The sequence below is a fragment of the Solea senegalensis genome, unplaced genomic scaffold, assembly GCF_019176455.1.
Source record: "Solea senegalensis isolate Sse05_10M unplaced genomic scaffold, IFAPA_SoseM_1 scf7180000012744, whole genome shotgun sequence".
NCBI classification, from domain to species: domain Eukaryota; kingdom Metazoa; phylum Chordata; class Actinopteri; order Pleuronectiformes; family Soleidae; genus Solea; species Solea senegalensis.
In genome coordinates, this window is record NW_025320685.1 from 335,075 (window position 1) to 399,384 (window position 64,310).

General features: G+C 41.0%; 4 protein-coding genes and 1 long non-coding RNA gene across 5 annotated transcripts; 2 read left to right on the plus strand and 3 right to left on the minus strand.

Moving 5' to 3' along the window:
- The first annotated feature begins 8,014 nt into the window (after window positions 1-8,014).
- LOC122759982 lies at window positions 8,015-19,742 on the plus strand. The gene is made up of 3 exons (XR_006358317.1): window positions 8,015-8,278; window positions 16,948-17,110; window positions 18,950-19,742. It is a non-coding gene; the product is annotated as an uncharacterized LOC122759982 (long non-coding RNA).
- A 15,672-nt stretch (window positions 19,743-35,414) lies between these two features.
- ift22 (intraflagellar transport 22 homolog (Chlamydomonas)) lies at window positions 35,415-38,173 on the minus strand. The gene is made up of 5 exons (XM_044015025.1): window positions 37,895-38,173; window positions 37,040-37,122; window positions 36,727-36,813; window positions 36,403-36,605; window positions 35,415-36,311 (listed from the first exon to the last, which is right to left on the minus strand). The coding sequence occupies exons 1-5, from the start codon at window positions 37,931-37,933 to the stop codon at window positions 36,163-36,165; spliced, it is 561 nt and encodes a 186-aa protein (XP_043870960.1). The 5' UTR covers window positions 37,934-38,173; the 3' UTR covers window positions 35,415-36,162.
- A 178-nt stretch (window positions 38,174-38,351) lies between these two features.
- Window positions 38,352-46,140, plus strand: LOC122759994 (outer dense fiber protein 2-like). The gene is made up of 17 exons (XM_044015039.1): window positions 38,352-38,405; window positions 39,199-39,334; window positions 39,518-39,641; window positions 39,735-39,866; window positions 39,995-40,069; window positions 40,490-40,561; window positions 40,651-40,767; window positions 40,856-41,041; window positions 41,158-41,267; window positions 41,823-41,958; window positions 42,181-42,291; window positions 43,242-43,346; window positions 44,151-44,309; window positions 44,703-44,803; window positions 44,902-45,064; window positions 45,324-45,449; window positions 45,555-46,140. The coding sequence occupies exons 2-17, from the start codon at window positions 39,210-39,212 to the stop codon at window positions 45,726-45,728; spliced, it is 2,016 nt and encodes a 671-aa protein (XP_043870974.1). The 5' UTR covers window positions 38,352-38,405; window positions 39,199-39,209; the 3' UTR covers window positions 45,729-46,140.
- Window positions 46,141-48,387: 2,247 nt separating this feature from the next.
- LOC122759986 (CCN family member 1-like) lies at window positions 48,388-50,035 on the minus strand. The gene is made up of 5 exons (XM_044015030.1): window positions 49,919-50,035; window positions 49,603-49,816; window positions 49,158-49,508; window positions 48,861-49,051; window positions 48,388-48,738 (listed from the first exon to the last, which is right to left on the minus strand). The coding sequence occupies exons 1-5, from the start codon at window positions 49,955-49,957 to the stop codon at window positions 48,445-48,447; spliced, it is 1,089 nt and encodes a 362-aa protein (XP_043870965.1). The 5' UTR covers window positions 49,958-50,035; the 3' UTR covers window positions 48,388-48,444.
- A 3,326-nt stretch (window positions 50,036-53,361) lies between these two features.
- Window positions 53,362-56,798, minus strand: LOC122759985 (mucolipin-3-like). The gene is made up of 6 exons (XM_044015029.1): window positions 56,607-56,798; window positions 55,910-56,083; window positions 55,733-55,834; window positions 55,427-55,549; window positions 54,893-55,099; window positions 53,362-53,717 (listed from the first exon to the last, which is right to left on the minus strand). The coding sequence occupies exons 1-6, from the start codon at window positions 56,796-56,798 to the stop codon at window positions 53,577-53,579; spliced, it is 939 nt and encodes a 312-aa protein (XP_043870964.1). The 3' UTR covers window positions 53,362-53,576.
- Window positions 56,799-64,310: the final 7,512 nt, after the last annotated feature.

Sequence of the window (64,310 nt, forward strand, 5' to 3'; positions counted from 1 at the left end):
CAGTGAGAAGTTTGCTGGTTTCACTCTGGAGTTGTACACACAGTCGAGGACTAATGGAGCAAACCTGCCCCTGTTTAAGTGTTTCCATATTGCCAGATTGCCTTTAAGTTGTACATTTTACATTTTGACCTTTCTGCCTAGCCAACTCATGTGCTATTAAATACTAGGAAAGCTTAATGTTCCCTGGCAGCAGAACACAGACAAAATAACATAGGCCCATTCTTTTTGTGCACATGGGCTGCCAGAATATTAGTGTGCTTGTGAATTTCAATGTGCAGGTCTGGTGTTTGTGATTTACTGACTTTTCTATGCTCCCAGCTGTGTTGTTTATGGAGTCCTTTGAGGATTTCTCATATGTACATACTGTGTAAGAATCCATAACAGTTGCAGGAATATTGTCATAAACCATGTAGACAAATGCAAGTTTTCCCAATAAGTCTGAGTGATGCAGAGATGAACATCAAGGGTGGCAATTAAGAGAAAACAGAAACAACAACAACAACAAAAACTCTTAGTAATGCAACTGATATATCTCTCAAACATTTATTGTATGAATGAAACTTAAGAGACCCACATGATTAAGAAAAGATGGACTTATATTCATTCCCCTTATGGGGGATTTACAAAGGTATAAAGGGACAGGAAGGTTGAAGTTGCTCGCCAGCAACTCTGGTCTTCACCTTCTCTGTTTAGACGGAACTTCAAAGACGAGGATGTCAGTAAACGAGCGGCGCAGAATCCTGACTGGAAACAGAGCCAGAGGGAGCCACACGGCTCCCGCAGCAGCATGTTATGTGGCTATAACAGTGTTTCTCTCTGCATTTTCTCACAGTTCATACTGAAGCTCCTTAGACACAGCATTGTTCCAGCTGCAGCTGCAACTGGCTGGAAATACAAACCCAAAGTTATCAAATAAGTCAAATATAACTGATTGCCACTGGGTAAACGTGCAGTGAAAAGTATTACTGTGTTGACAAAGTCAGATTCTCAGTCTGCCAAAGTGAAGGTTGGGTTTTTGTTTTTTTTTTTAGACGTGCATGGGTTAACACCTGCCCTGTTCCCTCGTCAGTGTAACACTACACCACTTTATGACCCGATGCTGACATGCGTTGCTATATTCCTTGTTAATCTTAATTAAAAGGCATGATATGACATGAGCACAAGTGAAACTGGGGCAGTGCTTGACAGACAATATGTAACTCTATCCGTCAGAAAACAAAGCTGCAAACCTGTTCCTGGTTTTCATTCAGGTGTACATTTATCTGGAGATTGTTCGTACTATACTAACGCACATGTGGAACAGTTCAAGGGCATGTAGTTATGAAAAAGATCTGAATAACTCTGTTTAAATGACACTTTGCAGAAAATACATTCATTATTTGTATTTGAACTTGCAGATCACCCCATCATTTGGGTCTGTGTTCCGAACCTAAAGAGAGCAGATTCAGTGTTACAAAATAAAACCCTGATTCATACTGTATTTACTTTGCTATGCTTCTTTTTCATCATCACTTTTTTGATTTTGAAACCACTTAATCATTTACTACAGGGTTAGGAATCAATCACACGGGGACACAAACCTTTATTATGCTGATAATGAAAAGGAAGCCCAGCCTTGATCTAACATTTTCAGGTTATAGTGCGGTGTGTGTTGTAACGTCTTTCCTGTGAAGTTCTTACTCGCACACTCCCTGAAGTCATTTACCACAGAAATGAAGTGGACGATTGACACTGGCTTGTAAATTAATTACGCTTCAACGAGATAAGACGCAGTGTCGAGTGGCACCTGCTTTCGCTGAGATGTGCTTTTAAGCACGATTCAAGGAAGTACAAAGTGAACATGTACTGTAGTATTCACTTCTCACTTTCACCTTGACACTGACTGCTATTTTACTTGTGAATGGAATCACGGGCATGTGTGCGTGAACAGAACACAGACTGCAGAAAGTGTGGAGAGCCTTTCAAGTAACACAGTGTAGGATTTCCTCTCCAGTTCCAAGTGTCGTAAAATACACGTCGCTATAACATGTGACTTCAACCATGTCTTCAGACCAGGTACAGCAGCCTATGTTATAGCAGGTTACACAAATGTGATTACATTGTTTTGATGTTAGGAACGAACCCTGATTATTTTAAACTTAAAGTTGTGCTTTGGTATGATTGACCAAAGGGTTTGACTCCAACATTTGACTTTTACATGCTCATTTTTTTTTAGCATTTCTAGCCCTAAGCTGACTACCACTTGTGTGTGTAGTTGAGAAATACTGATCCACTAAAAATGTACAGGACAGATTGTGCCAATGAGGTGCCTGTTGTGAGTCGTTATCCAGACAGATAACCACATAAATTGCAATAGCGGTAGATTGGAAAGGGGAGAAAAAAAGCCACTAAAGCAGTGGTCTCAAAGTTGCGGCCGGGGGGGCCACATGTGGCCCTCCACTCGATTTCATGTGGCCCTCCAAACAATATCAAGTTGTAACGAGTCATTTCTATATGTTTTTATTATTAAATTAATAGATTAATTTTGCATCATAAATATGTTTTGTTTGACTGTTCCATATTAAAACAAGCACTTATATTTTTAAAATTATCCAATCCAATCCAACTTTATTTGTAAAGCACTTTAAAAACAAACACAGTGGACCAAAGTGCTGTATAGAAAAATGGATAAAAGACAGAAGAGCTCACACGAGGACATATAAAAAAAGGAATTAATACGGCATATTGATGTATAATTTTGTAATAATCTCATATCGTCCACCGCAACTGTTGCTTTTCCCAAAAAAGTTGGCTTTTTTTTTTAACTTGACTGGCCCATGACTGACCAGACGAGACAGTCATTGGTACACAGGTCATTTGAGTTTGAGACCCCTGCACTAAAGGCTTCCTTAATGAAATAAAGCAGTAAAATTAAGATTAACTAAACCACCGCTGCCACACGGCTGACTCAAAACCAAAATTGTCCAAGAGACCCAGAAAACACGAAACGAAAAGCAAAGGCTGCCCGGGAGACCTTTGATGACCCAGAAGGCTGAAGTCACAACAAACTCTGCAGCACCACAAGTTCTACACTGGGAAACAGGCAATTGACATCAAACACACACAAAGATCTGAGTTGGTGTTGATACACCAACAAATGAAGAAGCCACAGGGCGAACTTCTCACTGCCTCTGAAGGTGAGACAATGAGTGAGCGCAGAGCAGCGGAGACTCAGGGTATATGAACACTCCTCACACCTGCGCTTCATCAACGTCAATCAGTGCCACACACACACCTGATTCTCCCACCACTCACACAGAGCCGGAGCTGAAAGATAGAAGTGTGTTTGACCTTGAAACGGACTGTTGGGTTGGTCGTAGAAGTGCCACAAATCTGCAATTGCCTTTTGAATGTATTAACTCAAAAACTATTTAAAAAAAAAAAAAAGCAAAAGAAACAAAAAAAAAAGAAAAGAACTATCTGGTGTAGAAGAGGTAAAATGTGACCAATGTTGGGCATCCCTGTTGGAGGGAGATCAGAATTGTGTTTTCCTTATCATGATGAATCGCAGCGCTCAACAGATAATTCTAAGTTATTACACTTTTTTGATCCATAGTCACAATGTAAAGTGACACTTACCAATGTATCTTCATCTGGCATCAAGTGCATACTTTATGAACTTGACCGTTGAATCTAAAGTAGAGCAAAAAAAAATTAAAAAATGCCTTCAGAAATTAAACTGCAACAGCATTTGCACTGTGCAGGAGTTCCAGTTTCGGACAGTGCGTGAGTGTCGGGCAGATGACACAGAGAAGCAGAGGAATCATTTCTCACGGTCTCGGCGGCAGCGTCATTTATTTATTTGTCTAATTTTATCTCGCTTCCTGACTTGGAGATTGCTCTGCAGTCTTCTTCCACGCTGTATTTAGTTGCAAACACGACACAGTGATCATCAGCTGTCTCTCTCTCTCTCTCTCTCTCTCTGAGAGCAGCTCAGACGCTACATAGGGTTAATGCTATTTTGGAAATAAAGAATAACATAAGGTCGACCCTTCATGAGCTGTGATTGTAGTGCTGACATTCTTACTCCTGACAGTATATGCCTGCCTCCAGGCAATCAGGATACAAATACTTTTACATATAAACGCGTGCTATAATTATCTCAAACATGTCGTGGACTGTGCGCGCTGTATCACCCTCACGCACAAAATACACACACTACCTTCATTCATTTGTCTTTTTGAACAAGAGTCACAATAAAACTCACCTGAGAACCAAAGGCTTAATGTATGCGTGATAAAACTCAAAGACAAGGAAGGAATAAATTACAACTGTGGTCATGATGCTGCATACTGGAGAACGTTACAGTGGAAAACATGAAAGTGGTTTTAAACCCTGGGGATTCAAATAACATAACCTGATTATCCTCAAAAGTACAAGAGTACAATGCCGGTGTTTCATTTTGACCTTTACGTAACTCTCGACTCAAGAAAAAAAAAGAAATACACGTACAAACAAAGACATTGCATTAAAAGAAGTGTTTTGGTTCGGGAGAACATAAGAGGAATGCACACCGAGATGAGAAATAAGAACAGGAACAAGAAACTAATTTTTCGCAGGCACACTAAGATAATGCTTCTGTAATAAGCTCCCAAAGTACGATCCCAGATGCTGTTTTATTTAATATTGCATGAGAAACGACGGCATTAGATGTGTATTCCGCCAGAGTGACAGTCGGCCATCAGTCGTATTTTGTGTTTTGGGGCATAAAGCAGTAGAAGGAAAGACATGAGAAAAGGGCACGAGAAGCAGCGACGGGATCTCTTTTCTTCCTTTGAGGGGAGTGACATTTGGAACAAAGAGGCCAGTTATGTGAGCAGCTCTTTCTGGGACAGGCACACTGACAGAGGCCAAATACTCCCGGGCCGCCAAATCAACCGCCCACGTTGGGTGGGGTCACTCCAGGATGACTCATTCATACACACACACACACACACACACGGGACAAAAGGAACACACACACCCACACACACAAAGTATGTACTGTTCACACTAAACTTTCTTTAAAAAAAAAAAGAATAAATCTCTCCCGTAAGTGCCACTGTGAAAAACTAAGAGGAAGTGTTTATTTCGAGACGTCAAAGGAAATGAATTTCTTGTTCTCGGGCTGACACATTTGTCGCAGCGCTCGCTTGCGTCTGCAGCGCAGGTGAAAGTGTTCCTGGTAGGATTGCCTGTCTGGCCGTCTTCCCCTTGTCACTGACGGTGTGTGCGTAGGCGTCCTTTGTTTTCACTTGCCATCCACGGCAACATGCCAGACAAAACTGCCTGAGACTTTGTTTTGTGTTGTGAGATAACAGCCGTCATTAAGGCACGATACATTATGCAAGTCACACGAACGAATGCTGTTCACTTGGGTTCATGTGGCTTTGCACTGCTCGAGGACGACTGAACCACCAGTGGCAGCTTTTGCACCTTTCCCTGCAACGTTTGTGTGTCTGTATGAGTCACTATATACGTTGCTGACACGCGCTAAGCTGCTAATGCTAATTTGACAAGTCCGACGGAGCTGACTGTTCCCTAGCAACATAATATTTGGTCATAAATAGAAACCAGTGGACAATCTTTGCCCGGCTTGGCGAACGTCCAAACACTACCTGGTTTCGACCGCCATTTTTATGAATGATTACTGCTGAATTGTGACAAATTCGACCTTTGTCATTACTGCTTTGTTAAAGTAAGAGGGGAATAAATATTAAGCAGGTGAGGAAAGGAGTTGTTTGCTTTCACGCTGTAGCTACAAAGCCATCAGTCTTGGGTCTACTTTGGTCTGGAAATACAATTTTTCTGTCAACGTGCAGACAGGTTATATAAATAAAGAAAAGAAAAAGAAAAAAGAAAAAGAAATTCACACTGAGCTTTATTATGATATTCAGCGCAGCTTATTTTTTAAGTTGGAGGATGTCAGCTGTCACTGATGTCACTGATAATAAAACACGAGCCTTATAAGGTATTTCTGTATTGGACACTGATGCAAAGATGCACAAGAGTCCGGGAGAAACAATAATAACTCTTCCCTTGAGTCCTCATCAAGGAAATGAAAATAAATGAATGAAAACAACATACATGTAAACTTGAGTAGAGCTCATTTGTCCGGCTACAGTGTGTCTCTATGCATTTTGAAATTGTTGAGTTTTCACCAGCAACAAGTCATATATTCCAATTCCCTGTAGCACAGCAGCTAAAATAACACCTCACAAGCCAAATGAGTTCTCGTCTGTAAGAGTTTCCCCAAACCTTCTGACGGGAGAAGCGCTCAGGGGTGGGTTTGTGATATCTGACTATCAAAGGAAAAGTCTGGATTCCCATCATCATCAACTGTGTATTCAAACTATAATATAATTTATGTTTTTATTGAACAGTATTACTCCACGGACCTTTGTTGCTGCACCAATACTATAAAAAACACATGCATGGCTCTGACTCTAGAAGACTCAACTGAAAAAAGTTGCCCACAAATGTACTGTAACTTGTTTTTATTTTTTTCAGTTTATTTTTCAAGTTCCCTCTTAAGGGGAATTATTATTGCTAGTATTCAAAACTGTAGTTTACTACATCTTTGACTTGTCTTTGACTCTGGCAAGCTGAAAAATAGTGGAAAGTTAAGTCAAGTCTCTTTGTTTTTCATGGGTGGAAAGTGCATTTCTACCATCATCGGACATATTACTGATATGGCAGACATAATAGGTGATATAAAAACAATTTAAAAATGAATAAAAAAAGTGAGATCTAAGCGTGCCAGAGTCACTAAACAAGACCTAAAATAGATGAGAAACGTCTGTCTGACTATTAATCACATAACTGTCCAACAGGTTGCTTCATATGCTTCAAATTTGGTAGGTGACTTATTATGAGCAAACGTGTCTGTGGTGCCAACTTTGACATTATTTGGATGACAAATGCAAGAAATATCCATATATACATGAATGTGACAGATATATCACTAAACGAGCTGCTTCGGCCAGCAGAAACATAAAAATACACAGAAAAACAGGCACCTATTGCACTTGTATACTGCTAAATACTTGTAAACAAAGTGATACTTTTTTAGTTTAGGAGACCGGAGCAAAATATACAGTATTGTCAACATTACGCTCAAATAGTACATGTTTAAGGTTGGAAGAATCATTGGTCCAAGTGTGTTCTGACGACGTTAAGTTGTTAAACTGATTGATTATAAAACATAACGTCAAGCTGATACTGCCAGACTCCAGCCAGGCTACACTTTGCACTCGTAGCGTTGTAAAACCCCCCTCGGATAAAAGCTGCCACCAAAGGACTTTATGTTATGTTATAATAAAGTGAGATCAAATAAACAGCAGGGGCTGAGGGATTGCTTGCAGATGTAGGCATACTGTATGATTACTGCATCATAGCATGGATTGTATACCCACTCAGACAGGAAAGAGATGGCAGCTGTTAGCCATTAGCATGGAGGCGCGGGGAGCCCCAAACTACAGCCGTGCCCACTCAAACACACGCGAACGTATGCACATGTTTGCAAATGTACATGCCATGCCTGCCGGACGTGCAGACGCTGCAGAGGAGCGTGTGGAGGCACGAAACGCGCACACAAACGCACTCCCAAACTAATCCCCCTTTATCTGGGTAATCTGGTGTTTAACGTCGGGGCCCACCGTACGCCTACTGCTATCTGAAAAAGTACAGAGCCTCTGCCGAGTAACGTAAACATCCTGAAGTGACCGCTGCTCTGTGTCGTAATTTTCTGTTCATAACAGAGACCACTGCCTGGTTATTTCAGGGCTCTGGGTGACCCTGCAACCAGAAGTTTCCTCACTCCCCCTCTGTTGTTATTTAAGGAAAACTTCTGTGTTTTCTCTCTCTCTCTCTCTCTCTCTCTCTCTCTCCCTGTGTGTGCGTGTGTGTGTCTCCCTCTCTCTCTCTGGGTGTGGTTTTTCAAGAGGCAAACTTGGGTGAATGATGTGGACTCTCTTTAGTCATAGCTTTGAATCAATCCACACCCTTCAGCTAAAAGAGGAGTTTTGGAGGAGGTGGAGCAAAGCAACGCTTGGAGCACAGTTTGAGCTTGGACTTGAGCTCTGAGGCTTTTGGAGGCAACACGTACGTCCGCTGTGACCTGTGTTGTCTTTGTGCTGCACTCTGTGACTTTTGGATCTCTTCAGTGAAAAGCATATAGAGGCATCAGGGCTTTTTTTTTTTTTTTAAGTTTTTTTATTCTTTCTTTCTTTGTTTCTTTACTGCCTGCACTCAAACACATGTGAGTATAAGAACTGTTCCTGCTTCTCATAAGTTTAAGAGGTGAGTGAAGTTTGCAGGTGGTGGCTGTTGTTAAAAAAGAAAGAACAGAGGTCAGGGAGTTTGTGCACTTATGGCTCTTGTTATGGTTCTTGTGGAGTGTTGTCTTTGTATGTGGTTTATGGATAGTTGAAGAATTTCAAAAGTGGACTCAGTTCAAATCCAGTAACGTGAGTCATTTGTGAATGCCTATGTTTCCATTTGGGGGGTTTGTTTACAACCTCAGGCCAGTGATTAATGTGATTATTTAGGCCGATAGCTCTCATTTAGACAGGAAACACTCTCTTGTCACGCGGTGAGCGGTGATTTTGCAACATGGTCAGACAAAGACAAAATACGTTTACAGCACGTTACGTTTTTCACATTTCTGTCATCAGTCAAATCTGTATTTTATACACTGAGAGGAACTTTCATGACGTGAAAGCCGACGTTTGTGTCGGCAAACACACCTGCTTCATGCGTGTCCGACTCTCGCTGCTTTAATGCTGTTAATCTTCTCTTGTTGTAGATGTTTTAGACAAACAGTCCTTACATTCACATTCATAATGCATTTTAGTGTTCGCGTCTTTCTTTTTTGTTTCGCCCAAAATTTCCACTGTGTTCGCCACTCATCGTTTCTTTGGCTTTACTCGGCTCTCCTCGCCATAGTTCCACAAAGCGCTTCATTTGGACTGGAAGGATATCATTGATTTAAAGTGCTCAAATCCAGATGAACATGCAAACAGAGGGCCTACAAACACACAATGAAACTCAGACCATGTGCTTTCTCTGCTCTCACTCTCTCGCTCTCTCTTCCTTCCTCTGTCTATACGTTATAAAGTTGGCACAGATGTAGGAAGTAGCCAGTCTTTTCCACCTGACATCACTTTGCAATTACACACACACACACACACACACACACACGCCGACTATTTGCCTGCCCATTTAACGTCTGAAATCTGTCTGGGTTTCCTCAGCGAGCAGTAAAAATCCAGACTGATACTGTCCAGAAAAGTGGAGTCTGACTGCAAAAACACACCTGCCCTCAGCCGATGTGTCAGAGTGAGTGTGTGTGGAAACAGTCCACAGTTGGTTTGACTTCTTTCACACACTGAACAAAGGGCTTGTATAAGAGCAGCAGCAGCAGCAGCAGCAGCAGCAGCAGCAGCATGTCACTGTGAAGAATTGCTGGAAACACGTTATATTATGATTTCTTATTTTTCCTTATCATTTTTTTAAGCCAGAGGGGATTTTTTGTTCTTTACAAAAGGTAATTAAATGTGAAATAAATTAAACATCCAATACACTAATTTAAACTCTTTGTGGCCACTGTAATTCTTGTTGTTTTAGCAGCGAATTGATGCTTATATTTTGTGTGAAATGTGTGCAGGATGCTTTCGTATAAAACTGCTTCACATAGTCCATAAATGTAAAAAAAAACATCAGTGGAGGTTACAGAAGTGTTGATTTTGATGGAACCTGGAATGTAGCGAGAGACAAAAATTTACATCGGTGAACTTGAAAGACAACAAAAATGACATTCACACGACTGCTTAAACACACCTGAAAATTTGCACAAAATCTATCTAAAACGGACATTATCACTAAAATAATTTTATAAAAAGTAAGACCAGAAAAAAAATGGTTTTGAAAGAACATTTGTGCCAGCGAGGTGCTCTGAGGACAAGTCAGGGGAAGGAAGAAACGGAGAACAACGGGGTAGCACAGACGCAGACGGGGAGAAGCATCAGAGAGACAAAAAAAAAGAGAGGAAGAAAGTCAAACATCCAAGTTAAGCAATGTAAAAAAGTGAGGAAAACAAAGATGAAAGGCCAAATGTAGGCGGCAGCAGAGTGTTGGACGAGTGTGAGAGGATTTGTTCTCCTTCTCCTCCTTGTTTACAGGAAGTACTCTTAAAGGTCCACAGATGGCTGCATTCACAGAAAGGCTTTTTATTGCATTTTTCCAAGGCCCATAAACTCCCTATACCTTCATTTATGTGTGGGAAAGTGTGATTGCTGCTGCTGCTGCTGCTGCTGCTGTTTCGAGCAAGGTTGGTCTCATCTTGGGTTTTTGTGGATTAGGCGGATTGTTACAGGTTGACGTGTGTGTGTGTGTGCGCGCATGTGTGTGTGTAAGTGTGTGTTTTATGTCTAATACGTCTACACATAAAACATGATTTAAGTGACAAACAGAATCATGAATGTAACCAATTAATTCATTTTTACAATCGCGGGACTAGTAACAGTAAATGAAATAGTCAGCACTTTCACCTAAAGTTAAATTTGACGTGAAATTCTGAATTACACGTCCATATCAGGTCGTCCATATCAGCATCAACTGCTGATCGCACCTGGCTGCCTTCGTAGGGGACCAAATAATAGTTACAGCACAATATAGATAGTAGCAGCTGTAAATGAAAAAAAAAATGAATAAAAACATTTAAAAAGCAATTTCCTGCACCTTCAAAGTCAAAGTGCAGTTGGTGCTTATCTTCAAAAACAGGCCTCGACACGAGCGCAACACTACATCAATTAATTGTGTCTTCAATGTGAAATTAAAAATAATTATTTAGACGTTGAAAAATACAAAGAAAATACTAATATAATAAAGCGGGGATTTTTTCTTTAAATTTCCATCTGCTGATCTTTTGAGTTTTATAGTGAAAGGCTCTGTTTCAGCACCCAAAGCATTCATTTGCTCTTTCAAGTCCTGGCTTGATGCAGGAGTTGGAGTCCACACAAGGGCCTTTAAAAAACTGCAAAGCCATACATTACGCCAGTACCATGTCGAGAGGTAAATACAGTTAACGACTCCCCGAGGGCTGTTTTGTCTCCACCTTTGCCAGGACGTGGTCTGCAAAAGATTTAGTGGGCAAAGAATTACTCCAACAGAAGTGATTTGGCTGCAGTGGTCAAACCTCAGCCAAATTATTTGTGTTGATTTATGTCACAGTCAAATGTAAACTGTCCCATGGTTTGTAATTAAGGTTATTTTTAGACTTTTCTATTTAGCTTTACACATATGTTGACAATTGAGGCCTTATCTGTAAACAGATATACGGAGCAGTTTATGCTTGGACATGTGGAGGCTGCACAATCTCCCAGTGAGTGCATGTGGAGCTTTTTAACATTTATCTAAACATGAAATCACCGTGTTGCTGCTGGACAATAACACTATAAATACTAGTCCCTGAACGTTAAATTTAACGGACTAATGATGAGCTTGGGGACGAAAACACACACTTTCTCTGACAAAAGATCAAATAATGTTTTTTTTTTTGTTGTTGTTTTTAACAGTTAACAGTTGCTATAAATTTAATGATTTGCCAGTGCTTTCAGAGAGAAATATAAATGACTTGCTGTAAAAAGTGTCTTAAATAGTACCGGTACTTTAACATTAAAGAAAGACGACTATAATGTAAGACAGTGAAAACAGAGATGGCTGCAAACAGTGGATCAACACGTCACATGAAACATAAATTCATAAATCATTTTACAGTTCAAAGTAACTGATTAACAGTTAAAATGAATCGTTAATATAAGGTTAGATGGGGGTATTTAGCTCAAAATGTTGGAAAATTGAACAAACACTTATCAATGTTACAACATAGCTTAACAGTTTAAACCGAGTAAGTTAAAAGTGTAAAAGTGCTTAACTCATTAAACAATAGTTAGAAATTGTAAAATTAATGAAAAAAAAATTACATGAAAGAATCTAAGGTCATGTATGATATAATGTTTTAGTTTTGCACTGTCTAACAGTCAAGTAAAGCATGAATGAGATTAAACTGTTGATTATGTGTCAGCCTCACTCTTCATACGCCTGTCTCTATAGATCTCATGAATCTGATGAATCAGTCACAGAAGCACTCCATGCTCTCAATCATCTTCTTTTCTCTTTTTCTTTTTCTTTTCCTCTGTCAGAGAAAACCATAGTTTGTCTTTTTTGAATGTTGATTGATCATGTGTGACACCCCTGACTCTTGGCTGTTTGACAGACTTCATTCTCCGGCCTAGTTCTGCAGTGAGGAAGCCAGGAGACACCGTGAACTCCTTTTCACTTGTAATTCAGATTTTTTTTAATCTGTGGCGGCACAACAACATTACACCAGCCTTTAAAAATCCCTGCACAAGAGCTGAGTCACCGCAAACTCACTAACCTCTCGGTACAAACCGGTGTTACACTGACACCATCTCCGTACAAAATCTGGATCTGGTGTTTTATAGTTATCTCGTCCTCAAGTATTACTAAAAAGTCTCTGTATTCAGGTTCAGTCTCAATTGGAAATTCGTTTTTTAGGTGGCAGCACAAAAACAATCAAAACCATCACAGTATATGAGGATATAGGACCAAGCAAAACCATATTTATAAGAACTTTAAAACTGAAATAACAAAAGACAGTGGGGAAAGGAAATGTGTCTTTAGTCTTGAGTCCGGGGAGCCTTTATCTTTGTCCAGAAGGAAAAGGAATGAATTAAATCAAATGATCACAACTGGATAGGATGAACCGTGACTGCTGCAAAAATGTCCGTATTAGATTTGTGTGGGTGAGAGCTGCATTTCTTTTGTTTATGTTTTCCTAATAAAGGACCAGCTGAGCATCAATTCATGCTAACTGAAGGCTACACACAGGTTCCCCAGGGTGAAATGAGGGACGCTCAACTGCAACATGCAACTTCACTTCAGTGTTGCTCAATTTGTCTTTTGGTTTGTTTATTTATTTATTTATTTATTGACATGCGTGTACACGTCTGATATGTGCGAAGCCGCCGACGCTTCGTCACACCTCAGCATCGCGAGACATTCCTGATTGTGGTTTGGTGGCTTTGACAGAGAACCACGTGAGCTCACCTGCCACAGTTGTGCAGGTGGAGCAGACAATGGAGCAGAGACAGACGTGAGAGACGGGGATTAAGAGCATAATTCTGTCTTTAAAACAGTATTGGGGTGATGTATTTCCTCCCTTGTTTCTATTTGTTGCCCGCTGATTTTTCACAGGCTTTGGAAAGGCAGCGGCGAGTTATAAAATGTTAAATCCCTAAGGATCTACGAGTCAGGCTTGTTAAAGTTGACTCTGTCTGCTCACACGTCATACTTGTCCCTCTTCCTGTGTTTGCTTCCCAGTGGGCGCGAAGCCAAATGTAACGGCGGCTCAGAAAACCTTCGCCTCCTCTGATAGGTGCACGATAATCCAGGGCCTTCTTTGTGGCGCCTCCGCTCGTGGTTCTGAATGGGAGCAGGATGTTGACAAGAACTATTGAATCCTTATCCAAACTTTTAAAAAAGGATTAGCAAAGTGGCAGAACTGTTCCAAGCGTCCAAGCAGTTCGAGTTTTTCAGGCAGGTGACTGAATGCCATGGGTCAAACTAGGACAAACCATCCACGTGCAGGACCCAGACTGAACACGCCCCATCACGTGTGCCCTTGGCCCTGTGCCAAAATGAGTGTCTAGCCCAAATACTGAGGCAGCTGAGGCTGTTAAAAAAAAATCACAGGGAAATCACAAGAGAAGGGCTGTGGCTGGTAACAGTCCACACAGAGTGAAATTGTTAACAGGGGAAGGAGCGGACATTGTTTGGGCTTTCGTGAGGGGGCTGCCCACGACACGAGACCAATCTATGTGTCGAGTGACGGGTCCATGCGTTCCCATACTGGGGTGACAGCTGCTGATTTGGAATAGATGCACTTTAAGGGCCCTGACATTGCTGTAACTCTGTTTTTCCATCTGACATTAACAATGGAGGGCGAGAGCTGTTTTTCTGCAAACTTTTGTCATTTGTCAAGTGTCTGTAGAACGTACCAGTACCATTGTAGAGATTTAGATGTTTTCTACTGAGAGATCACAGCACAGACCTTACTTTACACTGAGAAGAGTGAAATGTATAGAGTGTACAGACAAAACACAAACATGGCGGGGTTATTTTGCAGGTCATGCTCCTTTCACGTCCAGTGTTAGTAAGCAATTAAATCCCGGGAGCTGCTGAGATGACCTATCTTAACGAACCCATTAAAATAAAAATAAATAGTCCGAACAAAAACAATGGATTATCAGCACCACATTCTCTCGTGTGTTTGCAGGATCAGAGTTTATTTCAAACTTGACAGCGATCACTGTGACCTTCTCCTTTGGCGTGCGTGAGCATCAAGAGATGCGTCAAAAACACTTCCAAAAAGTTGATATATTTCCATCTCAGTAAGTCACGGACCACCCAGAAAAACAGGCGTGTCAGAATAGATGTGCACAGCCTCCGCGGTGCTCTCACTTGTGCGTGCGTCTGATGTGCGACTCTAGAGAAAATCATTTATCTGTGTGTGCAAAAGACGCTGCACGTGAACTGAGAAGGATTTCTTACTCTTCATGTAGATTTTTTTTTTTAAAAACGTCATTAATCTATCAATCGATTCATTAATATAACACAGCTGTACACTTGGAAAAAAATGGGATTTGTTTTTAACAATACAATATGATGCAACAAGTAATGATAATAAGGACTGAAGCTCAAAGCGCTTCACAGTAAAAGGAAATGAACATTTAAAAAGCAAACACAACAATAAAACACAACACAGGGTGGAATGAAATGGCAAAATTCTAGAGTCAAGAGGTTGAATCCCTGTTTTAACTTAAAAATAAACTAAAAATGCAACTAAAACATGACGCAGGGTGGAATAAAGAGGAGCTAGTTCAAGGCTTAAAGGAGTAAAAAGATAGGTTTAAAAAAAATATCCAGTGAGCTGGTTTCCCTGATATCTAAGGGTAGTGCTTTCCAAAGTTTAGGGGCGTAAGTATAAGTTGGGGAACCTCCAATAAACCAGCCGCGGGCGATCTTTGCGGTACGAATGTAGCCTAAAATAATGTCCGAAAGGAATCGCTGGATTATTGCGTTGTTGTGTGACATTGTGATGGTGATGATTTGCTTCTTCAGTCTTATTTGTTGTGTAAAGAATGAAGAATGGGGCGGGGCGGAGGTTGGGGTGGGGGCTAGGGGAACTGTGTGGAGGGCATTAGTCATGTACATACTTCCTGCTGTTATTGAGTAGCTCAGGCCGTCTGGACGTGGACCAGGCCAATTGTTGCTCATTTAGCTGTCAGACAGCCACAGTGAATTTGAGACCAGTGGAAATGTAAAACTTCATCCTAACGCTGTCATGTGAGCGTGATTTTGGAGACATGTGATCAACCCTTTGGCTTTAAAATCAGGGGTAATTTGGCTTGTTCTTTTCAGTTTTTTTCTTTTCTTTTTCATCCAAGCTTCAAAATTGCTGTGCGTCACTTTAGGTGTGTTCCCCTCTACTTACAAAAAAAAAAAAATTATTAAACAAGAAAAATCCTGCAGATGGAACTGGCAGCTCCAGAGTGCATGATGGTCACTCATGCCGCCATTAATCCAGTGCAGTGGGACTGTATCAGTGCACATCACTATCCCAAAATACCACTCTAGCTTGGCAGTTAGCAGATGGAGAGAGTGCAAGCGAGGTGGATGCATGGATGGAGAGAGGGAGGCAGCGTGGAGTAATTGTGTTAGTGTGACTGGCTGTCAATTCTGAGCACAGAAACCAGACCAGCCCGAGGCTATTATTGTCAGGCAGCTGTGAAAGTTTGAGACAGACAACAGAACTGCTGCACCACAGAAACTAAATGACTCAGACATTGATAAGATGTCCAACAGTGGTCATCACTGAATTTAAGGCAATGAAACCTGCCTAAAGAGATTGTTCTGTCATGTGCGGGGACGGTAAAAGAAGAAAAACCTGCAGAACAATGAGCGGACAATTCCACAGTGACATGCAGGGTGTGGTTAGAATTATCTGTGGGCTTGTTACTTTCGCTGCAATGGTTAATTGATTATTAATTGATGACTAACTTAACCAGCAATTATTTTGACGATCAGTTTGAGGGCTTTCTCAGTCAAATAAAATCCGGTTTTGAGGTTCCAGCCTCCTCAATCTTTTCTCCTCGACGACAGTAAGCGGATTATCTTTGGTTCACATGCACGTGGTTCACGTTTTTATGTTTGGGAAACACAGATGAATGTTTTTAAATACCATTTTAGGAAACGAGAAACACGAACACAGCAACTTAGAGGCTTGATTGTGTATATTTTGGGTGTGGTGCGTTCCAGTTCAGACGGAAGTCTAAAGTTGCATGACTCGCCATCGCCACATTACACATTAATAATAAAAATGACTTGGGGGCACTATCACAGTATCAGCTGCACAAGACACACAATAAGGCTAATAAGGCGACGGAGACCACCTGTTTGCCATCATTTAGCAGTTTGAAGACGTGTGTGTGCACGCGCGGGACATACATAGAGATAAATCAGTTCTGAAAAAGTAAATCTGAATGAATCCACATCACAAATACTAAAATCTCTGTCCGGCATAGGCAGAAACGGAGGATATCACAGCATCGTTGCTGAAAGGAAGCCTGCCGTTTGCTCTGGTTTCCCGACCTTTCTCGTTACGTAAATATGTGTACGGACGAGCCCCCTGCAGCCTTCTGTCTCCATGGTTGGCGCCTTAGGCATAATGAGGTTTCATTAAGCAGTGAAGAGCACATTGAGAGCACACTGCAAGTTGAGTGTCATCTTTGGTAATGGATGCCTCTTTGCCTGCTTTACATTGCAGTCTCTTTCTTTCTTCACCAGCTCATTCAAGCACTTCATCACAGGAAGCCTGTGGTAACAAATCCAGGAACAACACATGTAGCTTTATTCTGCGCTGAATGGGAAACGTAGCTGCAGGCTACAACTGGTGACCACGGACTTTATTAAGACAAATGAAAGGACTTTAAACAATGGAGCTTTTGAGGTAATTACACAAAAGAAAACATTTTAGGAAATTGCAGCATGCTGCTCATTACTCTTTCATAGAGGGGCAGGATGGCTCGTAATTTCTGTTGCACCAATTCGTGTTTCTTTGTCTTCTGTTTGTTGTGAATTTCCCTGAGACATTGGGTCAGGAGTTAAACACATCAGGGCCGACTTTTTTTTTAACAGGCCATCATTGAGAGAAGCTGGCAATACTGAGGGTAGGTTTCAAAAGATAGCTGTGTAAACCACTTCCTTTTATATGACAAAGGTGTGAAAAATTATGGAAACTGTCCACAATTTGTTTGTTTGAACTGATAAATCTGAGACAAATTAATATTCACAAGTCACACACACAGATGCCCATCAGTAAATCTGCCTTCTGCCTACAACCAACGTTTGTCCAGGTGCGCCCATGAAAGGAAACTCATATGTGGTGTGCATGTGTTACCATTTAAGTGTGTAAATGTGTGTAGAAGTGTGTTTGCGTGTTTGTGTGTGTGTGTGTGTTCCCCATAATTACATAGTGACGAGGGAGTAAATGCTCTCCGTCTTGCTGATGTGAGCTCAGATAAACACCTGCAGTCTTTGCTTTCTCTGTGTCCTCGTCTGTGACCTTCGCTCTCCGCAACATGCTTTTTTTTCCTCTTTTTTTTTAATGTACTTGTTCAGTTATTTTGGTTTCAGTTCACCCACTGCTCCCCCCTCCTCCTGCTGCTCCTCCTCCTCCACTTCCTCCCGCTCTGTGTCTCCATCCATCTTCCCTAACAGGATACCGAGTGGTTGGTTTAGCTGGAGGGATTCCTGGCGGAGTGATTTTGTCGTGATGTAATATAAATCACATTGCCAGGGATTTCCAACCAGCTTTAACCCAAAAACCCCGTCTCCCACACCTGAGGGCCGCTTTGCAACACCTCCCAGTGTCAAAGTCAGTCCTGAAAATCTTCCCAAATAAATACATTTTAATCTCTTAACGCCCTTAAGCAACATTTGAACATTTTAGAAAATATTTTAATCAGCCCTTTTTGTTTTTTGCAAGGAAGAGTAATAGTCTGTCTTACGTCTGCATGGTAACAAGCTTCCAGCAGAAATGGTTCTGCTTAGCTTTGCATAGAGAGTGAAAACATGGCTCAGAGGGAAACACCCCATAAGATGCCATTGAAAAAAAAATATTTATAAATAAATAAATAAATACATGCCTATACTAACTCAACTGAAAACCTCAGGACCCACTGCCCTGCATGTTTTTCTCTGCTCCAGCACATCTGATTCAAATAGTCTCTCATATGAATCAGGTGTGCTGGAGCATTAGGTTGCACGTTTATTCTTTGTTTAATACACACAAAAACCAAATTGCAAAAAGTACAACTTGTGTTAGAATCAGTAACGGCAAAACTAGTAGGATTTCTAGTTCACTCATTGTGAGTATGAAGGCAGCAACAAAGCTATATCCACTTAAATAGCATTCATGTCTATTCCTGCTCAGCGTCTGCATTAAATACACACACACACACACACACACAGATGAGGATCACCGCTGCCGTCCACATGTCTTCAGTGTGTCATGTGTTTGTCTGGGGTTTTGTGGAGGTGCAGGACTTAGCTCGCTCCGTGAACAGTTCAGTGAAAGCCTGTGTTCACAGTGGCTAAGTTCCGCTCCCTGCGAGCCATCTTCACCTTTTTGGACGGCCGTATCGTGTCAACACCGTTCAAATACACTGAAAGAGAGAAGCTGTTGTTTGGTTCCTGTGGTTCATGCTCAGAATAAGTCAAACAACGACCGTGAAACGAGACAACACACATTTGTCTCTGACTGTGTCTTATCTTTTCTTGATAACAGACGGAGAAGAGCAGTATTATTCTTCAGCGTTCTCAGACGTGGACGAAGATCCTGGGGGAGAAAAAAAAGCGCGACGGGTAAAAGAAAAGGAGGGCAGAATGCAGGGAGGACTTACTCATACAGGAAGGAAGTACAGGAAGTGTCCCATTGGGAAAACAAGTAGCAATGTAATTGTGAACCCTGAGCTCATTTACTGTCTGGGTGGTCATGAAAGGGAAGCACTGATTGTGTGTGTGTGTGTGTGTGTGTTGCCAACAAATGTTTTTTCATAAATGTTTTATGATGGCACACCATGCTGTGAGCATTGTTTTTAAACGTTTCTTTGTTAAACACTGGCAAAAATGTATCTCATAGCGTCTCACAAAATATGAATTATTCTGTGTGTCCCAGCTGCATAACAGTAGACAAATAAAGACATGATTTACCATCTCTTTAATACACAGCTAAAGGGGCGGCTACAGGACATATACAGAATATAACGTCTTGTCTTATTTTTCAGTTACTGTAGTCTTGTAAGTGGCTGAATCAACCCTCAAAAACTCAATTTTAAATTAACTTAAAAGGTGATGGACCGAGTAAACAGGAGAATCATCTTTGAGATAAGAAAATCACATCGGGATGAGCTATCAGATTTAAGCTGCCACCTAAAGTGAGTCACAGAGCCATTTCCATTGAGCTAAACACTCACGTAACGTCCTCAATAGAAAACGGATAAAGAACATAAAATACAAAGACGTGTGGAGACCTTCATGTTTTGAAACATGTAAATGAAATAAAGAAATATTTCACATAATCGGCTCTCAAGTCCATTGATTTTGTTTCCTTGTGAAAAGCAGTGGAAAAAAGTAAGTATATGCTGTTTTTGATGGGGTTGGATTTTGGGTCACATGCTGAAAACATTTCGGAGCCTCTGGTCCAAATGAGTTGGACTTCCTGTGGCAGTGTACAAGTTGTTTACTTCCCCTTGTGGTGACAACAGGGTGGTGCAGGTGCCTGGGCTCAACCTCCTGTGCCTACTGAGCTGATTACAGTTAGATGTTAAACAAGCACTGGCTCAGTTCAGCAGGAACCGGAGTTATGCCCTTTAGAACCAGCAGAGAACCGTTACTCAACTTGGGATGCGTACAACAACATTTCATTTGTATATTTGCTATGTGAATATTGTCCTGCACATAGACATATAGTGGCGTTTCTCCTCGTGAAGTAGCTTTACTGCTCCAAATGTCCTTGTTTTTTGTTTTTTTTTCTCCACACAAAGACTCATCAAGGAACAGCCAGTGTGTAATCATTGTTAATCAGAGCTGAGGAAGCACAGAGGGCACATAAATGTAGCCGCACATCCTCTACACGTTTAAATCCTCTCTGTGTAAAGCTCATGATGGAGGAAATCTGCTTCTGTTGGTTTGGTATTAATGAAAGATCACAGGAGCAGAGTTTTTCCAGCTGAATTCTCCACCACAATGTTCTGCGAGAGAGACAAAGCCTCCTATGTTCTGTCCTGTCCTGATTCGATTCACCAATATCATGCGATTGCAGAGGAAAATGATTATGTGCATATAAAAGAGTTATACAATTCCGACTGGAAAGAAAATGGATTTAGGGTGGGAAGATAATGGATATGACATAAATAAATGTTGTGTTTGAATGCCGTGATTTTGCTCCTGCTGTTGCATCTTAAATGAGAACACGAAAGCTTTTTATCCTCCAACCCTTGGCCTCGTTCTCTGCTCAGATACTGCAGCTATGAGTCACGTATACCTGTTTTTGTTTGTTATCTGGCCTGCTGTGTCAGCGCACAAAAGCTCCATGTGTGCACACACATAAATACAACTGCAGCCACACAAACTATTATATAAGCCTCGGGTTTAAACAGGTAGCGTGCACTCACTCATACAAGCTGAAAGCATCCCCGCGTTAAGTCGCGAGATTACAGTTTTTTCCCCATATAAAATAGTGGCTCATCCATTCATCGTCTACCGCTTTATCCTCCACATGAGGCTTGTGGCGCTGCTGGTGCCGGCTGACATAGGGTGAAAGTCAGGGTACACCTTAGACAAGTCGCCCAGTCCATTACACAGGGCTGCCGCTCCATATACACCGAGTACGCAAAGTCTTTTTGCAACGGAGTTAGCTCCGGTTCTCTGGTTGCAGGCCTCTGACCAATTATGCTTAGCAGCGGCCCTGCCATCACAATCAAAGTGTTCAGTTAACCTCGACATGAAGAAACTGCAGAAAACCCCCGCACACACCTGGGGGAGAACACGCACATTCCACACAGAAAGGCTAATGAAGGGACGCAAATCGGCAGCCCTCTTGCTGTGAGGTGCTCAATTTTCTCAAAACTCTAAACACAAAATGAAAAGAGTTCATGACTTTGTCACAAATCAAAGCACTTAAAGATTCTTTGTGTAACGCGGTGTAAATTGAAAATACGAACCATACATATTCCTATATAGGCGGACAATCACTTTTCTCGTGCCGCCCTGTTTCTACAGCAACCCGACTGAACAAACCAGCCAGAGAGTGCATGTCACCTTTTGAAGAGGAGGCTTATCACGCAAACAGAGAACAATGACGTACTTTCTGGTACTCAGAGGCCACCGTAGTTCCCTGAAGCACAAAAGACAGGGTTGAGTGGAGGAGTAGTTTGTTTGTCACAGTATGATTGGAGGTCACAGTTGTTTCGCGCTGAACGTTTAAAACCTCTCTTATATGCTTATGCGTGTTCCAGAGCATCAAATAAACTGTGATGTGACGAATTCAAAACACAACCATTAAAAGTGCTTGTGAAGCTGGGGCACAAAACTCAGTCGTTACACATGTGTAAATACAATGTGAACGACTACAAACTGGAGTGAGACTAATTGGTCATCAGGGTCGTAGTTTGACAATCGATATTTCTAGGTGACCAAAATGTTCTAAACGATGCAAATTGTGTTTGTGAGATTTGCAAAACTGTGATTTAGAACGATATCTGAGCGTGACCAGATTGTACAAATTGCACACTGAGTTTAGCATTTTGGAGTCGTGTTTTTTTTTTCCCCCTGAATTGTGTGCACAGTTACATTTTTTTGTGTCTCCAAAATTGGGGAGGAAACCTGTAACACATTACCCACATGGCTTTTTTCCTGCACAGTAAAAACACAGATGTAATATTATATTGTAGGAGACTCCAGTTCGCGTGACAACAGATCATCTTCCCAATGTGAGAGAAACCACAGCCTGTGTGTGTGTGTGTGTGTGTGTGTGTGTGTTCATGTGCTGTGTGTAATCGGTGTTCAATATAAATAAATTTAAATCATTTCAAAAGCGTGTGTCAGATTTGTTTGTGACAGCCTGAAACCCAGACTCAGCACAAGGTCTTAAATTTAGGTAATTAGAGTAGACTCAAACACTTTTCCATGCACACATGACACTTAACTGGTGCATTGGAGCAACCATTTCCCATATGTGATTAAACACGGGCAAAAACAGTTAAATATAAGACAGGCTGCATCTGCTTTTAAGTTCAACAAGTGCAGATTAGGGCAAACTCACTAAGATTTAGGTCAATCTGAAGAATTCTTGGATTGTAATATTTAATTACGGTATATATAATGTGTCACATATGACGGATGGGTCCCGACTGAGTCTCCATGACGCTGTAGACATTTCAAACAGCTGCTTTGGAATGAATCTGTTTATAGGTAAAAGATTTGTGGCATTTCGAAATCCTTTTATGGCTGTTCTCTTCGTCAGCCACAGAAAAGATAAACAAAATACAGTCTGAGTCAATTCAAGGACTTTTTTAATTGGTTCCAGTGTGCAAGCATGCTTCACACAGTTCACAGAGATTACTGTGCTCTCTGACCTGAGCGATTATAGCTCAGTACATGTGTTGATAATTGTAAGAATTAAGGCTATTTTTTTTGTTGTTGTGCTCCTCTCTGAAATGGAAAATAATTAATGCCGACAACAGCATGATACAAGTTGCCTTGGGATGTGACTTCATCACTCTCAGCAAAGTCAGTGAAGCTGAAGTAGAAGTCAGGGTAATACCTTAATGTTTCTTTCACCTTGGGGAAATAAACTGCAGCTGGGTGTTGGATGACGGGGTAAAGGTGGAGATGATGAAATGTGGACTATTCAAATCTCTGTGGTGGCTGCAGCATCATCAGGAGCTGCAATTATATGCAAAAGAGTAAAAAAATAAATAAAAAACATTGCTCTTGAACATGAAACTTGCTTCATGGAAAAATATCCTTCAGAATTCACATTTTGCCCTGTAAATAAACAAGACATCACAGCATATGTATGAAAAGATGAATGAGTTCAGTCACTAGTTCTCCACATACTTATAGGCTGTTGAGAGCATGACACATGAAGACGGACCACTCCACCCCTCTACCCCTCTACCCTTCAACCAGATGGAGCTCAGCTGCAGGGCCATCATGCTAAAATGGAAACAGACGGCAGGATCAGCATTCTCCAACTTTCCCGGTATTACCTGAGCACAAGGACGCTGACTGAAAGGAATAAATTCATGAAATGCATGTAAGCACAAACAGCATGGCGACAAGCAGTATTCAGTTAAAGAATGAGTCCAGTACAGGAAAACATGTATTATCACTGAAACAGTCACTGGACACATGTGCAGTGAGTTTGAGACGCACAGCCGACATGCATCAAGTACATATTGTTATTATTGGTTTATTATTAGAGTTTAAATTGGACGGGACAACTCAACTACGTAGAAAAGTGAATTCATGCATTTGTATAATAAGGATATTACAGTTTAATGTATTCTTTAGTTTCATAGCTGTACAAAGCATACACTACTTATGACATTGTTGTTTTTCCCAGTGTCTCGTTCTCTATATGAAACAGCAAACGCACTGGTCCTCTCTTATTCAGCATGTCAATCAGCAACATCTTCGTTGTCCCAAATATCTCATGTGCAGAGGAAAATCATCCGTGAGAGTTAGAGGTGATAAACTGTGGAATAGTTTTTTCTCATGTAGCTGAACACTGCACCCAGAGGTGGAAAGAGTTCTGATATATTCTGATTAAAAGATAAAAAATGTACTTATGTGAAGTAAGAGTACTGGTCTAAACAAGTTAAAGTAAAAAGTAAATGTACTCAGAGTAAAAGTTACTTATTTACTTTTTTAAACAAGATTGGGGTTCACAGATCTCACATGAATTGTTGTTCATTAAAGGCAAACCATATGTCAACACATAATGTATCAGTCAAAATGGGTTAGCGTTCTCCTTCATGGGTGCCAATTTGTCTGTGCTCATCACTCACTGCCAAAGTTTCCAGTGCGTGAACTTTTTATTTTTTTATTTTTTTACAACATTTTCTTTTTTACGCAGTAACAGATGTGATTTAAAACGTAGCGAAGTACAGTACTTCCAAAAAAGAACCTACTCAATTACAGTAACGTGAGCAAATGTAATTCATTACTCTCCACCTCTGACTGGTGGAGAGTAATGAATTAGGTTGCCCTGAAATAATAATCCAATAACCACTGAATTGAATGTATTAATGTTGTACTATATCATTGTCGTCTGTAGAGCACACATTGTATTATTCTTAGACCATACACGTATTTAGATGAAGGCTTGAAATAAGTTCAAAGGGCTTTTTGCCTCTCAGTGCGCAGTGCAAACTTCTTCCAGTCCTGCACTAATGCATGTATATGCACTCTGTTAGTATTGAGAATAGAGGCAACATTGTTTCTTCATTATTCACTCACATATTGATGTGTTTTTAAGGATATCCGATGAAAAACTACTTTAGTTTGACCTTGAAGGAGGCCCACAGTGACATGCAACATTTATTTTCAGGCCACATTTCATTTTCACATTATTTTCCAGATAACCATTTCCTGTCATAATACACCACCTTTCTAGATGCATTAATGGTTTTGTAACAGCCTTAATTGATCTTGGTCAGAGCCAGGTTCTCTATGAGTTTTGGAAAATGAAGGAGGGCAGGGGGGGAAACTACCTGTCTGAACTCGTGCATCTTTCAAGGTTTTCTCCCTCATTTGAAAACATAGCCAGTTGCCACATTCTTGACACGGTCTGCCGGAGTTATAAAAGCATCCACTTTCCACAAATAGAGGATGAAAGCACAGCGTATAACTGCCTTCATATGGTAAGTCAAATATTTGTCATTTATTTTCTCACAGTGCAACTTTTCATGACATCTAGAAATTGCATTTGCAAATCCATGACACAGATGGGATGTTGTGGCTCTATGATATGTATAACGGGGTCACATGGCGGAATAATGATTAGCACATAAAGACCCAATTGGAACAAGGGCCTTTCTGCATGGAGTTTGCATGTTCTCCCCGTGTAATCCGGTTGCCTCCCACACTCTGAACACTCTGAATTGCCCAACGGTGTGAATGTGAGAATAAACTTGTTTGCATTTGTGTGTTTTGGTCCTGCAATGGACCGGCGACCTGTCAGCCTTTTGACCTGTGTCAACTGAGATTTGCTATATACACACATTACAGGTCCCACCTCAGTTTTATCTGTGAAAGTGCTAATGTGCATTTTACCCCTGTCACCTCATTACTTCTGCCATCAAGCTTGGGAGGATGCATGGATTTATTTCACTAAGACTATAAGGGCATTATTTAAATGATCTAAAGCAGTGGCTGTCAAACTTTTTATACCACCTAAGTAGCACGTGAGAAAATACTGAGCTCTGGTAACACCATTATCACCAACGTTAAAATACAGTGGTGTAAACGGGTCTAGCAAAGTCGGCTACAGACTTCACAGGAGGCAGATTTATTCACAATAAGATCTCATCATCATCATCCTCTTCCTCACATATACTTCACACAGTGGCATGATGAATACAGTGCAGCAAGAGATGACATCAGCTCCACTCTGATCACATACCCTGGTATATACAGTGGAACAATATTTCTGATTTTTCTCCAAGTACCACCAGAGGAACCACAGTACCACAGTTTGAGAACCGTGGATCTAAAGCTCCCGGTCTATAAAGTGCGTGTCCAGCTTCGACTGTGCTTGTCACATGGCGTGTAATCTCGGCACAAAGTGAGGCACAAGCACAAAAGGGTTGTGTTTAGCGACTGAATTAGAGGGAGAATGACAAGCGCGTTGGTTGGAAAGTAACAATGACAATTCCACTGTGTTGTGTGGGTGTAAGATTGAGCCCTAAACATTAACAGTGCTGGAAATAAGTCACACACCTCCTCCACTGGTCCATCAACCTGCTGGCTAACCACAAATATGGTGGCATCAGTGCCCCTAAACCACACCGCCGTGCCATCTATGAAGGATAAGTGAAATATTCAGTCTATAAATGAAGAAACACACGACACAGATCTGTCACTCTCACTACCCGTGTAGTCTGACATAATGTTCATATTTTGGCCAATAACGACTCACAGCGTCTGCAAAGCACGGCTTTCTGAGAGAATAGCAACAGATCCCATTCCGGTGATCATCACCCTGACATGAATTTGCTGTGTCTCCTCTTTGTATCCGTCACTGACAAGTGTGATTTAGCGTTGAAGAGTGTCTGGCTGACACCGAGAGAGATGTTTACCGTTTGTGGAGCTCGTGATCGTACAATATCATCAGTGTCTGCTGGAGCGCATTTAAGCTCAGTGTGAAGCCCACAGAGTGAACACGTCTCGCAAAATATGGATGCAATACTGGTGAGAACAACAGCGACTGAGGCTCAGATGTCAAGTGTCAGAAGTGAGAAGAAGAGGACAATTTTGTCATGCGTGATTGCCAAAACAAAAGAGCAGATGCATACACCTGAAAAAATATCAACAAAAAATAAGATGCGTTTAACATGAGATGAACATTGAATGTAGATGGCTTGTTGATAAGATTCAATTTTATTTTTTAATGATATAGCAATGACATTTCCTACACAACACTAATTCATGTGAGTTGTGTAAGGCCTTGATTATAAAGCATCACCAGATAGTTTTTAGGTTGATTTTCTGTCGTTTGTTTGTTTGTTTGTGTGTGCGTGCGTGCCCCTGTATTTGTGTCCGTTTTCCCAGTGAATCTGTGTGCTTATGTGCTTGTGCAGTCTAATGAGCTGATCTGCATCAGGTGTGTGTGTGTGTGTGTGCGCGCTCAGCTGCAGTTAATCGTTGCTGTTGTGAGGTTGAAAAACACCTCTTGAGCTCTGGTTTATCGTTCAAATAGCCACACGGCCACAGTAAAAGGTGGTAAAAGCAATGCACGGACACTTTTTTGACACACTTTACATTTCACGAGGCACAGTATACGGAACTCTGTCTGAAGTACATTTTAGCATGAACATTTTGTTCTTGTAAATCACAGAATGACAATTTAGCTTCAAGCTCCAGTGTGTAACAATAAGGAGGAATTTTAATTTGGTTGTTATCATCCTAGAATAAGTTCAAGCTAGGACTTTGCTTTACATTGGCTGCCATGTTTGGACTGGCCAAACCAGCCACAGGGTGTGTGTTGTGTTTCGTAGAGGAGGTTTATGACTACACGAACAAAGACGAATGACATCCTTACTGTTGTAACAGGAACATGGAACATGGTAACAATGGAACCTCTTTGGCTGTGTTGAGACTTCCTGAATATAAGTCAAACCACATTTGGAGGGGGTTTGAAGGGCAGTTCAAATTAGATTCCAAAGTGCCTTCTGCATTACTGGCACACAATGAAAACCAGTGACAGTGCAAACCATACAGTTGGTTCTTTTCTGGCCAGACATGCAAATCCGATTTCATCACTTGCAATTACAGATCTCTGTACTTTTTATATTTGGTGAGCCTTTATGGAACAGTGTAAGGAGTGTGTGACTTAATGATAGTCAGCAAATCAAACTGTCAGAATCAGGCAGCAAGTTGAAGTGTAACGCTGAAATGAGGCCATGTAATAAGTCATTAACAATCTGCTTTCATCATGGCGTGTGTGCTATAGAGTGGCAGCACATCACAAGTTACGTTGTTCTGTTCTAATGATGTGTCATGGATTATATTCTGGCCACACAGTGGATCACGTGGCTAGCACTGCTGCCTGACATGAAGAAAGTTCCTGGTTCGGGCCTTTCTGTGTGTGTGTGACGTGAGTTTTCTCCAGATTCCCAGGTTTCCTCCCACATGTCCAAAAAACATACCACGGTTAATTGGACACCCTAAATTGCCCGTATAGGTATGAGTTAATGATTGTTACAGTACTGGCGACCTGTCCAGGGTGTACCCCACCTCACGCCCTATATGTCAGCTGGGATTGGCTCCAGCTGCCCTGTGACCTTCATGTGGAGGATATAGCGGTAGACAATGAATGGATGATGGATGGATTATATTCTGTTGTAGCAGTTAGTGCTGTGGGAGTCTCCTTGCCGCTCCTTTGGTGATGTAGCAAAAGGTTGAGACACAGGAAGAAATTAAGAGTTGCCATTAAGGCTCACTGCTTTGTGAGTTACTTGAAAAATATAATATATCACACATTACGTGTTAGAATTTACTGCATTGCTTGTGTTTAAAGTAATACATTATGTTCCTTTTGCTTTACTTCCACTAAATCACCTGCTGGTGATTTTATGACTAAATTATGTGTTATAACTGTAAATAGTGGAAAGTAATGAATTACATGTTCCCGATTTACTGTAATTGAGTAGGTGTTTTGTGTACTTGTACTTCAGTCATTTTTAAAATTGGTAATTTTACTTTTAAGTATGTTTTTTCGAAAGTACTGGACTTTTCGACTACGTTTTAAATCACATCCGTTAAAAAAGAAAAATGTTGACTTGAATTGGTGCTAGTTAAGTGAGAAAGTTAAAGCATTTGTGACCTTTGACCCGTTTTGACTGATACATTATGTGTTGACATATTTTATTATGTCAGCACTTTAATTTGTAAACATTTGCCTTTAATTAAAAAATTCATGAGAGAGTATGCCTGTACTTTTCCCACCAGACAAGAAACAACCTTGTTAAAAAAGTAACTTTTACTCTGAGTACACCTTAAACAACTTCTCACTTACGTTTTTACTTTAACTTGAGCACATTTTTAGTTTTACTTGTACTTAGGTAAAATGTTAATTACTTTTACATGAGTAGAATATCTCAGTACTCATTCCACCTCTGGTTATTACATTATAATTGCCAATAGAGAATATCAGGAAGTTCAAAGGTTTTGGTGCAAATCAGGGTTAACCTTCCTCTTGTGTTAGGGTCGGCACCTTTTAAATGCATAAAAGAATCACATACATTTGTTTCTTGCATCAAGGCTTTTTGACTTTGTCAGGAACCTCTAAACCAGGTAAACATAACCTGGTCATGACACAGTTGTGTTCAGAGCCTAAGTTGCCATGGTGATGAAAAGACTCACTCAAGCCCTTTTCACATGGGATTAGTATTATTTGGTGATCTCTAGAAATAAGTAATAGTAGCAGAGAATTATTATATAATAGCGAATTGACATGTCTGTGATATGAAGTGATTGAGTAAGTGGTTTTTATTTTTCAGCTTTTTCTTTTTACAGTCAAAAAGAAGCATGGATGCTGCCTTGGAAGGTTTTGAAAATGTTTTGGGTGCAGCATTAACTTAGTACTTAATCAAAAGGCAATCAAAAGACCAAATCAAGGAAAATTACGAGACTGAGATGGGCGATATGCATTGGAGCATGCAGTTGAGAAGATTTTTCTATCTCTCTACAAGCTCCATCCATCCATGTTACCATGTAATGTGCTTTTATAAACATGTCATAGTTGCAGTGTTGCAAAAAAACTGCAGTAATGATGTTGTGATTCTGTGTGATCAGTAGTCAGACTTATTACCGTGTTGTATTATTAGCTGTGTGTTATTTCTGCGGTAATTGCGTAGAATTGCTGGATATGAACATAACGTCCTCCATGATCATTTGAGGTGGGCGATAATAGTCAAGTCAAATATGAGCCTTCCATATCCTCAGCCTGTGCTGTTGTTTTAAACTGAATGACATGATGGTTTTATTTACACTCGCTGTTGCTATAGTAACTCTCTTGAATTTGACTGCGCTGACTTCCTTTAGTATTTCCAGGGGTAAGGTTAGTAAATTCAAGTAAAATCACAGGCTGGGCTTATCCCGTGTGAATGGGGGTCATTTCTAAATTACCCAGGTAATACTACTCCCGTGTGAATAGGGCTTCAGCTCACCAAACTACTAAACCGAACACTGACAGAAAACCCTTATTTTAAAATGTTGTTTCTATCGTACTTTGGTTGAGTTGCACACAGCCACGCAGCAACACATTCTGCCTCTATCCGCCTATAAGCGCCTCATATAGGTAACCCGGTACGTGTCGTCATAAAAGGAACAATTTGTAACCTGTCTTTGCTACCACAAAAACAATTCAATGTTGCTGTAACATGTTACGTTTGTCACACTTTACCCCCAAAGTGGAGTCATTTGTTATTTGTGGACGTGTGGGCACGGCGGCTCGTCAGCTGCAAGATGGAGAGCAGGTGTGAAGATGGCTTCTAAAAAGCAGTCACAGGTGAGCTAATTGACACAGCTGGGGCTGCTTAGTAATCATCATCACCTTTATACGCAGCAGCTTGCTGGATCTGCGAGGGGAGATGATTGAATGCTGCACACAAAGGACGTTTTTGTGAAAAACGTGCCACAGCTTCAGTTTATTTTTTTTTATACAAGTGCAGTGCTAAAGTAGAACAGCCATTGCTTCGCCATGTTATTATGTTTTGTTTTTTTTACCATAGCATGAGTTCCTTAGAGCGTCACTTGTCTTTTGCCCACAACGTTTTTGGCACCAGAACTTGATTGCTTGTTTGTGTAAAATGATTTTCCTCATTTTTTGGGGTAAATAAAGCCCTTGTTTTCAAAATCCACCCATGGCTGCTTGTGCCTTCCAGCTCACTTCTTCACACTGTGCTCAGTTACATTAGTGGAAAAGAAAAGGGACATCCAAATCAAGGTTGTTTTTTTGCTTCTTATAAATAAAATGTGAGTCATTAATGGGGGGAGCACATTAGACAGATTAACTGCATCTTGAAACAGTTTAAGGTTTAAATTAAACTATTAATGATAAGGTTACAGCTTGGCTCAGTGTCTCTTTCTGTCTCATCTAACTTTTCCTAATTTGAGTTTTATAGCTTGATGTGATTTGCCATTACACACAATAATTCCTCCTCTCAAGCACAGATTCCAACAGATTCTGCACGCAATTAAGCACAACCTAATAAAGCGTATTTAAGAGGGTTTGGGGTTTTTTTTTTTTTGAGTTGGGGCCTGCAGCAACTTTTTTTAATATCTTTTAAATGATCCTCACAGTGTGGATATGTATGTACAGATGTATATGCGCACGGCCGGATTTAAAACAGACTGATTGGGATGACGATGATTGGAGGGAAGAGTCATGCAATGAAATCTGTTTGGCGTCTCATTTCCTGAAATGGTTACACGTGAGATTCAAACAAATGACTTCATCACCTCGATCTTGGCAATCCATTTGACACTTGCCCACAGATGAGCAGAGAACTGGATGATGTCCTAATCCGTCTTCATACCCTGTGGACGGATGAGACTGATTATACTGGCCTGTATACGGCTGCTCTGTCATCAAATGTGTGTTATTGTGGCTTGCCAAAGCTGAGGTAAAGATGTCATTTGTTTTAATCTCATCTGCATTTTCTCGTCATTTTAGACCATGAATGGGAACATTTACTCACAGCCTCCTTTCATGCCGGCTTTTGGCTTCCTGTCTATCTGCGTATATCCCTGTCTGTTTCTATGACTCACATAGTCCTTATATTTGATTGTGTGGAACTAACAATGAATGAGCTTCTATTTTGTCTTTCCATATCTTGCTCTTAGTAAAAAGTCATACCATCACTATGTATTGGTTAACGCTGTAGTGTGTAACTTTTAATTTTAAACAAATGTCCACTAGATTAGAACCATTGTCAAATAAGTTCTCACAACACTCATTACTTTTACATGCACAGTTTAATCATGCTAAGCACATAGTCTGACTAAGGCAAGGCAATCGGACAATTACGTCACATCTGACCATTACCTCACAGAGAAGCGAACAGCGAATGGCGAGATGGACGGTGAGATGGATTGTGCTGTGGTTCTGTATGTTTCCTATACCTGCTGTTCAAGTCTCTTCATCAGTCCAAAAGTGGGACTTCTCCATAGCTTTTGCTCTCACTGACACCATCATGTTTGTTCTTTTCCGGCAACGGTACTGCAGTTTATACATCATCTGTTTCTACTTCCGTGTCAGAGACCGGAGAGGAAATTTTGGTGCACAACGCCAAGTCCTACTCCAGTCCGACTAAGCATATACATACAGGAGTAATCGGACTATGAATGACATTATCAGGTATGTTAGTCCAACAACTTCAATTTTAGTTGGTCTAACATGTTTACATGACAGAAAGAAAAACAAATTATTGTCTTAGTCTGACTAAACACACTAACACACACTGTAAACACTGACTGATTTGGCCTATCAGCTCCAAATGAACCCTCTGTGTTTTTCAGTGAAGCTGTGTTTTGATGGCAGTGCACACACACTTTTGACATGTTTTACATCACGACTGATGGAGGCAAGGCGGAAGCACAACAGCTACATAGCATTAGTAAAGTGAGATGGCTGCATACAGTTAGGACTATGGCTGAAAACACAAAGTGCCCTCTAAATGTTTCAGAAGTGGATTATACGGCTAAAAAGGACATTACAATTATATTGTTTTGCTCTGCCAATGCAAAGCAAAACAAAAAACATACAACTGCCTGACTACATGACTGCATGTTCATCACATCTGCTGCTGTTCTTACACTAAGCAGCTCCAAGTTTTCTGGATAAGTAAAGTTACATTGAAAGACATGTATATAACATATTCTGATCAAAGTACTGTATGAACTAAATTTAATGTCTTTGCACAGAAGAGGAAGAGCTCTCTCAGTGCTTGTGTGTGTGAGGAGGGGAGGGGCGAGAGAAAGAAGTTGTAGGTCAGTGTTTTGGTTATTACCCAGAAGTCCACAGGGGTGATCAAGGATCCACAATAGTGCTTAGATCAGGCATGACCAAATACTAGCCTGCGGACCTATAAGCTTCAGTTTTATGATGTATTATTTATGGCCAGGGATGGACTGGGACAGAAAATCAGCCTCATACGTCATCCCCATTAACTCAGCTGGTAAGTTGCGCTTTGAAACCTTTGAGTCCCAGGTTTGCAACCCAACCATGACAGGACGATACATGCATTCATCTCCTGTTATGATATCTGAATCCAGATGTAAAAGAAAGGCAGATTTTATTTCCCATTTGTTCACTCCCGCGTGGCTTAGATTTGGTTACATTGCCATTTAAAAATGATAATTGTCACGAGGAAAACATTTGTATATAACTTTTACTGAAGAAAAGGGTCTGAAGGGACCATTGGCCCCTCGGGAATCCAAAGATTGTAGCTCCTCAGCAGCTAATGAATTAACTTATACTTTAGAGAATGGCTCATGTTTCCCAGCTGGCCAGTCTTTATGTTAATAGGTTAACCTTGTGTGTTCTTACCCTACAGACATAAGAGACATACCATCAGTCTTCCTTGCAGTACAGCCACTATAGTCAGTCATTGATGCTTCACTGTAATATTTATAATATCTACAGTCAAGATACTCTGTCAACATTACATTTTGCTCCTGATTATACACAAACATAATTTGACAGGCTGCCATACTGTCTCTCACTGGAACCTAAGGTTTGTTTTTCTTCTCTGTTATTGTCTGTGTAAGTGTTTTTTTGAAACTGTTTATTCTGTGTGTATATAGATCAAAATAATGTATCTTTTGCTTAAAATGATGAAAACACCAAAACCTTTTAGGGTTTAGGGAGTTGAAGAACTCCCCCAAGAGGCAAGGAAAGGTAATGTAATATATGAGGCATATTCCATGATGAATAAGCTCAGTGTGCTTTACACAAAAGTTCATAAAGCAACAAGTACATATATATATGTGTATATATATATATATATATATACATAAAGCACAAAAACATCCAGCCTCTAAAAAGACATGAACAGGCCAAATAATTATTGAACAGGATGCAAAAGGATTGAAGGGAATCGTGCAATAAAAAAAAAAACTGTTCATCCGGTGCTTTTACAAAACTTAAAATAGGACTGTCTACTTTTATGCAATACACAAAGAGCGTCCAGCTCATTATCCCATTATCCCATATGCTCCATTTAGTATTGCAAACTATTAGAGAGCACTTCATCCTAAAATCTATTCACAAGATGCTCTTCACTGCAGTTTTTCTGCCTCATATTCTGCAGAGATTTGGAAAGTAATGACACTGCCTTAGCAATGTTGATGCATTGTGCAACGGCAGGCATTGTTACAGTGTCAAATGTACAATAAATCACACTGTTTTTAAAGATGACATGGGTGTTTGCTGAATAAATACAGGTCAAACTTGCATTTTAGCTCATACATTGTCACTGCACCAGTTTACTTTTTTTGTTTTTTTTAAGTGGGTTGCGCGATGAGTCACGGATGTGACTAATAATTTAGTCATCCATGTGACAGAAGAACATGTGGACATGCACGCACATTCAAATACAGATCTCATAATAACCCCACTTTACAAGCCCGTGTTATTAAAGCCTAGTACTGAAATAATCACACCTTAGAACACCTAATTATGGGTTTCACTGTACATCACAAACAAGGGTTAGAGGGAAACCGTTTCAAACCAAGCTTAACTGGTGGTTTTCATTTATTATTGAAAACCAGTTTCAATCTAATTCAATATCTCCTTTTATCCTTTGACTAGTAAGGTGGTATGGCAGCTGGTGATATGGTGTCTGCTTGAATGTAGGGGAAATCTCATCATCCGCTGCTTATCAACGGCGCAGCTGTGAGTCAGAGTCAGCCGCACAAGGTTCCCAAGTGTTCACGTTTGCTAGCCCAAGGAAGAAATGATCTATTCACAGTTCCAATGTCAAGCTTAAAAAAAGAAAAACACATTTCTAACCTAGTGACGGAGGGTTGTGCATTGGCACCTTGGAAAACTGAGCAGCCTTGACGTAAGGTTGCACTCTCTTGAGTGTTTTCTCCAGATTAATTATGTTGTGTTCCTACACAGCAGGAATTAGAACAAATCAAGTATGTGACGCACATAAATATATTACTCTGAAACATGTTTTCCCTCTGGGTTATTTTAAAATGCCTTTAGCCTCTTTATTCGTAACACGTTTTTATTATTATTATTGTTATTCAACAGCCTGCATCTTTTCAGTCATAGTAAGAAAAAGAAAATTGTACATAAGTAAAAAATAGTTTTATTAAGATTTTGTGAAAATGTTTTCTGTAACTCACTTTTTTAAAAAGATTCCTTGGTCACATGAGTTTAATTAACTCAGTTGTTAAGTTCACAAACACACTGGCTGTAAATATTCAGAGTTTACTGAATCAGAAACAAAACTATGAGCATCAGGGAAGTAACTAATGATTGCTAATGAAGCATAAACACTGTCTTATATAGTTCTAAAAACAAGTTCATTGAAATCACACTAAGAAGATTGATTTGGAAAGTGCAGATGTCATGCTTCAAACGTTATCAATTACACTTCATACACAATGAAAGAAGTGTGGTTGTGTGTCAGTGTGTATCGCATGACTGGTAGTGTGTATTTGTATGCATATGCAGGGAACACTCCTTAATCTCTGCAATTAATTTTTCATATTCTTGTCATCATTTAAATATAAATTATCACAACTCACTTATTATTAAAGCAGTTTCCTCATCTGAAAGAGATCTTGATGGAAATGCACTGGAACATTCATTGGCAAAGGAGGCATTAATGGATATATTTCAATACTGGATATTTTTTTCCCCTTTGCACCTTCTAATTATAACCTTTTCAAGTGTTTTGTAAATCAACACGTGTATATGGTCATACGTATAGGTTGTCATTCTTAAATATTTATTCCCAGATTGAGAAAAACTATATTTTATTCACCAAAGACAATAAATGAACAATAATGTCTACTTGAAAGATGCTATAGCTCAAAGTGACAAAGACTTGAGAGGTTTCATGCACAGTTAGTAATAATATTAAAATATTTCATGAATAACTTGAAAATTAAAAGTGTCCAAGAAGGTAATTTAGAGTGCAAATGCAGACATTTCTGTTCATTTAGCAGTAAATTATATAAAAGACGTAGTTGCTATGTAATGATCGACATCTCCTCTCGCTCTCGACTCTCTGACATTGTATTTACAACGTTTCCCAAGTATCTGCAGAAACTTTGCCTCACATCCTCTGGCTCCTCCTCCACGTTGGAGTGAATAAGCGGCAGTCTGCTCAGATGAGAGGCTGCATGAAAAAGAATAAACACGTTAGCTGACAAATGGTCGTGATAATAACTCAACATACAGCAGCTCTCACAATCCTGCAGTGGGCTTACCTAAAGGCAAACGTTTGTCTTCTACTTCGCTGCCAGGTTTGTGGTGAGCAATGAGTAGGCACTGATTGTCCAGCAGACCCTGAGAGGAGATGAACATGGAATACCACGTCTCTATCTCTTTGAGGTGAGTCGGAACATCAGGATTAAAAATGATCACAACACCACAGGAGTCCTTCATGAACGCAGGCCAGCATGATTCAAATCTAGTTGAAGAAAATGAACAAAGTACCAAAACAATTATGGGACTTAACTGGGTTTTCTTAAAAATCACAAGCTGGGACAGCCTTGGCTAACTTTAAAAGGTCTTAGCAATATTCAGCTTACTTGAAATCTCCAGAACAGTCCCAAAGTTCAACCTCGCATGTCTTGTTGTCACCACTGCCTTCGGGTTGTGATTCAAATTCCAGTATCCTTGAAAGAAATGACAACATCTGCATATGTGCAACATATCACAAGTCATAAATTTTACCTTAAACTCTCAAGATATGTTTGGTAAAATTAAACAATGCACCTACTTCAAGACAGGTACGCAAAATGTGAAACCAGTGCTCCAAACTTTCAGCTGGTTATTTTTTTTATTTAAATGTTTTCATTTAAGTTAAAGTGTCTGTGAATCTGTAAAATGGACAGTTTGTACCTGACTCCCTCAGTAGGTCTGTATTCACCTCCCACATTTTCGGTCGTGTCAGAAAGAACATTTGCAAGAACTGTTTTCCCACTCTGAAAGACAACCAAACCAATAAATCACTCCCAAAGAAGCAAAGGTTATTAGTTATTAGTTACACCTGTGCTTCTCCTGCAATAACGAGCTAAAATGAGTGTAAGGAAACCACTGGACATCTTATTGTACCTATGGAAGACAAACCCATTCACACACAGATTTAGTTGTTTAGATAAGATAATACGTATATTTTATTCACACAAAATAGTAAAGGAACATGAACCTCTATATGAAAAAACACATCTGAAAGGAGTTTTTGGGAGTTTTCATGCACAGCTGAAAGGCTTATAAGTTCGATAATTAGCAATTTAAATAAAAAGTGTTCAATGTTCATGTGTTAATGTTTATTTTGTACATGTCTGTACATGAGGTTGCATGTATAATGAAACAAACTCAATAAACAATATACAGATAAATAGTGAATACATAAAACAACAGACATAAGTGTCATTAAAGGTGTGTTAAGACCTATTTTTAACTATCAACCGGCTAATAAAACAGATGAAGTGTCTTTATTTGGAATAATAGATACAACTAAACCTACAAACTTCTGCATAGCACTACACCGTCTTAACAGTTTAAGAAGCAATCACATGCCACCTGTATAAGTCACGTCGGTAAGTCTCTGCATGTATGTTACTTATTCTATATTATTCTTAGACGATGAACGCCATGAATGGCACGTGCTCTTCCCATAAGCATTGTTATCGAATCACCTACATCGGAGAGTAAAACAGACCTGTTGTCAGAGTTAGAAAGACTTAAACTTACCTCACTGGGACCAATAAAGAGAATTTTTGCTTTGAACATTTTCACTCAGCGGCAGGCAAGCACAGCATTAGCTGTGCGGCTAACTTTGACTGAAGAAACACTTTGAACGGTCAAAACCAGCTAAAAGATACTGTTACGTGTAGCTGTACGTTTATGTAAAACAATACAATTCTGTTTTTTGCGGTAATCACAGAATAAAATGTTTAAACGATTAACAATCTCCTTAACTTGGATGTTTCCCGATGCTAAGTCTGCCTTTAAACTTCCTGTTCGTTCCTATGGTTTCAACCAATCGCTTAAGGTCCTTTTGTTCATTGGCTGTTTGTAACTTAAATCACTCTAAGTCCCGCCCATTCAACCCAAAATGAAGCAATCACAAGCGAGTTATCGCTACGTCAGCTCAGTCTTGACCAATCCTGTTCCATCATTTAAAGAGTGAGTGGGCGGGGCTCTTCAGTTTGGAGCAGCGTTGTTTACAACCGACACAGGAAGGCGCAAGCTGGGGGTATAGGTAATGTTTATGTTCGTAGTTGTGTTGTTTTACAAGGTTATACGGATTATTTTCCCCTCACGTTAACTAAAATTTTGTTATTGTCAAGCGATGTGATGCGTGTGTTAGATTATCTGCTGCTTCTCGTGTAACGTAAAGCCCAGCAGCCACTTATCCTGCTCCTGTCTGTCGCCATGGAGTGCCTTGCTCTTAACAACAAGTCTTTTTAGCCCTTCTTAGCTGGGCCTAAACTCTTTTTTGAATGCATTTAATGTGAACGAACTCTCTGTTCTTTTCTGTGTGTGGAAACTATATATGTATGTATTTACATACACACACACACACATATATATATATATATATGTATATATATGTACGTACATAACTGCAACACCTTAACAATGGCACTTAAAGTGAATGCAGTTGTTGTGTTTATATATGTGTTGTTTTGGTTATATTTTGGTGATTTGTTTTACTACTGCTTTGTTTTTATTAAATGCTGCTATGGCATTTATATTGTCATACTCTGATTTTTAATAATTGTTGTCTTGAATATTTGTTTATACATGTTATTGGTTGAGAGACTACATTTTAGGCACAATACAGAAGAACAATCTAAATACTGTTACTTTTTTGGTTTGGTTGAAAAGACTTTAATCCAGCTAGGTTTTTGATTGAGGTTAATCACTCTTTTTTTTTTTACTGATCACTCCTAAACTTATTGTGTCATTAGTAATAAATTAGTCAGTCATTTGCTCTGTGGTATCAGCGGCAGATAGATGTTGAAACATACTCTGTATGTTGTTTTGTTCAGTGACGAGAGTCATGTCTCCAGAGGATGAACTCCAGAGTCCCCCGCTTGGTTTCAGCTCAACCATGGAGCATCTCACTGTGAGCAAGGAACGTGGCAGTCTCCAGACCTCAGGAACCTCACAGGCTGACGTCAGCTGGTGAGGTCCCACGATGCATGAACGGTTACATCACAGGAAGAAACAGCCTGAGTGATTTAAAGCAGTGTTTCCCCAAATCCTTCATAATGATTCACTATTTAAAAATAACAAACTGAAAAACTCCCGTGTCTGTGGGAATGATGGATTTAAAGTATTCTCTTTTCTTCCTGTGTTTTTATTTAGTCGGGGAGTCTTTGCAGGCGGAAAGAGCCCTTTCCTGAAAACACTGATGGACGCTGAAGCAGCTGCCAACTCTGCAGCCATACAACTTGTGTCTTTCAAAGATGCAATGGAAAATGAATATACTGTAAGTTTAGGAATTGATTGATACCCATTATTCATGATATTAAACACGACCCAATAACATTTAAACCTTGTTCCTGTTCTTTTGTCACTGAAGGATTCGAGACAGTCGGCCACAGACAAGCGGCGATTGAAAAGGCAAAGAGGGCTGTTGCTGGAGAAGTTGGAGGATTTTAAACGGATAAATAAGTCTGTTCGGCAGAAACTGAAACAGCTCCAGGAAGCAGAGGTTGGTTATGCCCGTTACATTTAAAGACTTCTCAGGCTAGTGAGTCTGGTGATGAGCAGTGTACTGTGGTTGCTTTGGAGATGGGTGGATGTTTCTTTATAAGAAAGTCATGACTTGTTCTATTGAAGGTTGATCGAATTGATGCCAGCAAACAGATTGACATCTTGCTGGAGAAGATCAATCAGGCTGAAAGTGAAAATGAGGTGAGTTTTGTTATGTTTAAGCACAATACATTCATTTGAACTGAGGCTGCAAGGATTATTCCATTAAGCGAGTACTATATTAATTGTTACCTATTTTGATAATCCATTATTTAGTTTGACTCTCATATAAAGAAATCATTAAAACTGAGTCATATTGGTTTGTTGACCAAACAAGACATTTGAGAACACTGTTATTTCATCAGGTTTTAAAAACACCGATCAATATTTTCTGACAATTTACGGACCAAACAGGCACTGGATTAATCGAGAAAGTGATCGACAGATTAATCTATTATGAAAATAATTGATAGTCGCAGCTCTAATTTGAACATCAAATATGGTACTAAAATATGTCACATATACACATACATACACACATGCATCAAAAATGTACGACTGTGATTTGTGTTTCTCTTCAAGAAATTAAAGAGAAGTTTGAACGAGATGGGAAACAGAGTTGAGGAGCTGATGGATCAGCGTAAAGAGGAGCAGGTATGTGTCACTGAAAATAGATATGGATATGGATGCTCTTACAGACTGGTGTAATACTTGAAAGCCTCTGACCGTGGTGGCGTCCACAGGAGAGCATAAAGACTGCCATTCACATGACCAAGTCTGCGGAGGCGACCCGTGCTCACCTGGAAGGGCAGCTACAAAACAAGGACGCTGAAAACAATCGTCTGAACGCACAGCTACGGGTAAAAACACCCGAGAGCTTCATCATCCAAACATTTCTCAGTCCAAAAAGTCCAGTATTATGAACATAACTTTTGTTGCGTTGTCTAGACTCTGGAGAGAACCCTTACTGAACACAAGCTGGAGATTGATGACCTGAAAGGTTCCATCACGTCTTTGACTGAGAAGGCAGCGCGGGACAATGAATCTCTGAGGAAAGCCACCCGAGCACAGAAGCTGCGAGCGGAGAGATTTGAAGCTGCCATTGAGAAATGCTACGCACAGTTGAAGGAAAAGGTCTGAATTCAAAGTAGCTATTGTGCTTAGGGTTTTAAGGATTTGTGGGGGGTTTTATATTCATGATCCCACTGTTAATCTGTCCTTCTCTTTATTTTGTCATGGTTGGACTGAAGGACGCTCTGCTGGTCAAAGCCCGTTTAGAAAGAGACTCCTGGAGAGAGCAGAAGGAGCAGATGACGGATGAGAAAAACAAGCTCGTAGCTCATATCGAGTTATTAAAAAGGTTGGTAAAGTAATCACTAAATAATGACTAATGGAGAATACAGTTCAACTTTATAAACACTTGTTTTCATGTAAAGGTATGACACTGATGGAAGCTCACAGTAGTTCTCCTTTACCAAGCTATTTCCTGGAAATGACTATGGTAATTGTATCTAGAGGTGTAAGAAAATGTTGACACACTAAGATATTATATTTGCAGGTATTGTTTTCATTGGTTTTGTGTTGTATTTAAGCCTCAGCCACTGTCATTAGACAAAGAACAGTGTATATTATTAGATATACAGAACATTTTTTTCTTAATATGAACATCAACCGCTATACATCCCTTAGTTATTACCATGGTGGACATTGCAATCATGATATTACCATCATATTACCTGCCTCCCTGTATTTTTAATACAAAATTATTAACACTCTGTGACCATGTTGTTATTCTACTGTCATGTATTCTTTGCCACGTAACACACACACACTCTCCTCCCACTACAGCATGTGGTGGAAATCAATGTGTCAGCCGTTTTTGCTCAACAATGTCCAATTTGTCTGTTTGTCAAAGTCAAATGACAGACTTCACAGTGAGGCTGCAGAAGACGAAGGATGAGCGAACTGCGGCAAACACAACGGTGATGCAACGCGTTGAAAAACTCAGCACTGAAAACGGAGACCTCCACGTCAATAATGCAGCACTGAAGGTACAAGACAAATGCATAATAACACACAAACCTATGTGGACCGATCATTTTTCTCCATAGCCAGTTGTCTAAAAGTCAATGGTCAAATGAATAACTGTCAGTCTGTAATGTTGTTGTTTCCTTCTGGATGGACGTACACCCCCTTCAAGAATGTCAAAACAATTCTGTCGGTCTTTGACCCTCATTCCTGTCACTGAAATGATTTTATTTGTGTGATTGCAGGCCTCAGTTGCTCGGCTGGAGCAGCAGCTGGCTGATTGTGAGTCTGCCTTTGTGGAGGAGAGGGTTTTGTCCGAGGAGAGGAAACATCAAGCTGAACAGTCCCAATATCAGGTGAACATTTCCAAAAATCATTGTATTGTAGGGATGAGAATCACGGGGTACTTCACTCTATGGTCCACGATATAATATCACGATACAACGATTCTGTGATGACAGATGACATACTGTTTATTCACAACATGGAGAGCATAGTGCTTAAAGTCTATGTATTTGAACGTGGATCTTAGCGTAGCGTTCTCCTCCATTATCCCACTGTAAACTCCCTCTTCTTTAGTCAGGTAACTTTCCATGTCCACTGACCTTGTCTGTTTAAATGAAGTACACACCGCCAGGAGTCATTAAATGGTGGGGCTTGTGAGTCGGTAACATTTGCCACCAGCATTTTACAAGTCGTAACCAACATACAATGTATAGTGGCTCAGTGGTAGAGCTGGTCACGTTTCATCCGGAAGGTCTTGGGTTAAATCCCCGGCTCCACGAGTCTGCTGATGTGTTCCTGGGCAAGACGCTTAACCCCAAGTTGCTTCTGATGTCCGTGCTGGCAGTGTATGTCTGTTTACTTATATATATATAAAAAAAAAAAACTTCAATAGCATATTGAGGACTGTAAATGTTTGCTTAATGTTAATCTGAAATTTTTTTTAATGTGAATTTGTTTTAGGAAGACAAACGGCTGTGCCGTTTTTCTACACACATCCTAATCATTTTATTCTGTTTTGCAATGTTATAATGATACTTGATACATGATACTTTGCAGTTTCTAAAACCTAATTTCTTTATTTGATCATGCATGTATCAAATACTTGAATTTAAGCACAAGTATGATTTTACTGATTATATCAATTAATCCTTACCAGACTTTTATTGAGATCACAGAGTTCACACAGAGCAACTCAGCAGCCGTGTTCTCTGCTGGTTTCCGCTGCAGGGAAAGACACAGCGGGTTTGATTACAACATTCTGAATGTATTTAATTATTTATTTATTCATCTCTTTGTTTAGATGGCGGAACTTCGGGCTGAAATGGATGATATGAGGGTAAAATATGCAAATGTACTGGGAGAAATGGAGAAGATGAACGATGGGCGCGACACAGAAGTTGAGAAGGTGAAGTTTTTTTCCCCCCTTTATTTGATCAAACTGTTGCTCTCTTTGAAAATGTCACTAACCGTTGATGTTTGTTTAAAGCTGCAGTGTGTGTAACATTTGAATATAAACACATTTCTATTACATCCAAACCAACTGCCAGATGAGTTCACATGATGCTGATTAAGCCTGCGTGGTTCTCAGCGAAGCAGCGTTTAGATCTCATGTCACTGGGTGACATTCTCATGCTGCGCAGAGGAAGTGATTTGTTTAATGTCAAGACAGATGGAGACAACAGTAGCGTTGCTCTAATGAAGTGAGACAGCTGCCCACAAACGTTTCAGAAGTGAATTCTACTGCTCAAAAAACCTAGTTGTCCCCACCTGCCCCAGTGCTGCTGCTGTATACACACAAACAGGCAGAACTGATAGTATTGCTTGACAGAGCCTGTTCTCAGATGAAGGACGCAGCATATAAGTGTTAACAGAGACCAAACAGAGGCAAAATAACATCAAACGTTACACACTGCAGCTTTAAAGATATACTATATAATATTTCAGGTAACTATTTTTTCCCTTTTTTCGAACACATTCTAGATTTCTCTTAACTGTCACTCGCAAACCTGCATGAGCAACCCTCCGTCTGTAATAATGCACCGCAGAGCACTTAGAAATAACTAACTACTGCCAAAGCGCAGTCAATAATGCCTCCTTAAAGCATCATGTGCATCTCTGATTAGTCATGGTTTACTATAGTGTTCAGTTTAATATTTTGTCTGCTTTCAACATTCAAATCACTCTGGGACACCCCATCTCTGGAGCCCAGGTGAGGCAGCAGCTGCAAGCACGTGTGGACGAACTGAAGTCGTACCCCGAGTTACTGAGTGCAGCTGAACAGAGTCTCTTCGAGTGCCAGGAGAACCTGCGATGCTCGGAGAGGAGATGCTCAGAAAAGTCAGAGTCCATTAGGCAACTGCAGGTTCAGGTGTGCAACGTGAGCCGTGGCGGTCAGAGAATGTGAAGTATGATCACTTTGCTCACATCTGACCACTCGGCAGTAGTCGTACAACCCCCACGTGTGTTGTGGTGAATTTTCTTGTGCTGTGAGTTTTTCCTGATTTTGAAATCAGGCTGTAGCCATGTGTGCCTACGTACCCATTTTGTGCGTTTGTCGTGCTGCGTGGGTCATTTTCAGTCACCAGTGTCTTTCCCAGAGTTGAAATTGTTGTTTGTTGTGTATCTGCAAAACTGTGTTGAATGGGGCCTTTTGTCCAATTTTGCATGTGACTTAAAAAGGGAAATGTCTTTTCTGTCAATTTGTAGTACGAAAGCAGTATAAAATTGGAAATTCTGAGTTTTTCATTTGCCACGTGTACAGATGGAGAGTCAAAAGAAATTGCTGACATCGTCTGTGGAAATGAAGGAGTCCATTCACGAGGCCAATTTACATTTAAAAGAGAAACTTAGTTCCGTTCAAAGGTAAGACATCTACTTGTGTCTTTTGGCTCAGACAATGTAATTTACAGTAGTGTGTTTAGCAACTGTGGAGTCTATGAACTGTGTGCGTGTGTTTGTAGACAGATGGACAAGCTGCAGCAGGAGAACCTGGAGCTCGTACGCAGGCTCGCAGCTCAGGAGGAAGCTCTGAGCTACAGCAACCGACAACTGGACCAGCGCTCCTCAGAGTCTCAGGCCCTCGGCCGGCAGCTGGAGGCCGCACTGTTAGACGTCAAACAACAGGTACAGCTCACACACGGTCTGTCATCATCCAGCATTATCGGAGGTGATGGAGTATTTTTGTTATTTTTGTTAATCTTATTTCTTGGTAATCAGTTGCCATAGAACGCCATGACGTAACCTTCACATGGACAACCTGGACAGGAGCAACTCAGCATTCACAACACCATAATAACACATTTTCATGAGATTTTGCCTCGTACACATCATCCACAATGGAAAAGGATGTGTTATTACTCTTTTGTGTGTTTTTTTTGTCCAGGTGAAAAAGGTCAAAGATCATGCTCTGTCCAGAGAAGATGCTCTCCAGACCAAAATCCTGGCACTGGAAGCAGAGAAGAGCAAAAGGGATAACGAACTGAGGCTTGTTCGCCAGAGTAAGCTGACTGTGAGTATTGTTCTTTCTCTTTGTTACTCTTAACACGTTTGTTGTGTGTTGTCAGTGAGTGATATCTGTGGGCAACTTGTCTCTCGTCTCCGTCTGAATCTGTAGGCAGAGAAACGGTTTGAGGTGCGCCTCAAGGACCTGCAGCTGAGCTTGGACCAATCAGAGAGCCACAAACAAAGCATTCAGAACTATGTGGATTTCCTGAAAAACTCCTATGTGACGATGTTTGACGAGGGACAGCAGACTTCAAGTTTTCACTCGTCATGTTTTTTTAAATAATCGAGGATTCATATTTATATTTATTTATGTGTTGTTTGTGTTACTGTAACATCTATGTGTCTTAAGTGGTGTATATTTGGGGTAAATGTAAATGTCTTTAAATGTCCAGTATGTAGCCCAGTGGCCTGGAGTGTGTGAGCATAAGGGTCCGACAGGATTTGTCCTACACACTGAAGTCTCAACACTACACGTCAGTCATACTTACACATTGGACTTCATTTTGGCTGACAGTCTATGATTGTTTACTACCCTCAGGGAAAATCTTGGACTGTTCACTCTCGGTGCTACTGTGCTAATCCAAAAGGGAGCCAATTAAATGATTGTAGTAAAAGTCAGAGTCTTCACAGACACTTTTGTGTTGAATAAATATCACTGTGTTGTCCTCACTTGATTAAAAGAACTTACAAACTCACTTGTGCTCTTATATCTTATTGGGTGTCTATAAATGTTGGGATTAGAACCTTTTGGTTTGGAATGTTGTAGGATAAAACGGAATGTACCACTAGGTGGGGCTGTTTAGTTGGCTAATCTTTTCTCCCCTGTCAAAAGTGTCAACATCTGTCTTTGTGCAACCGTCTCCAAATCCAAATTGCCATATTTTGAAGAGACACGTACAACAAATTCAAACAAATTGTTCACCTACACAGGTCAAAACCAAATGTGATGGTATTTTACTTGTGGTAGAACGATCTAGATTTATTATGGGGCTCTTTTTAACGATGACTAGGCTTCAACTTTGCTCCCATCACAAATAATAACTCTTAATCCTTCCATAATTATCCTGCTGAGGCTCAAAGCTCTTCATGTACATTCTTTTGTATTTACAGGTCATAGGAAGGTTTTCATGTTCCTGTTCCTCAGTTGGACTGAGATTAATTAAATTTAGAAATAAATTTTTTAAGCCATCAAATGCCTTTAGGGTTGCAAACGCAACTAGGATATTTCCAAACCACCATTGATGATCTGTGCTTGATATTACAGTTTTGAGTTTTATATTACAGGAGCTTTGGGGCACGGAAGGATACAGTTTATCAGCTGCAGCATGATTTGCCTAAAAGCAAACCTGTCAGTCTTGTACTTGAATACTGCGTGTTCTCCTGTTGTATCTGCCGTAATAAACTACCAGCCGTCCAGATCTCTGTGAAGCTGTTTTTCAGCAGTGGTCGTTTCCCCCCCGGCTTAGCTGTGCTCCTCTCGTCAACTTCTCAGAGACAAAGATCTATTGTGTTCCCCATCAAGGGATGGAAGCATTTCATGTGTGCATGCGTCAGAACCCCCTGTTTTTTTTCTCTGCTCTGGATCTCAGACTCCTGTTCTTGCCCGTTTACGTAATTCTGGAGATCATACTTTTGGGAATTTGCTCTGCTCTGCATTTCCCTGGAAAATGAGCTGACATTTGACTTCTGGCGGTTTGGTTGGTATCTTTGTGTGCCAAGGCCGGATCGACACCCTGAGCTGACACGCTCACTAGACCTGAACGAGTTTCTAAAGAACGAACTTAAAGGAATACTTCATCGATTTGCATTTCGCTTTGTATTACTAGGGGTGACATAATATGACAAATCGGAACTTCTCCCCTCAGTCAAGAAATATCTTTATTCTCTTTTTTAGTTACGTGCCCACCAGTGAAACTTGGTCCAAGGCTTGAAACTGCAACGCTAGTTTTAGATGCTCTTTAGACAGAATGTAAACAGTGTCCACCATCTTTGCTAACAGTTACGCTAACATGACCAAGTGTCACTGGTGGGCACGTAACAAAGAAAAGAATGAAGATATTTCTCAACTCAGGGGAAACTGAGGTTGGGAAACACTATTTTTCAAAATGCTAACCCTATTCTAGTAATACATCCTTAAGTCCTTTAAGCTTTGCTATCATATGTTTTAAAGGACTCGTGTGTAAAATGTAGTAGTTTTAATTTTATTTGGCAGACACTTTTTAGTGTTCAATCACTTGAGTGTCTTCATTAATCCTGGATGGGCCTTTTATATTTTATACCAAGAGCAGGGTCACATCTACAGAGGCCACCATTTCGGACCACGATGGATAAACTAAACATCTTTTGAGTTGTAATGCTACACATGACATTTAGAAATAGGTCGTAAATACGTCACGTGGGTCGTAACGAATAATTCATAACGAGCCGAGTCATTTCCTGTGAGAAGTTCGATTTGTCATATTATGTCAACAGTCCAGTGTGTCTTTACTCGTATCCTCCTCTTCTATCCTCTTATGTTGTGTGTTGTGTAAATCATAAAGCTAATTCACACCAATCTTAAATTGTACATACACAAGCGAGTGCAAAGATTAGAATTACAAACTCCCTGTGCAATATTTTCTGTGATTAGATATTAGAAAACATTACGTGAAGGGTGGAAAAAGTCCTTTAAATACAGTAGTACAGTAAATCACAAACAAAACAAGACATAAAAACTACACATTAAGTAGCTGCCATAGTTTTTCTCCATCACCTCCATGTGAACATGTAAATGTTGTGTGAAAAGAAGCATAAATACGAATGTCAATAAAGTGGGGAACTGTAGAAAAGTAAAGATTTTGGCAACACAAAACAACAGCTTCACAGAGAAGCAAACCAAAAGGCTTCAGTGTTATGAAGCAAAAGCAATGAAACATTTAGTTCACTAAATCACTACAACCAGGTTCCTCTAACCCCACATTGCATTTTATTTGCTGAATTAGTGACGTTTGCATTTCCAATTAATGCATATGTTTGTTAAGTGTGTAAAGGTTGTTTTCCATCTTTCCATCACTGCCAGAGCAGTTGAGGGTGCACATGCAAGACTTGATCTTCATCACCATCGTGCGGAAGGTCGCTCCGTTTCTGCACCTGAAGTGCACAGGTACTGTCTGGGTTTGATGAGGCGCGCAGCATCGCCCATCGGAGCAAGACCCACAGTGTCTGGGCTGGAACCTCTTAAGGCTGCGGCAGCCGTCGTAGGAAAGCTTCACTGGACGGCCGGCCTTTTCTACGTGGCTGCATTTCTGACCTTTCTGTTAGAGGAGGAAGGATTCTCAAGCTTGTATTTCACGTGTGCCAACTTCGCTGGCCAACATGAGAATATATCTATTAAAATCTGCAAACATAATTGGACATAAAAAGGTTTGGAGTGTACCGTCTTTTGGTTACACGGGCGGACTTCACAGATGCGAGTTTCTGTCTTCGGTTTGCACTGCCTGTTGCTGTTGTTCACCCTGGACGATACTCCGACACCACAGGATTTGGAGCAGGGTGACCAGGCTGTGGTCTGAGACACACACTTCTCTCCTATGGCAACTTTGTGGCCCACTGGGTGACTCCCGAAAGCTGGAAGGAGAAAAGATTAGATGCCACCACTGGCAATATGATGAAAATGTAAGAAAAAAGCATGTTTACGTCTCACACACACGATGCACGGTGTAACTCTACTTACCAGCCAAAGGCTCTGATTCTTCTCTCCACTCTGGGGCCAGTTCATTCTTGTTGGTGAGGTCATCTTCAGATGCTCTGTCTTTGCTCTCCTTCTTTCTGTGCTTCTTCCCTCCAGAACTCTGTGGCTTCACTTTCTCAGTGCAGACGAGCCGTTCACAGCACCGTCCTGCTACCGTGACCCGTCCGGGTTTGACGCAAGCCAGTTTGGGCAGCAGGAGCTCACGTGGGCACAGAGAGACACAACTAACAGCACTGTCCATGCACGTGCACTGGTGTTTGCAGTTTGGACGGAAGATCTCTCCATTCTGATATATCTTGTTGTTGTAGTCACACGTTCTTCCATCTGATTTAGCTGTTTAGACAGAAACGGAGTCAGACAATTGCTTCATGTGAAGTGTAACTTGGGCCAACTGAGTGAATTCGTGTGAAAAGTAAAGTCAACGTACCTCGACAGATGCCCTTGGCAGAACCAAATCCACCTCCAAAGTTGCACTCCAGTCCCCTCGCATGGTCACATGGCTGCGTCTTGCTGCAGTCTTCAAAGAGCTGCCGGGCACAAACTTCACAGCATCCACAAGTGTCCAGCATGACACCGACTCCCGCCGCACATGTGGCGACTTCAACGGGACAGCGACACTTCTCCGGGCATGAGGCTGACCCCTGAGGTGAGGACACAATGTCAGACATTTCCAGTCAGATGTCTGTTCCCAACAGTCATCATCATATACGAGCCACTTATGAATGAAGAGACCATTTCCTCACCAGCGTGACACAGAGAATCAAGACAAAGGCTTTCCACATCTTCAGAGTCTTTTTATGATAACGCCAGACCTCACTATGAGTTGGAGAGTGCTCGCTCTCCCCATCTCCTTTTTATACCCTCTGAAGAGGTGTCCCGGAACTATGACAGGAATGTTTCTCCCAGCGTCCTCCCATAAGCCCAAAAGAAGTCCCCCCTTCTTCTCTCGCTCATTGAGCCAAGAACCACCCTGTCTAATTTCCATTCAATTCCTCTCTGCCAGGGCTTTCACCACCATTTAACCATGCCATTTTCATTCTCCTGTTCTTATAATCATGAAGCAGAAGCACAACTCACTCTTCTTACCATGATGCAAGCACATGGCTGAGACAAATACACACACAGACTCACTTTGAATGAAGCATTCAATTGTTCTTCTACAGAGATTGTGTCATATTTATTCCTATAGTTATAAATATCAATTAAATATTGCTTGCAATGCATTTAAAACGATCAAGCAAAGGGCCACACACTGAATTGTGACAACAAATTTTTTTTTAATGTCGAACAAATTGCCAATTCTAATTAAAGAAAATTCGATTAAATTAAACATTTTTAAATGTAAAAGCTCACAAAACAGGGATATGACACCTTACACAAGAACCGCCCAGAACAAATAGTCCATATCTGAGATGAAAACAGTGAAGAGCGTCATGAAGAAAAAGCCACGTGTGCTACAAAAAAAAAATCAGTGGGGGACATTTTATCATTGCAACATTTTTGTGGTTTTAGTTTCCACTGGTAAACTGGTCTATGTGAAACTCAGGTATACGGCGTATACCCACTACAAAATATCCACTACAAAATAAGTGGGTGGGGATGAGGGGAAAGTTTTCCCCCGGGTTATTTTGGTAGAGACGTGCAGAGGTTTTTCAAAATCCTGGGTAAATGAGAAAAGTTCCATCGAATGCCAATAGAGAAGAGAGAGACTTAAAAACGAGAAGTGATGAGGCCTGTTATGGGGATGACCAAGAGCGGCGGATCAGCTGATCTTAGGGACCGTGAGGGAGTGGTAGAGATAGAACCCAGGGGAAGCAGATATAGTGTGAACACGTCATGTCTTACATTGACAGAACAAGGGCCTTCCTGCACAGTGTGCATGTTCTCGTTTCCTCCCACAGTCCAAAATCATGCAGAGGTTTGTGTAATTGTGTAAGTGGAGGTTGTTGTCTCTGTGATGGACGGCTGACCCGTCCTGGGTGTACCCCGCCTCTCACTCCATGGAAGCTGGGATTGGCACCAGCGGCCCCCTCGATCCTCATGTGGAGGATAAAGCAGTAGTAGTACATCAACAGCTCCATACATGTGAGAGCAGTCACACACACACACACACAAACATCAGGACACCACCAGCTCTGATATAAATGTTGAAGAGAAGCTACTGACTCTCTCACCAACTGACTCTCCGTTACAGACAAATCCACGCTTAGTCTGTTGCCCATTGTCTGTGATTGCTGGTTGTATTCTTTAACCTCGCTACTATTTAAATTGACAGATGAAGTTCATTTCCGTCACCTGATGAGATCTGTTATTTTCTGTTACTTCAGTATTTCAAAGGGAACATGAGAAGAAGAGTCTCCTGGAATGTTTGAAACTTCCTTCAGGTTTCGTCCATTTGGTCTGAATGAGAAACGCGCACACACTAAAAACAAGAAAGCAAAACAAAATCTTGTACAATGCCCGCAGCAACATTCCTCTCCGGATGAACACTGCAGGTGTCTTTGAAATAGTTGCCAAGATAAAAAAAAAATATATATATATATACATATCTTCTGTTATCCACATCAAAGAACAATGGAACTTGTCATTATAACCTGTAAGAACAAGAGGCTGCGTGAGGAAGGTCTTCCTTCTTATCTAACAGAGGTTATAGAGCCAGGTTGGGTCGGTTCCAGCTAAGCCAAATGAAGATTGAACAAGCGTGAGCTCGGTGCATTCACTGGAAATCACAGACTGCCGTGGTTATGGAGTGGAAAAATAGTCTCCCTAAAGCTGTGGCAAGAGGAATTTGCAGAACCATGTTGGGTAAGAGAAACATTGGATATACAGTGCAGTGCAACAGGCAGCTGGTGGACTTGGAAAGGATCTCAGCTTGTTAGACACTTGCCTTTTCTCATCCCCAATCCCACAGAATGTGAATGTGAACCATGTGAAAATACCTTCAAATCATATTAATTATTATGTTCACGTGAGAGTAAAATGTTTAAATGATTCCCCAGGGGAAGTCAGACTTTTGCCCAACACAGGGAGTCAGAGACAAACCTGTTATGCGCGAGCAGCTTTGACTTTGTACCACAGGCAGGAATCACAAATCCACTGCATTACATCATTTCATTCCCCGCAGAGCCTTACAAGTCAGTACACTGGCTTTGTCTGAGCATCTCGCCGCGGATTCAGCATAAGCTGCAAGTTCGAAGGATGTTCTTGTGCGTCACTTACAGCCATTTACCAACTTTTTATTTTCCAAACAGGCTGATCCATGTACCGTCTGACCTTTTAACACCTGACATTTAAAGGGCATCTTTCTGATGTAACTCTCCCCCAGAAAGTGCTGGGATGCAACAGCAGTCACGCAGATATTGGAGCCTGTATTTCCCCTCTCTTTCAAACCATTATCATTACACAGGAAAAAAAAAAAGCCCCTCCAGGGAGCAACAGACGGCCTTGTGTCTCATGCAAAGCAGGTAAGGATAACTTTTATGCTCGAAGATGGTGTTTTCCAAGCCACACAGCACATTACATTGCAGAACATGACAAAACAAGCCTGACAACAGTCTCCACTGGGAGCGCCCATTTGCAAACAGTTAAAATGTTTGAGCCTGGTTATTTAATTTATTTATGCACTCTGATTGTTAGATAAACATCTTGCGTTTGTGTCATTTTGTATCAGCATCTATCTATCCATCTATCTATCTATCTATCTAACACATTTAATTTGTCATTTACGTTACACAAACAAAAGATGAATAGCAACCAATGTCAAATTACTTTATTGTACATTTTATTTATTTATTTATTTAATTGTTTTTAAATAACAATACTATACAATATGCTGTAGGGCAAGGTTGATTTTGAAAATGGTACCTTTGGTAATTTACCGTGGGAATAATACGCAACTCCTTATATGGACCGAATGGACATTCTTATGTGTTGTTGAGTCAAATTTGTAATTATTTTCACATCAAATGTTTGTGATATAAAGTAGCAATAATTAAAGTCACGAAATAGTTTATTTTATTTTTGTTCATAAAACACGAGCCAAGTGAACTGTGACATATGTCCAAATTTCACAAATTCAATCCGACTTTAAACACTTTGTGTACTTTTTGGAAAAAAGGATATAAGACACTCTATATTGCACATTCCTATAGCCTCTGTATTTACTGTATGTTAAAACATAGTAATGGGGAAAAAAGCAGCCAAAATGCTCTGTGTTCTAAGGGTTAAAGGGAAAGTTATCCATCATGGAATTGAAGAAGAAATCAATGTATACTGACACAGAGAGTGATGCCATGAGGAATATGAAGGTGGCTATACAGCCGTTTCACTTCAGCAGTTTCCTGTGGGTCAAACAAAGCCTCCTTTATGTGCAAATAAAAGCACCTGCTACCAGTCCTCACGTCATCCACAGCAACAGCTTGGTGAGAGGCAGCACGATGCTGACTCCTCATCAGTCTGGTATCTTCCAGACTCGGGCTGGTCCCTGCACTCTGCTATGAAGGCCTGAAGCTGGGACACGGGCACCTTGTCTTGCTGGTGATGCTGGGATAGAAGCGTTTCACAGTGAGGAGGCCAGTCAAACAGCATTTCAAGACACTTTTTTTTTTTCTGTGGTCGAGGGGAATTGAATAAATGCAGAAAGAGTTCAAAGTTGGCAAAATTGGCAGACTATATGCACAATGAAATAATACATTTAAAAATACAACACATGCTATCTTCACTAGCTGTCTCGCTGACTCATCTGTTTTCAACAGCACTGAAACAGAACCTTAACCTATTAATACATGAAGGACTGGATGGCTTTTAACTTTTTAAATTTGAATGAAGATAAAACTGAGGTTACTGTGACTATTGTAACGTGCTGTACATGTAGGATCTGGTTTCTGCTGCTCTCTTTGCTTGGAACTGGCCAATTAGCAGAACCAGCTCCACTCACTCACTCACTCACTCTGCTCTGGTTCTTTGATGCCACACATGGCTAAGATCTGCTCTGTGTTGCTTACAATTCGCCTGCAGTCCTTTTTTTGTCATTGTAAATGATGGGAGTTGGGCTCCAGCCAGGTAAGTCTGGGGTACTCTGCACATTTTACACCCACATAGTTTGTTTTCTGTCGGTCACATTAGGTTATTGGTTGTGCCATCCCTGTAGCTGTTTTTGTAGTCAGACAGTTAGGCCTTTTTGCTTATGATTTTACTGTCTGAAACAAAAGTTAGTTAGGGTTTGCTTTTGTTTTGTTCATTTTGTTCATTTGGCACAACTGCGGCCCCTCCTCCCCCGGTCGTTGTGTGAGCTGTTGAGCAGCGCTACTTTAAGTTTCTGAAAATAAAACTTAATTTAGCTACAACTCATTGTTTCTGGTTATTTCATTTGGTTGTCGGGTTATTTCCTGGTCTCATCCGAGTTTAGCTGAAGAAAGTTTTCAGCCATGCAGTCTTTTATCATGTCTACACAATCAAGGAATCTAGTGAGATCAGGCGTCTCTTTTAAATGCACAGAGTAAAAAGTATGCTAAGTGTGCTATATGTGCTATATAAATAAAGTGGACTGGACTACTTAGACTAAATATACTACTGAGACTATATATATATATATTCATTATTTATATAGAATAAATTAATATAATTTTTATTTACTTTTCAGAGCTGTTTTCATAAATAAATAGGAAATGATGATGATGTCTGTGTATCTGTCTGTGTGTCTGGTGACACAGACTGACCTTGATGGTCTCGTAGGTGTCAGTGATGAGTGCGATGAAGAGGCTGAGCACCATGTAGATGAAGAGAGAGATGAAGGAGTAGAGGTAGACTCTGCTGAAAAGCCACACCATGTAGCTCTTGTCCCTCATGTGCAGGAAGGTAGCGTACATGTCGTCCCCATTAATGAGAGAGAAGAGACACTCTGTGACCCTGTCAAACGTCCGGAACTGTCAAATGTCCGTAAACAAATTTTGACAAATTTAGTTTTTATCGTTCAGTGACAGAGAATATATAATATGCTATCATTTATTATACCAGTGTTTCCCAATTCCTGTGCATGTTTTAGGTGTTGCCCCACTCCAACACACCTGATTCAGGTAAACTCGTTATCAGGCTCCTGCAGAGCTAGCTGACGAGCTGACCATTTGAATCAGGTGTGTTGGAGCAGGGCAGTGTTCCCAGATGACCAGGGTAGGGAAACACTGATCTGTACTATACTAAAGTAAAATGCATAATGCAACAATGACTCTTAGCATCAGTTATGACTTCCGTACTTTGTCATGATAAGGCCCAAGCACAATCCAACCACAGAAGCAGTATCCCAGGTAGATCATGGCCGCACAGCAGCAGAACCGGATTACGTTTGGGAACGCTGCTCTGAGGGTTAGGATTAAGATCTAGGAAGAAACAACTATTGTCAGTTTTTGGTTTGGGTTTTTCTTTTTTTTGCACATATGCAAATAACTAAACTATGTATTTAGTTATTTGCATATGTGCTGATTTGCATATTAGTGTATGTATGTAGTCATTTGCATGTGTGTGTGTGTGTGTGTGTGTGAGAGACACACTGAAGTTCTCACATTATACTTCTTGAAGAAACCAAGGTAACGAATCACACCGACCCAGACCAGCATCGTGGCTGTTCCCAGCAAGATACTGCACACGTCATAGTTTGTCAGGAACTGTAAGAGACAGAAATAAAATTCCCAGTTTCCTCAAATCAAATTGCAGTGAATAATATGGAAAAAATAACAAACCTTTGTTTGTATTCCAATTTTGAGGGCTGATCCAGCGATGGACAATGTGTCACTGACAATGATGAGGATATACCAGCCATTCACAAACTCCATGCGGTCTGTCCACGTGACAGCTTTGTTGTAGTACACATTGAAGAAGGTGTTGAATTCCTGTGTAAGAACACTCAGGGCAAGTCAATCCAACACACTCAAACCAAGGAATTATTCTCATATATCGCGGTTGGATTTTCTTTGGACATGAACCATTAAAAAAAGTTCTCTTTCATATTTTCTGTACATTTTATTCTCTGAACATAAAAATCTAAATGCTGTGTAAATGTATGTTTACACAGCATTGTAAACATGTTTACACAGGTAGATGGAGAACATGGCGGGTAGATGGAGAACATGGCAGCGTGGGTGCACGCAGCGGCTCGAGGCTCAAGGCTTTTTAGGTTTGTTTTCGTGTTTTTGTTCGTGTTTACACTTTTTATCCGGAAACTTGAAGCCCTAACCCAGTAGAGTAGGGCTGAACTGTGGGATTTGGGGAAAAACTCCGGTCTTTACCCACCTCCAAAGCCAGATTTTATCCCACCCGAACTACAGCGGACGATAGAGGCTCTCATCATCCCCCCTCTATGGCCCAGGAGACGGAGGAGACAACGTAAACAAAAGCGGCACTGCCCAGTCTCCTCCTCACGAACGTCAGGTCACTCACCAACAAACTGGACGAGATTCGACTGAGAATCGTCTCACGGAAGACTAACAGCTGTGTGGCGATTTTCACCGAGACCTGGCTGGACAATAACATCCCCGATGCAGCGGTGGAGCTGGCAGGGCGCTCTCTGTTCCGAGCCGACAGGACTGCAGCTTCAGGCAAGACCAAAGGCGGAGGTTTGGCACTGTACATTCACAACTCGTGGTGTACAGCCACGAGCATAATTGGAACTTTCTGCTCCCCCGATTTGGAATATCTGGCAGTGAAGTGCAGACCTTTTAAACTGGTTAGAGAACTCACCTCTGTCATGATCATAGCAGCCTACATACCACTGCGAGCTAATGCTAAATTAGCACTGGAGGAGCTGTACTGCCTGATTAGCAACCAGATGAACGCTAATCCAGAGGCGGCTGTGATCGTGGCGGGGGACTTTAACCATGTGGAATTGAAAGCTGTTCTCCCCAAGTTCTACAAATTCATAAACTTTCCAACCAGAGACCATAAAACCTGGACCAGGTTTACTGCAACATCCGAGGGGTATACAAGGCTACAGCAGCTCCTCACCTCGGCATGTCGGATCACATCTCTATGGAACTGATCCTTACATACAGACCTCTGATCTGTAGGACCAAGCCCACCACCAGAACCGTTCAGGTTTGGACTGAGGAGGCTTCCTCAGCCTTACAGGATTGTTTTGAGAACACAGACTGGGGAGTGTTTAAGCAAGGCGCTGACCTAGAGGAATACACGTCATCTGTGCTGTCCTATGTTCACTTCTGCACTGATGCTGTCCTACCCATGAAGACAATCACGGTTTTTCCTAACCAAAAACCTTGGATGGACAGCACAGTGAGGAACCTGCTAAAAGCCCGGAATACAGCGTATAGGTCGGGGGAAAGGCTGGCGTATAGCAGGGCCCGGAAAGAACTGAAAAAGGGCATCCAGCTGGCAAAACACCGTTACAAGCAGCGCATTGAGGAGCACTTCACTGACAACAACCCACGTAGTATGTGGAAAGGCATCAGGACCATCACGGACTATAAGCAAAGCGGCCAGCAGGTCAGCCAGGACCCCACTCTGCCTGACACCTTAAACAGCTTCTTCGCACGCTTTGACTCTCCAAGCAGCAGAAGGACTGTACATCTTCCTCAGACAGAGGTACAGCATCAGCCTCTCGTCCTGCAGCTGCACCAGGTGACATCCGTCTTGAGGAAGATCAACATCAGAAAGGCAGCAGGTCCAGATAAGGTGTCAGGTCGGACCCTGAAATTATGTGCTGAACAACTAGCAGGAGTTTTTCTGGACATATTCAACCTGTCTATGCGGCTGTGTGCCTGAAGTCCTCCATCATTGTGCCTGTGCCGAAAAAAAGAACCGTCACCTGCCTCAATGATTACCGCCCTGTCGCTCTGACCCCAGTCATCATGAAGTGCTTCGAGAAGATCCTCCTGAAGTACATCAAGGACGCCATCCCTGCTGGGCTAGACGGCCAGCAGTTCGCCTACAGGGAGAACCGTTCTAAGGAGGATGCTGTCTCGTTAGCACTTCATACGGCCCAGACTCACCTGCAGCATCCCGACACCTATGTTAGGATGCTATTTGTGGACTTCAGCTCAGCCTTCAACACCGTCCTCCCGGACATGCTGGCCCTGAAACTCTACAACCTGGGTCTGTCAACATCTCTCTGCTCCTGGATCAGCGACTTTCTCACCAACAGGCCACAGGTGGTGAGGATAGGGGAGTCCACGTCTGCTCCACTAACCCTCAACACTGGCACACCGCAAGGCTGTGTGCTCAGCCCTGTCCTCTTCACCCTCTTCACACACGACTGCTCTGCCATCCACTCCACAAATATGGTTGTGAAGTTTGCAGATGACACCACCATCATGGGTCTCATCTCCAACAACGACGAGACCCACTACAGAGGAGAGGTCCAGAACCTGACCCAGTGGTGCTCTGGGAACAACCTTGTTCTAAACACCGATAAGACCAAGGAGGTCATAGTGGACTACAGGAGGTCCAGGAAGACTGTACACGCTCCGCTCAGCATACATGGAAAGGAGGTGGCGCGTGTAGACAGCATAAAGTTCCTGGGCATCCACATTTCCTCCGACCTCTCCTGGTCTGTGAACACTTCACACCTGGTGAAGAAGGCTCAACAACGGCTCTTCTTTCTCAGGAAGTTGAAGAGGTCTGGGCTCTCTTCCCAACTGCTCATAAACTTCTACAGAGCCACTGTAGAGAGCATCCTGTGTCTCAGCATGACAGTGTGGTATGGCAACTGCACTGCACAGGACAGGAAGAACCTAGCCCGGGTGGTGAGGACAGCACAGGGGATTGTGGGATGCCGTCTACCTGATCTGGACTCAGTTTACACTGCCGAGTCCGGAGAAGGGCCAGACGCATAGCTACAGATTCCACACACCCGGGCTATGTACTGTTTGTACCGCTTCCATCAGGAAAGCGGTACAGAAACATCAAAGCAAAGAACAATAGACTCAGGGACAGCTTCTTCCCCAGTGCAACCAACTTGTAGTGGAATGTTATTGTATTGCTTGTTTGTTTGTTTTTAAATACACATACACTTTGTCATGAAAACAGCTGATCAACTAATTGACATCCTGACATAAAAAGGTTAAGTGGTGGTTATATGATTGTAAGTGTTTCATTGTTCAATCCCCGTCTGTCTGATATTTGAATACTGTCATTAAACTATTAAATATGATTTACTGGAATCTCGACATTTGAAAGGTTTGTAACTACTGACCCAACAGAATGTCACACAGTTTAAACAATAAGTTAAGCATAATGTGTAACTAATAACTGTTGTTACCAGTGACATAAATGTTCAAAATGTACAACTAAATATTTACTTTGAATGGGTTTTTCTTTGTGTTTTTTTGTACCCAAAGAACCATACATGCTAGATTTTGTTATAATACACAGTTTAAAGAGAGGTAAGAGTAAATGTCAAATGACACGTAATAAGTAAATAAGAAAAGTAAAATACTCATGTAGATTGTAAAGTGACGCCATGTGTTTAATAAATAACTCACTGGACTTTAAAAGTCAAGTGTGAACTGCATAAACCACTTAACTTTAATGGTAATGTTTTTTCTCTGCAGCCAAAATGCTACACGCTAATAATAGCTAACTTTAAAAACCAAAACCAAAACCTTCACTAATGATTAAGGCAGATCATTAGTCGTGAGCAAACGCCTGCCTTGCCATCATCTAAAAGCGAGTTAGGAGACGCACCCTTTGGTTCCCTAATTATTTCCTTTACCCGTTCAGCCCTCTTTCACTTGTGGCTGGAGCCTATTTGATGTCTGGCTTTTTAGACAAGCGCCATGAGACAAAGCCACAAACTGCCCCCTTTCACCTCCACTCCGACAAGATTCATCTCGGCTTAGTGGCTCTATTGAACGATCGTGCCCGTGGTTAACAAAGTCAAAGGAAAGGAAACTTCCCCAGACTTACACAAGTCCTGAAAGGTCCCTGCGTTTCAGGACATTGTGTTTATGTTTACCCACAATTACAGAGGGAGAGGGTTCCTTACGTTGTTTTTCACTTTCAACTGATGGACAGAAGAGAAAAAAAAGTGTGACAGTGATTTCCTGCTGTGCGTTTGGGGAGGAAGTATGACATCAGTACACACACACACACACACTGTACAAACAGGCTGTGGAGACGTGGGATTGCAGGTTAGTGGTATGCAATGAGACAATGAGGCTTGGAGGTGGGAGAGTGTCCTGTTAGAGCACCTCTACCCTCTACTGGATGAAATGTGTTACATCAAACAGGCCTCTCAAATATCAGAGTGAAGTATCTGCACTTGTCTTGGTTTGTCACTAATGTCTCATTAACATGAATAAGGCCGTATCTAGTTATCCAGGGCATGAAAAATGTATATTGTATGCTCTAATTGGTGTGTTGAAATAAGACAATAACAAGTGCTAAATGTAGTCATGTGATGGCAGAGATTTAAAAATCATTCCCCACTGATGATGATTAACGGGTAAAGGGGTCAACCAAAAAAAAAAAAGGAGAATTCAGTTTTGTTTGTGTTGTGATATTAAAACAAAAGCAATTGTTCTTTTTATGTGAAGGTAGATTGAATCAGTCAGTTGATTAACTGGGAAGATTGTCACTTATTCATGTAACTTTACATATTTTTATATTCTTAGAAAGTTGATAAATGCACTACAACTTTATTTATTCATCCAAAAATGTATTATAATGTAAATGATAATAGTATTAACTATTTAGTTTATACATTATTTGATTTGAAATATACTAGTGTACTGCAGCGCAGACTCAAAACACAGATTAGGAAGTGTTTTTTGTGTTTTTTTCAAAAACTCTCAATAATGCTTTACATTAACTCCTTTGGGCTGAGTTCATTTATGTTACTGTTTATACTTCTACCATAAATTCTCTCTTTGCAAATAAAAGTGCTTTTATTTCACCCATATACTACAAATAGGCTGTTGTGTCACTCTGCAGTAGTTCATTTTCACACTCTTATCGCTGCACTTACAGAAAATAAAACTAATATCTTTGCAGCCACTCTGGCAACAGTCCATCCAGACTAAGTAAAGGTGGGATTGACAGAGCAGGGCAGTCACATATATCCCTCTGAGATGTTTGTCCTCCACTAAATCTGTAACCACAATGCTCAGAGCCGGCTCCTTAAAGCTGCGTCTTTAGCTGTCGGCCTGGTCCGGATCAAGTATTTAGTGCGGTTTATCTGGGATCACATGCTGCTGACGGGCAGCTTCTCAGAAGGAGGAACAATCCTACTGAAGGTGATTAAGTATCTAAAGAAAGGCTGGGTGAGAGGCAAGAGACAGCTAAGTTCATCATTTTGCACGCTCGACGTAAAAGCCATACAACCTCTCTTCCTAACCTTCACGGTTTCACAGAACCTTCACAGGTGCAGGGCATTAAGCCGTACCTATTCACCATCTTCACAGTGGCATTCACTTATCAGAGCAGTGTCTGCACTTCCATGACAAAACAGCATGTCATTGTTTAAGCAAAAAACAATGAGATTTTAAAGTCCTAAGATCATTTCTTCAAACCTAGAACGTGTAAATGTGATCATTTGTGACATAAATTTCTGAACAAAATGTTGAGACATTTTTAAAGAAAAGAAATTATCCATATATTAAATATGATCTGTATGTTATTGCCCTCTTACAACTTGGCAATTTCTTATAAAAACAGAATATTTCAGGGTTCAGTTTGCACCACTACACTGTGTCCGCTCTGACATGGACAATTTTATATTAATAAACATTTATGAAAATATGCCAGAATTAGCCAAAGGGCTACATTTACATTTACTTCCACTTTAAATGTCTGGGTTTTTAAATGTGTTCTACTCAATAATTTGACCTTACTTGACAACCACATATTTGCCATCAGTAACTGCTACTGCACATAGAGGCAGACAGTTATAACACTCTTATAAAGTGCTGCTGGAATAAAAGAATGCAGGCGTCACATGGGGCGACAGTTGTTAGTAACCACTCCATAGTTTGATTTAGTTTGTTGGAAGTTCTTTTAAAGGTTTCTAATCCCCAAAACCTTGCTTTGATTAGTGTAACCCACGGTTTCTCAGTCCTGGTCCTGGGGACCCACTGCCCTGCCATGTTTTAGATGTTTCCCTGCTCCAACACACCTGATTCAAATGGTCAGCTCGTCAGCAAGCTTGGCAGAAGCCTGATAACGACGCATTTATTGGAATCAGGTGAGCTGGAGCAAGAAAACATCTAAAACATGCGGGGCAGTGCGTCCCCAGGTACAGGACTGAGAAACCCCGGCGTAATCGATCAAGTAATCAAAGCACATTAAAGGTTAATGTTTTCCAAACATTAAAACAGACTAATAGGGACAGTTTCTGGCATCAAATGTGTCTCAAATCTCTTTATGGCACTGACTGTTAGTCCCTACGTCCATGTGAATTTTGTCATAAGGCACAGAGTGTGGAATATCAAGTCTCCTCGAATCTCATCAGTTTGTCACGCGCTCCATCCTCTCGTGTCTCCCCGTGGGTTAGTGTGAGTGTGACTGAGTGGACAGCAGAGTGGAGACAGGTGTCCTGTTGTCAGGGCAGAGCCTCACCAGCTGCATCTCATCCTGTAATCGAGACTTCGACAAATACCCAGCTCTGCCACAAGCACGCAGTCAGGGCTGCATTCAAGCTATGGTAGGTCATGACATTTTATTAGTATTTGCACAATAAGTGTTTTACAGCTTATTGGTTTTGTGTCTGAATATTAAAATTCAATATTTAAAATACAGCCCCCTCTGTATGACCCTGTAATAGAATACAGGATTCAGACACTTCCACATGGGCTTCAATCTGTAGACTCTGGGACAAAATCCCCTTTTACATACAGTCTATGGTTAAAATAGGAAATGAATCTATACTTTGCAGCAACATTGTTCAAATGAAATTCTCTTAAATAATCATTTTTGGCATTGAAATGTATCTTAGATGTGTCCTGGCTGTGACCACATGTGATTGTATGCTAATACGCGCTTGTGCTTGTGAAAACAAAATTGTGTTTTTAACCGGCCTGACAGATGTGTGTGTTGGCAATGTCTCTGTGTGACTATCAGCACAACAGCTAACACAACAGCGCTAATTACACATACGTAGGGTTTAAATGCGATTTTAACAGTTGTTCAGAGTTATTTTGCGGCAGTAGATGTAAATAAATCCACATATGAGCACAAAAGTACTTTGAGTTGACTGAGAAACTGCAATAGGTCGGAGGACGCGCAATGAGGAGGCGGGCTTTAACGCGACCGGAGGACAAAGTCGTGTTCACACATGTAAAATGTGAGGATTCATGCACTAACAATTGCTTGATAAGGCCATGTCCTCTCTTGGGTCAAGTAGCTGAGGTGTAAAAAACCAGACCCGGTCCTTGTGATACAACACAAATTAATCTGGACACCTGGTTTCCTTACAGCAGGTGTTGGATTACTTTTCCAGGGCGTAACCCTGCCGGCTGGCCTGTGTCCTGCAAACTGAGCGTACCGTAAGAGGACTAAGCACAGGTAAGAAAAGGTAAACTTAAGGATTTAGGTCCTCAGCTCTGACTCCAAAGAGTCTTAGCAGGTGATTTGTGGCTCATCCTCTCTGGGCTTAGGCTGTGACGATCTGCCAAAGCCTGGCCATCAAATCAGGTCTCTACTTAACGCGGCACAGCCAAGTTGATCAGGGAGATGGCTGAAGAATGGGTCACACATCCTGTTAAAGTAGCTGTTGTGTGATCCCATTACGTTGGATTGAAAACTACATAATGTGTTCCATAACAGCTACAGGAAAGATTCTGACAGCAGCTTTTGGCAGGAAACATTCACAGGACACATGCTAACACATATCAGGCTTGTTTTTGTCACGTAGGAGGGAGTAAACTTCAGTGTTGGCCGAATACAACACATTTAAATTGTCTGGCTATTTGCTTCGCTCACACTTAATCTTCTGTTACAGGATGATGACGTGGAGATGCACAAATAAACGTGATGTCAGATAAGGTGTGTAACTAGATTATTCCATCTGGGGGATGTAGGTTGTGGCCCAATTTGTTAACTTCTGCAAGTATGCACTTCACAGTACAGTCAGCCATCCTGAGATGAGACTTCCATCTAAAACAGGGTTCTCAAACATCGAGTCTGGTCAGGAGG

Excerpts from the sequence above, each read along its gene's own strand:
- ift22 (XM_044015025.1), bottom strand. The coding sequence starts at position 37,933 with ATGTTCAAAGCAAAAATTCTCTTTATTGGTCCCAGTGAG. Across the intron at positions 37,123-37,894 it reads TCTTTATTGGTCCCAGTGAG|AGTGGGAAAACAGTTCTTGC; the intron begins GTAAGTTTAAGT and ends GTTGTCTTTCAG. Across the intron at positions 36,814-37,039 it reads AGACCTACTGAGGGAGTCAG|GATACTGGAATTTGAATCAC; the intron begins GTACAAACTGTC and ends ATTTCTTTCAAG.
- LOC122759994 (XM_044015039.1), top strand. The coding sequence starts at position 39,210 with ATGTCTCCAGAGGATGAACTCCAGAGTCCCCCGCTTGGTTTCAGCTCA. Across the intron at positions 40,562-40,650 it reads ATCAGCGTAAAGAGGAGCAG|GAGAGCATAAAGACTGCCAT; the intron begins GTATGTGTCACT and ends TGGCGTCCACAG. Across the intron at positions 42,292-43,241 it reads CTGAACAGTCCCAATATCAG|ATGGCGGAACTTCGGGCTGA; the intron begins GTGAACATTTCC and ends CTCTTTGTTTAG.
- LOC122759986 (XM_044015030.1), bottom strand. The coding sequence starts at position 49,957 with ATGTGGAAAGCCTTTGTCTTGATTCTCTGTGTCACGCTG. Across the intron at positions 49,817-49,918 it reads TGATTCTCTGTGTCACGCTG|GGGTCAGCCTCATGCCCGGA; the intron begins GTGAGGAAATGG and ends TCCTCACCTCAG. Across the intron at positions 49,052-49,157 it reads AGAATCAGAGCCTTTGGCTG|CTTTCGGGAGTCACCCAGTG; the intron begins GTAAGTAGAGTT and ends TTCTCCTTCCAG.
- LOC122759985 (XM_044015029.1), bottom strand. The coding sequence starts at position 56,798 with ATGTACAGTGCCAAACCTCCGCCTTTGGTCTTGCCTGAAGCTGCAGTC. Across the intron at positions 55,550-55,732 it reads GTTTCTTCAAGAAGTATAAT|ATCTTAATCCTAACCCTCAG; the intron begins GTGAGAACTTCA and ends GTTTCTTCCTAG. Across the intron at positions 53,718-54,892 it reads ACACCTACGAGACCATCAAG|CATCACCAGCAAGACAAGGT; the intron begins GTCAGTCTGTGT and ends CTTCTATCCCAG.